Genomic DNA, 72,089 nt, shown 5'->3' with positions numbered 1-72,089 from the left:
GCCTCCACTACTTCATCTGGCAGCTCATTCCATACACACACCACACGCAGCTTGAAAACGTTGCCCTTAGATTCCTTTTAAATCATTGCCCTCTCAACCATGTGCTCTAGTTTTGGACCCACCTAACATCAGGAATAAGAACCCCGTCTGCTCACCTTATCCATGCTCCTCGTGATTTTATAAATCTCCATGAAGTCACCTCTCAGTCTTGGACTCTCCAGGGAAATTAACCCCAGCCTATTCAGCCTCTCGCTGTAGCCCAAATCCTCCAAACCTGGCAACGTTTTTGTAAATCTTGTCCGAACGTTTTCACGTTTCACAACATCCTTCCCAGAACAGGGAAATTAAAACTGAAAACAGAATTCGAGAAGTGGCTTAATCAATGTCTTTTAAATGTTGTAATTTTACTAGCCTCCACCCCTTCCCTTGGCAGCTCATTCCAAACATGCACTGCCCTCAAACTATCCAACTCTGGAAAAGTCCTTGCAAACATTTTCTGAAATGTTTCAAGTTTCACAACATCATTCCTGGAACAGGGAGATTGGAACTGAAAACAGAATTCCAGAAGAGCCTTAATCAATGTCCTTTACAGCCACAACATGACGGAGAGCATAACAAACGCTGCATTCATTCCCTTACCTACCTGTGACTCTACTTTCAAGGAACTATGAACCTGCACTCCAAGGTCTCTTTGCTCAGCAACACTCCCCAGGACATTACCAGTAAGTGTATAAGTCCTGCCCTGATTTGCCGTTACAAAGTCCAACAGCTAACATTTATCTAAATTGACCTCTGTCTGCCATTCCTTGCTCCACTGGCCCATCTGATCAAGATCCTGTTGTATTCTGAACTAACCTTCTTCGCTGTCCACTACACCTCCAATTTTTGGTGTCTTGTGTAAAGCTACTAATCATACCTCATATTCACATCCAAGTCATTTATTTAAGGACCCAATAATCGATCCTTGTAGCACTCTGCTGCTCACAGTCCTCCAGTCCACAAAGCAAACATCCATCATCACCCACTGTCTCCTACCATCAAGCCAGTTTTGTACCCAAATGGCTTGTTCTCCCTTCATTCCATGTTATGTAAACTTGCTAACTAGTCTGCTTTGTGGAACCTTGTTGAATGTCCATATAAAGAACGTTCACAGCCTGGTTTAATCAATTTTCTTTGTTACTTCAAGTTAGTGAGACACGTGTATGCACGTACAAAGCCACAATGACAACAGGAGAAAGTGAGGACTGCAGATGCTGGAGATCAGAGCTGAAAATGTGTTGCTGGAAAAGGGCAGCAGATCAGGCAGCATCCAAGGAACAGGAGAATCGACGTTTCGAGAAGGGCTGATGCCCGAAACGTCGATTCTCCTGTTCCTTGGATGCTGACTGACCTGCTGCGCTTTTCCAGCAACACATTTTTAGCTCCACATTGACAATAATCAATGATTATTCCTTACTTTTCCAAATAGATGGATATCCTGTCCCTCAGAATCCCTACCAACAACTTGACTGCCACTGACTTCAGGCTCACTAATCTCTTGTTCCATGGCCTCTCCTTACCAGCTTTTTAAAATAATGGCACCTCACCTGTCACTATCAATGATACAAATACCTCAGGAGAGGCCCAACAATCACTTCCCTAGATTTGCAGAAAGTTCCGGGAGACATCTGATCAGGTCACAGGGCTTTATTCACCTTGATGCGATTCAAGACATCCATTAACACCTCGACTGTAACATGGATACTTTTCAAGTTCTCTCTGTTTGTTTCTCCAAACTCTCGAGCTTCCATATCTTTCTCCAGGAAATAGGACGTGAAATATTTGCATGTCTTTCCCACCCCCGGTGGTTCCATAGACAGCCTCGTTAATCTTTAAGGGGTCCTATTCTCTGGTCCAGTTCATCTTTTGTCTGTTGTATAATTTTTTAATCTCTTTGGATTCTACTTAAACTATTTCCTGAAGCTATTTCATGTCATACAGCATCAGCAGCAAGCAACAGAGCTAAACGATCCCACAACCAATAGATCAGATCGGAGCTCTGCAGTTCTGCCACACCCAGTTGTGAACGGTGATGGACAATTAAACTCACTGGATATCCCCACCCTTACCGATGAAGGGGTCTCACACGCCCATGCACCAGATAAGACAACAGCATTTGCAGCAATCTGCAGCCAGAAGTGCAAAGTGGGATGATCCAGCTCAGCCTTCTCCAGTGGTTTCCAACATCACAGGTGCGAGTTTTAAGCCAGTTTGATTCAGTTTGAATAACATCAAGAAATGGTTAAATAGTGCAAAGTCTACGGGCCCTGCCAATATTCTAAAATAATACTGATGGTTTGTGCTCCAGAACTTGCCACCCACCAAGCGAAGTACCGCTCCAGCACTGGCATCTACCGACAATGTGAAACATTGCCCAGGAATGTTCAACACAAAAACACAGGGCAATCCAACCCAGCCAATTTCCCTCTATCAGTCCACACTCGATCAGCAGTAAAGTGATGGAAGATGTCATCAACAGGGCTATCAAGCAGCAGCTGCTCAGCAACAGCCAGCTGAGCGACACTCATTTTAGGCTCCACCAGGGCCACTCAGCTCCCGATTGTGTTACCGCCCTGATTCACAACCTGACAACCAGCTGAATCCTAGAGGTGAGGTGAGAGTGACAGGCCAGTCCCGCGCCAAGATCACTATTTCTAGCTGATTCTACCTTGTCTCAGCTCATATACTCTCATCCACCTTGTGTTATCTCCAGACTTCAGTATCGCAACACACTCCTGGCCAGCTTCCCGCATTCAATCTCCCTGTAATCTTAAGAAAAACTAAGTCTCTGCTGCCCAAGTACTCCCCCTACCAAAACATGTTGATCCATCAAAAGACTCCTATTCATAATCAACAACATAGAGCTACAGAGATGTACAGTATGGAAACAGACTCTTCAATCCAACCTGTCCATGCAGACCAGATATTCCAACCCAATCTAGTCTCACCCGCCAGCATCCGGCCCACATCCCTCAATTTAAAAATCTCATCCTTGATTTAATTCCTGGTTGCAATCATCCCTGGATCAACGCATCACACATCCTTGAAGGCCTCGACAACCCATTCTGTTCGAGACTCCCAATGATCTGTTAATTCATTACTTCACCTGTGTGGCTGCTTTTACAGATGTCAAAGCAACATTTTCTGAAATTTGCAGCCAAAACCTCACAGGTCTGCTTTCCCCCTTTAAGACATTCCTCAAGGCCTGCTTATTTGGCAATGCTTTTGGTCACCTGACCTAACATCATCAGTCTCTGACCGTATGTCTAAAGTTCCCAATAGTATTTTTGTGAAATTATAACTACAAACTATTCTTGATTTGGACATTACCTTCAGATCATCACTATTGCTGTAATGAATACTCTGTAATGTCTCTTTCCGAACCACATTGTGGGAGCACCTTCACCACTGCAGCTGTACAAGAAAGTCAAACATCACCCTCTCAACAAGCAACAGGGCTTTGGCATTAATCACTGGTTTCTGTGGAAGGAGAAACACAGTTGATGTTTCAGGGAATGCAAAACGGATTACAGGGAATGAAAATGGTGCAGAATGTGATCGTCAGAAATGGAAGGAAAATACACTTGCTTATTGGAAAAACGAATTCTTGACTGTCAAAGATTTTCCAGAAAAAAATTAATAAGCAGCACATGCTCAGGGGCTGGGCGGCAGAGAAAAATTAACTTACAAAAATGTCTGTAAAAGTAATCGTAAAATACTAAACAGACCAAAAATACACCCATTGTTCGGTACTGAGCAAGCTAGATATTGAGAAAGTGGTCATAAGGCAGCCCAGAAATGAAGCAGAGCTGTATAAGCTGTTATGATCCCACAGTCATAGAGATGTATAGCACCGACACAGACCCTTCGGTTTAACTCATCAATGCCAACCAGGTATCCGAACCTAATGTATTCCCATTTGCCAGTACTTGGCCCATATCCCTGAAAACGCTTCCTAATCATATCATGTTCGATGTCTATGCTTTCAACAAGTTTTAATTGTACGAGCCTCCACCACTTCCTCTGGCAGCTCATTCCACCCACTGCATGAAAGAGTTGCCCTTTAGATCCCTTTGAATTTTTGCCCCGTTCGCCTAAAGCAATGTCCTCTACTTTTGGTCACCACTACTCCAGGGAAAACACCTTGTTCATTTACCCTGTTCATGCTCCTCATGATTGTATAAACCTCCATAACATCACCACTCAGCTTATGGCACTCCATGGAAAACAGCCCCAGCCTTTTATGCCTCATCCTGTAGCTCAAATCCTCCAACCCTAACAACATCCTTGTAAGTCTTTTATGAAACCTTTCAAATTTCACAGCATCCTTCTGAAAGGAGGCAGGCCAGAATTGCACACAATATTCCAAAAGTGGCCTAACGAATGTCCTGTATAGAAACATGACCTCCCACATCCTAGACTCAATGCTGTAACCAATAAAGGAAAATATACTGAACACCTTCCTCATCATCCTATACACCTGCAACTTGACTTGCAAGGACTATGAACCTGCAGTCCAAGGTCTCTTTGTTCCGCAAGCAGCTCCAGGGCCTTGCCATTCAGTGTGTAAGTCCTGCCTGAAAAACGTGTTGCTGGAAAAGCACAGCAGGTTAGGCAGCATCCAAAAATCAGGAGAATCGACGTTTCGGGCATGAGCACTTCTTCAGGAATCCTGAAGAAGGGCTCATGCCCGAAATGTTGATTCTCCTGATCTTTTGATGCTGCTTGACGTACTGTGATTTTCCAGCAACACATTTTTCAGCTCTGATCTCCAGCATCCGCAGGCTTCACTTTCCCCTCGTGTATAAGTCCTGCCCTGACTTGCTTTTCCAAAATGCAGCACCTCACATTTATCTAAATTAATCTGTATCTGATCAATATCTCACTGTAACCGGAGGTAACCTTCTTCAGTATGCACAATACCTCCAATTTTGAATGATCTGCAAACTCAGTTACGATAGCAAGTCATTTAAATGAATGACGAAACAAATCCAGAAATAAACATCCATTTCTCCGAGTTTGAATGTACTCTGTGTAAATTCTGCCCAATGACTCTGTACGAGAGAAAGGCTGCACATGCGCCTGGCTGCACCTTGCCCCTTACAAATATGGCGGCCGCGCACTTGTCCAGTGAATCGTTGCCCCGAATAAAGATGGCGCCGCTCACTCAGGCCTGCAGCCGCGTTGAGGCAATTCCCCTTTACTCCAAACACGGGACTGGGACGTTCAAATTTGTGTTTTCCGATGTGCACTACATGTTTGTAAAACCTCTCCGCTCATAGCAACACAGTTTTTCTCCCGTTTTCCACTGTTTATTTATTTCTTTCCTTACCGTAACCTTTCGCTCCATAACTTCCTGAGCATCCATTACAGCGACTCTCCGCCATGCGCGAGTGTGATCACGTCGTTTAGTCTCGTTCTGCCCTTCGTTCACTTTGATTGATTGGAGGACCAACCTCCCGCCAGGTCCTCCAGTTCCGCTCGTCGTCCTTTCATTGGCCCGGTGCTGACATCAATCACCCGGGGTCCCTTTGTTGGTTAGAGCATGCGCAGTACGTCCTGCCTTTGCTGCTATGTTGGGTAATGTGATGGGAGAGTTTATTGTGGGGAACGATTCCCTTTGTGTGAGCTCTGCAGTAGATTTCCTTTATTCATGGAGGGAATTGACTTCCTGCTCATGACTGTATAGCTGTGATTGATGAACCAATGCCATCTGAACCAGTACATAAACACCCCATTTTCACAACATCTGTGATCTTTCGCACATTGTGTCACGCTCTACTTTGGAGATAAAAAAAAAAAGCATGAAATAGAGCCTCAAGGAATCGGAGCAGGAGTACGGCATTCATCCCTCCAGCTTGTTCCCCCCATTCTATCAGATCATGGCTGGGCCAACCCAGACCTCAACACCTCTTTTATGTTTGATCCGCATAGGCCTCAACTGCTCAATATTTCAAAAATCTGTCTGCCCTCTTTTAGAATAATTTGAGATAGAATCATAAATTCCCTACTGTGTGGAAACAGGCCCTTCGGCCCAACAAGCCACACTGACACTCTGAAGATTAACCCAACCAGATCCATTCCCCGCCCACATTTAACTTTCACAATTGTTTGGGCTAGAAAATTCTAGCCATTCACCGAGAGAATAAATTATTTACATTTTTTACAAAATGAATGTTCCCTTATGTAATGTCCCCTGCTTTCAGACTTCATTGGTGCTAGAAGATCTAGTCAACATCTACCTTGTCAAGCTCCTCAGAATCTTGTTTCCATAAGATCACCCCTTATATTATGTGGGTGGCACAGTGGTTAGCACTGATGTGTCACAGTGCCAGAGACCTGGGTTTAATTCCTACCTCACGTGACTCTCTGTGTGGAGTTTGCACGTTGTCTGCGTGGGTTTCATCCGGGTGCTCCGGTATCCTCCCACACTCAAAAACAAAGTGCAGGTTAGGTGAATTGGCAATGCTAAATTGCCCGTAGTGTTAGGTGAAGGGGTAAATGTAGGGGAATGGGTCTGGGTGGGTTGTGCTTCGGTGGATTGGTGTGGACTTGTTGGGCCATAGGGCCTGTTTCCACACTGTATGTAATCTTTTTGTCGAGATGCTATTGAATAATGACCTAACTTGTTTAGCTATTCTTGATAGGTCAACCTTTTCATCCTCGAAGCAGCTAGCTGAATCTTTTTTTTGAATGGTCTCCAATACTGGTTTATCCCTTATTAAATATGGGAGCTAACATTGTATACAGTACTCCAAGTGAGGTCTCAGCAACAGCCAGTCTGGTTAACCAATCCTCACTCCATGCAAATACGTTACCTCGACACAGTGAGCTCCTGTAATATGCAATTAAATTTTCTGTAGCACCTTATCATTTGCATTTTTTAAATCCAAATACAGAACATCATTGGATTGGCCTTTATCAGCCCTGCTTGTTATCTCCTCAATGAACTGTCACAAATTTGACATAGTGTCTCTTTCACAAAATCTAGTCTACCATGTTTAATGATAAGCTTTTCTAAATGTCCTGCTATTTATTCCTTTAATATTCGACTCTGCCGTATTACTAAAACAGATATTAAACTAACTAGTCTATAGTTTCCTGATTTCTGTCTCCCTTCCCTTCTTGAACAGGTGCACAATCCACTGGATGCTTCCTGTATTCCCTGAATATTCCAATCGATGCTTTGAATATCTCTGCAGTCAGTTGCCTTAAAAATGTTTGATCCAGGCCATTAGGTCCTGTCTGCCTTTAGTCCTATTAGTTGGTTAATACATTGCCCCTTGTGACAAAGACTATTATAACATTTTTCTCCCCATGATTAACTTGCTTATTTGCTACCTTTAGGATGATAACGGTATCCTCCTTCATGACTTCATGAAGACAAAGTAAAATATAGACTTAAATTATCTGCTGTTTCCTTGTACCCATTATCAATTCCACAGTCAGAACCTCCAAGGGTTCGATGCTGACTTTAGTTACTCATTTTTTATATACCTGTACAACTCTTGCCATTCATTTTTGTTTCTTGTCAATTTAATTACATGATCAGTTTTCTCCCTTTTTCGTCATCCGCGGCTATGTCATTCTTTTCCTTGTGGGTACTGCCCTTGACTGCCTCTGTTACTCACAGGTGGTTCACGTTTCTCTACAAGTTCTCCTTTTTGCTTCAAATTAACTTTTGCTAAGAATTATGTAAAAAAAATCATATCACAATGACTGAGCATGTGATTTTTTTAAACATTAGATGCCTTAATGTTGTCATTGGGTTTTGATGTTTCAAAGAAGAGCTGAGATCATCTGCAAAGGAGGTGGCAGCTGATTCATTGTTAATTTCCAAAATTAATTTGAATACTTGCAAAAAGAAATTATTTGCTTTACTGTGAGAGCAGGGATCTAGCCAAATAGCTATTTTAAAAAGGTGGCACAGTTGTGATGGGTTGAATAGGGGCATCTGATTTCAAAAGCACATTGTGATCCAAGTTGTCTTCTTATCTGTGCTGTACTAATAATTTCTGATCGAGATGACTTGGTTGGCATGTGCGCAGGTTGTAGCAGGATCTCTGACTGCCACAAACCGATTTGGGGGAAAAGCTCCTGTGTCAGTGACAGTGCTGTTGGACTAATAGAGGCAACAACATTCAGACTTTACGAAGCAACTGCGAACCAGGGCTGCAAACCCCCAATCCGAAGAACTGCAGGTTCGGTGAATTGGTCATGGTAAATTGTCATAGTGTCCAGGGATGCACAGTTTCGGTGCATTAATCAGGGGTAAACATTGAGGAATAGGTTTGGTTGGGATACTCTTTGGAGGGTTGGTGTGGATTTGTTGGGCTGAAGGGCCTGTTTCCACAATGTAGGGATTCCATGCGCTGAGTAATTTTGGGGATCTAACAGAATCCTGGTATTCAGAGGGTTCTCTGTTAGTTAAAATAGTATTGTGCACTCAGCTTATGTTACCTTCTGAAGCAATTTGAGGTAGACTGCTCTGTGCAATTTCACAGAACAGATGCTCTAGAACTAATCATTAAACAGCTATGTTTGACCTGATAATATGATTGATTAATGAGCTCAATGTAAAAGACCCTTTTGGTAAGATGCAATGCAGCATGATAGAATTTAGCTTTCGGGTGAGGAATTTGGTTCTTCAACTAATACCTAAACTTAAAGGCAGTCACAAAGGGATAAACTCGCTAAACTGGAATGGGACTATAGTTAGAATGTTAAAGCAGAAGAAAATATTCATTTATTTTATAATTCTCAACAATATATATTAACTTGTAAAAGAAATGCACGATGAACAGCGGTGCATAGCTGAGGGAATTATGAGTGACATCAAATTGAAAGAAAAGATATACAAAACTGCAAAGATGATGGTAGACTAGAAAGTTTAAAAATTTCAAACTATCGAAGGATGAACAAAACAACAGATGGAAGTTATTTTGTCCCTTGTCAGAGAGACTGTTGTAACATCTTTGCTCCCATTAATACCTTGCTTATTTTCCAGCATTAGGTTGGTAACAGTACCTTCCAGATTAGTAAAATAATTGGACAAATTAACCCACCAGTTACTCAGCCTAAAACACAGTGCTCTTGTGATGCTGTGGTAGTGTCTCCAACTTTGAGCCAGAAGGCCTGGAACTATCCAACCTGCTCCAGAGATGTCATAATGCATTGAAATAGGATGAATGGGAAAGCAATACTGAGACAAACTTCAGTAATTGAATGGACAATCTTGATAGTCTCTGGAAATTCCAAACTTGACTGTTTTGTATCCTCAACTGAGGCCCGATCTCAATTAATCTGCCTCATTTAAACTGAATTGCCTTTTCTTGTGTTGAATATAATTGAAGTTTGTCCTGTCTGCATGCCCCCTTGTGCAAAACATGTTGCAATCTGTCAAAGAACAAGATTGAAAACTCCGATCAGCTGATAGCCTGTTCAAGGGCTTAATGGCCTGTTCCACTGGGACAGTAGCCGCTACAGAATTGATCCTTTTTCCCATTAAAATGAGACAGGAGGTGGTGAGCTTGCTGAAATGTCTTTCACTGAAACAGTTTTGAATTAAAATAAATTATTTTGGTTGCGGTGCAATTGAATTTAGAGACTTAGTGGGGAGTATCGACTGTCATTTCTTTGTTTGATTCATCGCAGAAAGAATGAGAGCAACCCAACGCCAGGCGAAACTGCGGAGAAACTGCCAGATATTAACATGCGTAACTCCGCCTCATTAGCCAGTCTGACTGAGTCATTCAGACTCAAATATCATGACTGGAGGTGAGCTTTTTGTGTTCACTGTGGATGCTTTTACAGAGTTCAAAATTAATGCATAACATATTTCTTGAGAACTGAAAACAACAAATACTGAAGCTTACAAGAGGGAGCCGATGGCTGAGTGGTATTACTGCTAGACTGTTAATCCAAAGATCCAGGTTGCATTCTGGAGAACCAGGTTCGAATTGTACCACAGGAAATGGTGGAATTTGAATTCAGTGGATATCTGGAATTAAGAATCTCATGACCATGAATCCTTTGTAACTGTACTTGCATCTAATACTTCCTCTGGTTCACTAACGTGCTTGAAGTAAGAAGCTACCATCCTTCCCTAGTTTGTCCTACATGTTACTCCAGACACGCAGCAATGAGCTTTACTCTTAGCTGCCCATTGGGCAATTAGGGATGAGCAATGAATGCTGCTGAGCCAATGATACTCTCATCCCATGAACTTCTTTTTAAGAAAAAGTCGGCGGAGAGACTAAGCTGACATTTTGAGACCAGATGACTCTTCATCAGATCTCTGATCGAGTCATCGAGACACATCGTTTACTTGCTTGGTCTCCAGGGATGCTTTCTGACCTGCTGTCAGCTCCAGCATTTGCTGTTTTCAGTACAGATTCCACCATCTGCAGTAATTTCCTTCTATACTTCTTCATTATGTTGTTTATTAAATGTCCACTAAATTGCAGCTACGACTCAACACCTTACCTACAGAGTACTGTGGCCCTGGTGGCAAAAGCCTCCATTAACTTGTTCAATTACACCATAGTTTAGGACAATTGCAAAATGCCACTGTGGCTGAAAAGAATATAATCATAGTCATCAACATGGAAATGGACCCTTCGGTCCAACTCATCCATGTCAATCAAATTCCCCATAGACAGCTGCGCTGCGCAAACACAAAGCCTTGAGCAGCATGTGGTTACCCACAAGGAGGCCCAAGCTACATTCAAGCCGTGCTCAGACAGGGGTGGTCCTGAACGAACAATCATCCCCAGTGATTCACACACCGTAGTCAACAGTGAAACTATCAGTTGCCAACGTTTTCACAAAGAGATTGGTTGCTACATGAGATGAACGGCCAGAGGAAGTGGTAGATGCAAGTACAGTTCCAACATTTAAAAGACATTTGGAGACGTGCATGAATAGGAAAGGTTGAGCCAAATGCAGGCAAACCTGCACTGGTATAGTTTGGGGTGCGAGCCGGTTACCCCCAGAGTACAACCGATCCATGGCGCCAGGCATTTACAGATATTGAAGGGACACACTGGGGAAGGGACAGGCTGAATGGGCTAAATTAAGCGAGGTGACTCAGGGAACCAAGGGTAATATCGAGGATCATACAGAGCGGAAGACTGAGGTGTGTACGACCACAGAGGATTACCAAACCCCAACCTGTGATGATGAAATTGGTTTGATGTATTTAAAAATGACATGGGTCCCGATTTAACTGTAATTATAAACATGGGACTCTCAGTGGGAGATCATTCTAACCACATTCTGAATTGGGCCAAGAGAGCTGAGGCAAACACTGAAACACAGGGGAATAGTTGCCATACAGGGAGGGTAATCAGACCCACAATGTTACAAGGGAAGCAGGAAAGGGCACATTGACAAGGAATGTAGGCAGAGAGAGGGAGATAGGTGTTCATATTGTGAGTGGCCTGTGTTCATGTAGATGTATGCATAGCGCATGAATATTCATTGACGTGCTGTTAAGGAGCCAACACTTGCATGATTCTAACACCGGAGCATCTTTGTCAGTTACCGATAAGGATTTAGCCCTCACCCCCTCAATTACTGAAATGAGAGCAGTTGGAGAGGGAACCTAGGAAGGTGGATGAAGCAAACCTGCCCCGATGTAGACCGGGTGTGTGACAAAATGTATTCAGATATGGAGGTGTGACGCTTAAGAAGGGAACATTCTGGAAGTTGCTCCTATTTATTCTAAAATGGCAACTATTGACATCAACACCCGAATTTAATCATGGGGATGCTCCGGCCAGGACTGGGACAGAAAGAAAACGAGAAGCAACCGCTCCAGTGTAGCTACATTGCAGGGAGAATGGGACAGTCAGAGAATCTGGTGGGTTATAGCTCGGACCCTCTCAGCAGTGTGCGTAACTCAAAAAGGAAAGTGGGTTGTTATCTATCGACTCTGTAGAGATTGAGGGCCCTCTCACTCCCCACACAAATGGGATCTTATCAAAGCTAGGGCTAAGAAGGCAGTAATTGTGACAGTGATAGATTGACACAAGCTGGAAATAGACTGGGTACATACCTGTGGACATTGAATGGCAGAAGATTGGTGTTTACTGACCGAGGAGAACAGTCCACCAGGATACTATTACCTCAGGGATCCCGCAATATTCAAGTATATCCCAACGATGTGTGTTTGATGGATTTCGTCACACTGATCTTACCAACAAATCATCACCTCAAGCAGTGAGAAAGAATATATCCAGATATTATACAGAGTATTGGATCAGGTTAGCCAGGCCAGGCTTAAAATTAATACACAGAGAGTGCAACTGGGATGGTAGGGAGAGACGGAATTGGGGCATCATATTGGGGAGATCAAATCAGGAAGGGAGAGGGGACAGTCCCAACGGGAACAAAAACTATGATTATAAAATTATCTACCCACACACCGTAAAGGGGTCAGGAAAACTTTAGGATTGTTTAATTATTGTGGGAATTTTGTGAGGAATTATCCAGAAATAGAGAACCATCAAGAGCCCTGGCAGAAGCGCGGACATTAACCCGGGGTGAGGGAGGCAAAATGCACACAGTCAGCATGCCTTTGGTATAGTTCTTGACTGGGCTCGGTGAAGGTATATCACCCTGTCTGGGGACCGCATTGAGCATGAAGAACAGGTCAGAGAGTTAGTGGAAGCAGCTAACTTTCCCAGTGAAGCAGCAATAATGAAGATTAGAGCTCACAGGAAAGTAGAAACCCACACCAACGGGGTAGTTGGTGAGCATGGGTGAGCATACTTACTGAAACAGTGCAGACATTTCAGGAGGATGCAGTGGCAGTAGCTACTGAAGCGAGAAAGGAAAGTTTAAAGACTTTCCAGAAACAGTCCCATAGCAGGAGAAACAGGAATGGGAAAAGGGTGGGGCAGTAAGAGGACATAGGATGATCCAGCAGTGCCACTGTATAAGACAAACATTATTAAAAACATATCATGGGCTGGCACATATTGAGCAGGATAAATGGAATATCGGATGATCAACTGCAGGGGTGTTCTGGAACAAGAAGGTTTTGTTGAAGGGGTGTAGTCTGTACACAGTTTGAGCCGGGGAAAACAATCAGGATAAAATGGAGGCAGCAGCAGGGACCCTGGGGCCCACGGGAACAATTACAGATGGATTTTACATACACCCCACCCCAATCCCAGGGCAGGAAATCCTGCTGAGTCTTAATAAACCGGCTTACTCAGTGGGCGGAAGCATTCCCCTGCAGATTCTGACCAAGGGACACATGTTCCAGGAGACGAAGTTAAGCAGCTCTGTGGCCTATTTGGTACTGAGCAGAAATCCCATCTCACATACCACCCCCAGAGCTCAGGGACAGTAGAAGGAATGAAGCAGACACTGAAAGCTAGTCTGACTTAGGCCCTGACAGAGACAGGCAGGGATGGGTTAGTGTACTCCCCACAATCCTAATGAAACTGATGTCAACCCCAGCAAAGAAAACCGAGCAGTCACCCTGTGAATTAGTGACCGGATGGACTATGCAGCTGCCAGAAGGTATAGTAGTGGGAGGGCAGGAGATGTACAATGGCAAGGATAGGGTGAAACAATTTGTGAAAGAACTGTCAAAGCAACTGCATGAGCTGAGAGGGGAAGTTGCAGAGGGACAGAGAATCAGAGACTGGGAAAGGGAGCTCATAAACATCCGAGTTGACATCCCGAACCCAGGAGATCGGGTCGGGGGGGAAATATTAGTGGAATGTATGAAAAAAACGCATCAAAATGCTGGACTTGTCTGGGGGAGCCACAGAATTCCAGAGAGGGAACTCTTCCATCATGCATTAGTAAGGAGCTCAGAAGAAACGTTTGTCGTGCTGCTCAGCACAGAACTCAAGGCTTCTCTTTGATATTTCTCCCAGCAACAGTTGTGCAGGGGTATGTTGGTGGCTGGAGGTCTGTGACCAGTGCCTCTGTTCCAAATGGGTCAGAGCTGGGACATCTGTTGTTTGTCATACATATAAATGATTAGCCTGAAAATGTAAACGATTTAATTCGCAAGTTTGTAGATGGCACAAAGTGAAGAAGTTGTGAATAGTGAAGAATGTTCTCAAAGGAAACATGAAGGACGAGATCAGTTGGAAGGTTATGCGGAGAAATTGCAGATAGATTTTAATTCAGACAAGTGTGACGTGATGCGTTTTGGGCGGTTCATTGTAAGAGGAATGTATACACTAAAAGGAAGTGCCCTGAGCAGCATTGATATACAGAGGTAATAGTTCACAGCTCCCTGAATGTGGAGAAGGAGGTGGGTGGCAGGCTTGCCTTCTTCTGTCAGGGGACTGAATATAAAACTGTCATTAGGCCACCTTTGCAGTATTGTGTGCCGTTTTGAATACCGCATTATAAGGACGATGTGGAGGCTTTGGAGAGGGTGGAAATAGGTTAACCAGGATGTTTCCTGGATTAGGAGAGGTTGGAAAATCTTGGATTGTTATGTTTGGAAAGTCAGTGGCTGCGGAGTGATCCGAGAGGCACAGACAGAGTGAATAATCTGAATCCTTTTCCAAGTGGAAATTACCAATTCCACAGGCCATAGATTTAAGGGGAGAGGGGGCAAGTTTAAAGGAAATGAAAACCGAAAGAACAGCAGATGTTATAAACCAGAAAGAAAAACAGAAGTTTCTGAAAAAGCTCAGCAGTTCTAGCAGCATCTGTGAAGAGAAATTAGTTAACGTTTCTGAGGAAGGGGGACCGGACCCGAAACATTAACTGATTTTTCTTCACAGAGGCTGCATGCCCTGCTGAGCATTCCCAACAACATCTGTGCAAGTTAAAAGGGAGTTGTGTCAGACAAGTTTCTTATGCAGGAGGTGGTCAGTGACTAGAATGCACTTGCCTGAGAGATGGTAAAATCAGAAACAATCACAATATTTAAGAGGCATTTGGACAGACAGATTAGCAGGCAAGGGTTGGCAGGGATATGGATCATGTATAGGCAGATGGAATTAGTTTGGAATAGCATAATGATCCACACAGACATGGTGGGCCAGTTATTCTGGTGCTGTCCTGTTCTGTTTTCCAGGGCGTAGAATGTGTGGAGCGAGAGAATATTTTGAGTATAATATGTCTCTTCTTTAGAACACACAGTAAGTTGATGCATTTTGAGAGAAGCAATGTAGAAAGGGAATATATATTTGAATGGCACAGTCATAGAGAGCAACACAGCAGGAATGCGGGACAATGTGTACAAATCCTTAAAGGAGAGAGAACATAAAGTGTTTTGAGTAAAGGTATAGGATGCTGGGCTTCATTAAGAGAGGGAATTATAACATACTCATGGAAAAGATGCTGACCGTTGACAAAGTTCTAGTTCGGTCACAGTCAATCATTGCATTCAATTGTGGTCAACAGATTCCTGGTTCAGGATGAGGAAGTTAAAATACCACAGAGGGGCCTGTTCCATACTTTGCTTCTCTTTCAGGATGCATTGGCGACTCAAGGGTTAAACATTATCCTGCCAAAGGTCTTACTGCCGTATTGTAAGAATACAAGGCCTGTACTCTTCCAATACAGACTGAACACCTCAGTAGGGGTGAGGCAGACAGTGTCTTTGAAATAGAACATGTGGATTCAACCATAACCCGAGAGACAGCAATTTTCCCTTTCCAGACAAGACTGAGAGCCCTGGGCACAACCCTGTTAAACTGCCTCCTGCTCCCATTGTCTTACTTCCCCTCCATATTAGCATAGGTAAGTGAATCCCCCATTTACTGAAGGAAGAACCCTTCTGCCTTAATCTCTTCCCGTCAACACATAATCATGAACAATACGATAATCAGTTTCTGTAATCCATCACACATTATCACAGGACATTAGTATTCATCAAGCTTTGTAAATTCATAATTACCAGCTTTAAACTAGGTAATGGCAATCGCCCATGTGACTGATATGCATTTGTCTAATTCTTATTAAATATACTGTCTCTGTGGGTAAGGCAGAGATTCGTGAAGATGAGTCTGTACAAGTAGACACTCGCCTACTTTAGAGATGCTTTGAAACTCTTGCCAGCTGTCCGATAATAAAGCTACTGCTGTTGTACAGAAAACTTGTGTCGTCTGGATTTGTGGAACAAAACAGACATTAACAAGGAAGGATATGAGTGATCTTCAGGGTGTGGAGTACAGACTTACTGGAGTAGTTCACTGATGAAGAAAATGCAGTCACTGGATGAATTTGAAGATATTGCTATTTTCTTTGAAATAAACAAGTTAAATATATTTTTGATAAAGCTGTATAAGATTATAACACACCTAGATATAGCAGACAAAAATATCTGTATTTGATAGGTGATGACACAAGAATTAAGACCAGATGTAAGGTTTTGAGACAGCGGGAGATGAGTAAGTATCTCTGCTGACTGTATTGGCTGGAAATATGCAGAATATGCTGCCTATTATGGTGGTGGAAGCAGAGAAGATGAATGGTTTATAAAAAGCAATTATATCAGATCTGAGGGAAATAAAATCGCAGAGTTTAGGGGACGGATGGGGAATGAGAATATTGGGTTCTGCTACAGAGAGCCAGCTTGGATTTGCTGGCCTCTTTCTGTGCTATAATGCATTTTATTGGGACTTGCTTAACTTGCTCGGGACACCAATTAAATTGTCATTTCGGTAAATCTGCTCAGTGTTCCTACTCAGACCAATACAGGCTGTCCTTCGACAGCAGGAAATAATGTTTACTGCTTTAAACTGGGTTCTGAGGGTGGTGGGGGTGGGGAATGCTAACGGTGTGTGTAACAGTCTGTCAGCATTAATCAGAAATGGCAAAACACCAGTGTAGCCAGACTAGGGACAGACTCTGGAAATGTGAGGAATACCAGAAGGGAATTCTTTACCCATCCCACCTGGACACTGGCCAAACCAGTCAGACTGGGGAGAAGCTGTTCAGCTGCTGTGCGTGTGTGGGGGGGGGGGGGGGTGCGGGGGCGGGGGAGGGATTCACTCAGGCATCCATCCTGCTGAGACACCAGTAAATCTACTCATAACCACAATTTAAAGGATTTTTTTTTCTCTTGTTCACACCAAGTAATGAACAATGCTTTTGGCAGTTCTTAAATTTTTGCATATACTTAGCTTTGGAAATGTTCACAACATCGTTGAACGTGTACAGTTTCACACTGGGTCGAGACTTTTATTTTTCTTTATTCATTCACAGGATGAGGGTGTCGCTGGCCCGGCAGCATTTACTGCCTATCCCTAATTGCCCAGAGGGCAGGTAAGAGTCGACCACAATGTAGGCCAGACCAAGTAAGGATGACAGCTTAGTCCTGAAAGGGCATTAGTGAACCAGATGGGTTTTTCTGACAATCAGATTAATGGTCATCATTAGATTCTTAAATTCCAGAGCTTTTTTTTATTGAATTCAAATTCCCCCATCTGCTGCAGCAGGCTTTGAAGCCAGGTCTTCAGAACGTTATCTGGGGCTTTGGATTAACTGTCTCACGACAATACCACTCGACCAATACTTCCCCACATCACTGCCATCTGCACAGAGTGAACAGTGGTTTTCTGGTTCATCAGAACAGAGTAATCACACATACGTTTGCTGAATAATTGCAGGAGTTGGATGTTGATTGGCTATTGACATCCATCTCTGAACCATGTATTCTGGGGTTTGTATCTTTTATCTTGTTATCCTTTGGGGATAAAAACAGTTTCAATTAGCTTTCTATTAAATGCATGGCAATCAAGTCGATCCCATAACTCTCAGGCAGATTCGTTTCTGTAGAAGGACTCTCCATCTCCCCGACCTCCTCCATCCTCACCTCCAACAGTACAATAATCTCACAGAGTTTCTTTGTGACTATGAATGAGACAATATGATCAGCTGCTTCTTTCCCAACTCCTATGTCAAGTTGGATCTAAAACTCTCCTTGCTGCAGTTGTGATCCTGCATCATTGTACAGTGATGCTTGCATTTCATTTCTTGGCCTATCAGTGTTTATGATACTGCATGTAGCTTCTTGCATATACGGTTTATAGTGCAAGAGTTTCGCTCTTTCCTTCCACCAACAACAGTAGAATCATACTCCAACAAAACTTACAGAATCACAGCCCAGCATATTCCTAACTTGCCTCTTACCATCAAACCAGTGGATCAATCCTCATTCAACTGAGAGAATTCAGGAGGGCATGCCAGTAACAGCAGCATGAATATCTAAAAAATGAGGTGTTAACCTGATGAAGTTACCAAAGACGACTACTTGTGTTCCAAAAGGCATAAGCAGTAAGTGATAGACAGGCGAAGCAATCCGGGAAACAACAGAACAGATCTAAGATCTGCAGTCTAGCCACAGTCCAGTCCTGTGAATGAAGTCAGAGCACAGCTGGAGTTCTGAGGACAGTTCTCTACAAGATATTAACCAACAAGAATGTCAGACTGGATTAATTATCATAAAACTCAAGTCCGTTTGATATTCATATATTTACAATTAGTGTTTAATTCACCAAATGTAGCTGAATATAAAGATAATCTTCAAGTGATTGTAACAGTGGAGACATCTGAATACTTTTTCAGCAAATTGAAGCCTGTTGTGTTTAGACAGTAATAATTTTAAAGAGATTTTAAAAAGTAAGGTGATGTGTATAATGGAAGAAATTGATTGGAAGGGAGCTGAAAATCTTGTTTTAATCTGAAGTTAATTTAGGATTAGTTAACAAATTAACACATGGTAGGGAATCCCAGCCCCATGGAGTGCACATCCAGTTCCACGTGGGAAAACCAGGACACTTCTTGTCTGAGCGACAACCACAAGAATACGGAGGTGACACGGGAAAGGTCAGGAACACTCGTTTGACCACAGTTAAAATATCGCACAAACTTCTGATCCCCTTATTCCAGGGTTGATGTGATCACACCAGAGAGGGTACAGAGGAGATTGATCAGAATGTTTCTACATTTGGAAAATTTCTGCTCTGAGGAAAGGTTGGATAGATTGTGGATGATTTCCGAGGAGGATGAGCTGAGATTTACTAGAAGTGATAAAATGCTGAGGAAACCAGATCGAGTGGATAGGAAGGGGCTATTCAGTAACTGAGAGGTCAAAACCTGGAGGATTTAGATTGAAACTAATCCTCAGAAAGAAGGGGAAGGGAGAATTCATTTCACTCGGAGATGGTGGGGAAGGAACTCATTGATGGGGTGGCAGAGGTAGTAACCAGCATCACATTAGAATAAGAGGACATGGATGTAACTGAAATGTTGGAGCACACAGGGCTGCAGACTAAAGTCTGCAGAATGGGATCATTGTGATTTATTTGACATTTCTCCAGAATATAAAACTCCAGTCCAATTTGCGAATTTATGAAAATCATCCGACCTGACTTCCAAATGTCAGAATAACCCTATCAGAAAGTTACAGAACAGATTGAGGCCACGTGGCCCATCCTGCATGTGTGGGCTGTGATAGAACTATCCAGGCTTTACAGTGTTCTGTACTCACCAACTCTGCCCTCTATGTTGTTATAATCTGTTTTTATCATATATATCTTTCACAGCTGTAAACCTTGTTTCCTGGTTTCTTTCCCAGCCCTAACTCTATTGCCCGTGGCCTTGAAGGACTACCATTTCTGCTGTTTAATCTCTCCTGCCTTCCCCGATGTGCCAGACTGTCTTTTTGTCCTTGTCTCACCCCCACCTTGCTCACAACCTGTTACATTTCTGAGGGTTCCCAGACCTCTGTGACTTCACTGCGCCCCCTGGGTCAGTGGCACGAGTTTTCAATTCTCTTCCTCATGAGATAATCGGAAATCTTTCTTTCTGCAGTTTCCCCTCGATTTTATTTTGAAAAAAAAGAGGAATGCGTCAGAGTCAAGTATTTTGAGCCTTCCTCCACAATTCTGAGCACTTAGACATAATTTGAGACCCTCCCACGGATGTACAGGTTTGATGGATTGGCCGTGCTAACATGGTCTGTAGTGTGTAGGTTAGGTGGGTTGGGTTAACCATGGTAAATGTGGGGTTATGGGGGTAGGGTGGGGCAGCAGGTCATTGCAGACTCGTTCGACCGAATAGTCTGTTTGTGTGCCTAAGGGATTCTGTGATTCTAACTAGTTGTGATTGTCGTCACATTTTCCTAATGCCAGGTTCATTCAGCTCAGGTACACACGCTGTCTTGGTGTTTCTGTGGGTGCTCACTCAGTCCTTTCCTTCTGTTTTACAGCAATTTCACACTGTACGTGAGGGTGGGAATGAATTTGTAAATACAAATACTCCAACCAAAACCCCTCACCTGTTTCTGCTACTAGCATCACTCACAACAGGAAAATAAAGGTACAGTCACAAATCTGACAGAAACGCAGACGTTATAATCACCAGGAAAGGCTAAATAGCTCAAAACTCTTAAGAACAGAGGAGGCTGAAAGACAACCTGGTACAAGTAGGAAGCTTTGTGTCTGTATTTTCAGAGATTTGAGGTTGAACTCATTGAGTTGAAGCATGTTTCATTGCACCAGGTCATCAAAGGTGCTATCTAAATGTGTATCTTTCTTTCTGTCTATCTGTCTGAGTTAACAATTGTCTGAGTGTTTTCCCAAATTCCTGATTGAATCTGCCTCCCCCCACAAACTCAGGTGCCTCACCACTCACTGGGTCACGGATAAACTCTGCTGTTATCATGAGAGCTTTCTTTGCTGTCACCTCTCTTAGTTTTTCTGCCTAATCCCCACTTCTCTTCATTTAATCCCAGCTGCTGATAGTCCACCCACATGGGTATGTTGAAGCGCATGACAGGAGAATGTATTGAAACTGACAGTTCAATCGCCAGAATGAAAGAGGAAGGAGGAAATAGACGGGGTTAGTGGATCCCGGGGATACAGAGTCCAGGCTGAGTCATTGTAGGCATTCCCGCAGTAATACGAGACAGCATTCCATGATGAGAGTTAAACGCGGGTGGCCAGAGAGGGAGCCACTGAACATGAGCAGTTTTAGTTCAAACACAGGAGGTTTGTTCAGTCAGTAACATTGTGTTAGACATGGATGTGAAGTGGCCAAATGTTGCCACAAGCTGCAGATGGACAACGTACATTGGAACAGGGGGAGACCATTCAGCCCCTCAATTCTGCTCTGCCATTCAGGATGATTATGGCTGATTTGTGGACGAACTTGCAATTTTCAAAATCCTCCAAACTCATCAATAAACTCCTCTGCAACAGAGAAGATGAATATTGAAAAACTGACCATCTGAAAATGCTGGGAAATCAGGAACAAAAGCAGACATTGCTGGAAAAAATCAGCAGATCTGGCAGCATCTGTGGAGAGTGCACCTTTGGGACCAGTGACTGGTCAGGTGACCAGCTGCAGCTGACCATTCTGCCTTTTCTGTAACACTCTCTCGAACAGGTTCTAGTGCATGGGGAATGAGATTTTCAATAACAACTGAGAAAACAGGAGGACGTGCTTAATAAGAATAAAACACGTTTTGGTCTTCCACTTTTAATTCAACTGCAAACATTATTTATTAATATTTCTGAAATAGGATAATAGATCAGAAATCTTCATGTCACTGGGTCTGGGAAATTGTGCTAATTCTGACCTGGTCCAGCCTACATGTCAATCCAGACCCTGAATAATGTGGTTGATTCTGAACCATCTCCTGGCCAGTTAGAATGGATGACAAATGCTGCGCCAGCAAGTGATGCCATGATCCCAGGAACAAACAAAACAAATCCAATCACTGTGGTTACTTGTGAGCTCGCCGATGTTTCATCTAGCTGGATATCTGAGTGCGTGGCTTCCCACACTTAGGGCATGTGAATGGCCTGTGCCCAGTGAGAATTCGCTGGAGTACAGCGAGGCTGGATAGTGTACTGAACCCACTTTCACAGTGAGAGCACCTGAATGGTCTCGTACTGGTCTCCTGGGACCGGGAGAGATGACATTCACCATCCCAGGCGATACTGGTTAAAGATACCTCCAAGAGGGATCTAGTGAGAGTAGATCGGGAGAAACTGTTCACATGCATGGAAGAATCAATAATGAGGAGGCACCGATGAATAGGGATTGACAAAGGACGCACGTGACATGAGACAAAACGTTTTCATGCAGAGAAAGTTTATGGAATGCACTGCCAAAGAGCGAGGTGGAGCCAGGTATAATGAAGAGAATAGAATTGAACAGTTATTGGAAGGGGATTAATGGGAATGTTTATGGGGTAAAGGTAAAGAATGGCATTTAGTGAGGTGATCCTTTGGAGAGCTGATGAGTCAATCAGCCTCCTTTTGTCCTTCTGTGAACATTTCATTTTGAATGTTCTAAGGAATTATCAGAGCAGGGATTGTGAAGAGGTCAGACTGAATGAGAGTCTCGGTGAACAAAAGTGAGACACCTATACAGAGAGGTTTTGGGATGGAATAAATCAAACGTTATAAATTTGCACGGCCACCAACATTACAGCAGTTACAAGTGGGAGTGATCAAGAGAGTGGAATTAGAGCACCAATAAATCTTAAACATTTATGCAGCTAAAGGGGATGCTGGGTAAAGATACCACAGTTAGTGTTGATTTCATTCCAGACACACCAGCCAGGGCACACATCCGTGCTGTGTCTACCATATTGATCTCTTTAAGATTTTTGCTCATTTGATGTTTTTCATGTTTAGATAGTCCAGAGAAGACAGCTTCATTCTCCTCCATCTCTTCTGCCAGGGCAATGCTGCTGTTAGAATTCAATTCACTGGCATGTTACTGGCTGCTTCAAGGACTGGAACTGGCAATTGAGACTGAAAGGTTACTGTATAAAATATCTTCGATTGTATTGCCAGATTGCTAGACACATGAGGGGCTTTAAGAAAAATAACTTAAATGATGGGCATTGAGTGTCAGAGTGCCTACAGTTGTGGGGGCATCCCGTTCAGATACAATCTATTGGTAATTGTTAGAATTGACTTGCACTGGCTCCAGAGAAGTGGTCAGAGCATTATAACGGTCATTGGAGAAGGTAACAAATTTCCCATGGGTTACAAATCGGAAATGACACAGTAAGTACGAGTTCTGCTGGTAAAGTGTATAAAGTTATTCAAAATGGCCCCATCTTAATTTCAGATACAAGTGAGAGAAAGGCACATTAGGTAGGTCAATGCAGAAGTCCAAATTTAGAAATTCAGGGGAACTGAAGGGAGAGCTCGTGAGGGAGTTGTAGTAATGATAGGGGAAAACTTGTTTTACAGACAGAGAGAGTCCCCAGATGGGAATCTCAGCTTTAACATCACATCAACAGCAGAGTCGTCCAATTCCGCAGGTCCTGATCTTTATCGGTAATGTGGAAGTTGAAAGCAGCATTCCCAGCCCAGAAAAAAGTCATTCCTATGTTATGCATGTGGTCGAATATTTAACTGGTGATGTGATCTGGGAAGACACCAATGTGTTTGAACCAAGGTGAGGCTATGTACATGTAAGGACTGTGGGAAGGGATTCACTTACACCTCCCAGCGCGACACTGACTGACACAGTCACACTGTGGAGAGGCCGTTCACCTGCCCCATGTGTGGGAAGGGAACTACTCGATCTTACAACCTGCTGAGGCACCAGAGATGGCCCAGTGGATTTAGACCCTTCACCTGCTCCATGTGTGAGAAAGGATTCATCCAAATCTCTCACCTGCGGAGACATCAGTGCATTCCCATCGGGGAGAGGCCATTCACCTGCTCAGTGTGTGGGAAAGGATTCACTCGGTGACCTGCTGAAACACCAGCGAGCTCACTCTGGTGAAAGCCCATTCATTTGCTCCCAGTGTGGGGGGAGATTCACACAAATGCACCACCAGCGAAGTCCCAGTGAGCCCACACAGGGGGAGATGCCATTCAGATACTCAGTATAGGAGAAAGGATTCAGTGATTCATCCCACCCTCTGAGACCCCAGCGCGTTCACACTGGGTAGGAGCAGTTCACCCCTCTGTGTGACAAGTGATTTGCTGCGTATTCAACATGATTGAGAGACCAATGAGTGCTCACAGGGAAGTGGTCATTCCCCTGCTCCGTGTGGACTGCAGGACTCTGATTCTGATGTTACTGTCCATCAGAGTCAGGAGTGGACCTTGTACATGATGACACTGCTGGAGTATTGATGTCGTTGTTAATCACATTAACTGGGCTGGAGGTGACTGAACTTACATTGCCACTTTCTGAACCTCAGGATGTCTCCCTGGGCAGTAAGTCTCCACAAACAGCAATGTGACAATGAGCAGGTATCATCTGCTTTGATTTAAATTGTGACTGTAGCACGGCTGCTTCACAGCATCAGGCACAAAGTTGGAGTCCAGCCTTGGTCAACTGCCTGTGTGGAGTTCCCACATTCTCCCCATGATAGTGTGGGTCCCCTCCAGGTGCTCTGGTTTCCTCCCACAGCCCAAAGATGTGAAGGTTGGGTGGATCAGTCGTGCTAACTTGTCCACAGTGTCCAGGAATGCGCAAACGAGGTGGATCAGCCATGGGAAATCTAGTGTTACAGTGATGGAGTGCTCTGGGAGTGATGTGCTTCGGCTGGTCGGTGGGGTTTGATGGGCCAATGCTCTCCTCCCACACTGTAGGGATTCTATTTTATGATTGAGGATAAAGGCTACACAGCAGGGTGTCCTTGGAGAAGGAACATGAAGTGTGAATTACTGCTTTCTCTGCCTTCAGATAGAAGTGGGACCCGCAGGAGATATAGTGCTTTATCTCCACCGCTGCCGCCTCCTCCCACCAACTCTACTTTGATTTAGTCCCTTCTCACTCTGTCACTTGTAAGGGGTTTCTTGGCCCGTAATGGGCTTTGTTTATAAATATTTAATTGGTAACACAAATGGTTTACTGCTGGTGATGATATGTCTAGATTAGTGTGATGCTGGAAAAGCACACCTGTTCAGGCAGGATCTGAGGAGCCGGAAATTCAAAGTTTTGGCAAAAGCCCTTTTACAGCACCACGCTAATCTAGGCTCTGGTTTCCAGCATCTGCAGTCCTCACTTTTGCACTGCTGGTGATTATATGTTAACCAAAAGCAAAATGGCGTAATGATGATTTTGATGGTGGGAAGGTTGCTATGATAACATTTCTGCGTCCGAAAAATGGGGAAAAAGAACGCTTCACAGCTCACAGAACGAGAACTGAAAAGCTGTGAAATCAAACCAAAGGTTCAGACAGGGAGGGAATATTTCCCTGGAGTTTGAGTAGCTGGAAAGTGATGGTGTCTGGGAATAGACAGGATTTTGATTGACAGTAGGTTAAAAGCTTTAAAACTGTTACATTCAGACAGTTTAATTTATTTTCTTTAATTTTATTTGCGGTGCAAAAACTTTTACAACATTTTAAAACCAAAATTTACAAACCTTGTGTTAAAGATAAATGATAAATAAAATCCATCAACCCATCCCTCACTTAAAACTGTTGTCGAAGTGCAATCTCCTGGAGTATCCCTACCCCCTTCTTCCTATCCGGGCTCCATGACTATACACATACCTGGGAGATAGCAGCAGGAGACAATTGGTCCTTTCAATCCTGCTCCATCATTCAATGGGAATCAGTTGACCATCCAGCTCAGTCTCCTGTTCCTGCTGTGTTCCAATCCCCTTTCATGGCTTTACCTTGAAGAACTATATCTAAGTCCTCCTTTGGTTTCACTGCCTTTTGTTCCAGTGACGTTGTTCTGCTACTGTGTGGGTGTAGGCAGGGGTAATGTGATGGTGCTGCCTCCTGGAGGATATACTCAGCATCCCTCATCATCCTGCAGTAACATCGACCGGGTTTCAGCAACTGGAGATAGAAACCATTTCTAGGATATTGGCATCACTGGCTCATCCAGCATTTATTCTCCAGCTCTAGTTACCCTTGAGAAGATGGTAGTGACCTGATGTCTTGAACCATTCGCAGTCCATTTGGTGCAGATAGACCGACAACGCTGGGAGAGAGAGTGTTGCAGGATTTTGGCCAAGTGACTCTCCACCTTTGCTTCTTCAAATGCTGGTTAACTTAATCACGACCTGCACGTGATTTTGAGATTTCAGTCTGCAAATCTTCACCATCTAACACCCTGTATAAAGGAATATGTACAGGTTAGAAATTCAGAACAGACAATTCTAGTTTCTCTGGAATATCTTTTTCCCTTTCTTCCCTCAAAACTGTAATCCTCCAGTCCACTTACACTCTCCCACCATTCTGACTCTGCTACCCCCAAATGTACACCCTCTACATTCTCATAGAATTACTGATAAACAGATCCATGGAACCACTTCCCGTCCCTGGTTAGACTCTGCACTCTTTCTGGGTTCACTTCCTCTCCCTTCAGTTGCTGCAAGTCTGTGATGTAACAGCAGAATGAAACAAGAGGAAACAGAAAGGGAGGTGGCAGATCCTGGACAGAAGAGGAACCTTCAGTCTGGGAGAATGGGTCAGATTCTTCTTTGTTACCCAATAGGTGATTCCCAGCATAACAATGAATTTGGGATGGAGAGTGTGCCTACATGGGTGTAGTGACACTTAAACCCCCCAACAGATCAATACTATAAGCAGATACTTTCCTCCTCCAGCCAATCACAGTGTGAAATACTTTCCGCAAAGTACACTTACCCAAAGCACATCTCCAAAACCCGCTCACATTCTGTACATGTACAGTGTCAGGTTTCCCCGCACATGTGTGGTCCCTGTCTCAGGGATTGTGGGAGTTGTAGTCCCCATGAAGCCACTAGAGCTCTGTCTCAGGAAAGTGAAAGAAAAGTGTGGACTGGAGGGTGTTGTGTATAGTATCCCCATTCAGATACACAGAACATATGGACTGTCACTGGGTTTTACGGAGACATCTGCTTCCACAACTTGATTTTTTTGATGTAAGGAATATAGATTCAGCCAACTGTGGTGTGGCGAGGTTAATAGGAGGAGCAGAATTTAAGCAGAGGTGGCTCAATGGTGCGCATTGCTGACTCACAGCGTCAGGGACCTTGATTTGGTTCCAGCCTTAGGCGACTGTGCGGAGTTTACACGTTCTCCCCATATCTGTGCAGGTTTCCTCTGGGTGCTCCAGTTTAATCCCAGAGTCCAAAGATCTACGGTTAAATAGATTGGCGATGCTAAATTGCCCACAGTATCCATGCGTGTGCAGGTTAAGACATTAACCATGGGAAGTACAGGGAATGGGTGAGTCTGAATGGGGTGCTCATTATAGGATTGGTGTGGACTCCATGGATGATTACCTTTTTCTGCACGGTAGGGATTCTATTCTATACTCATGAAGAAGAATGTACCTGTCTCAATGTGCTGTGAATCTGTGGAACTCCCTATACAAAATGCAGTGGATGCCAGGACAATGAGCAAATTTACTGAAGAGATATAGATGTTGATTTTGCAATGAGTTGAAGGGTGAGAGAGAGCAGGCGGGAAAATCCAGCTGAGACCGAGGTGAGCTCAATTATCATGGTATTAAATGTTGGAGCTGCTTCGAAGGGCTGCATTGCCTCTCCTGTGCCCAGTGCTTATCTTCTTATGGTAATAACTGGAAAGCTGAATCCAAAACTCACCACCTTCACCAAAGGAGATTTTTGGAAAAAGCAGGATAGTCAGGTGGATTAGCATTCCAAACGTAGAGAGTGAGGACCCATGTGGGAGATCATGATTTTGCAATTTTAAACTGAGGTGAGTTAAAAATCACACAACAACAGGTTTAGTCCAACAGGTTTAATTGGATCATGATGAAGGAGCAACATTCCGAAATCTAGTGTGTTTCCAATTAAACCTGAAGGACTATAACCTGGTGTTGTGAGATTTTTAAATGTTTTCACCCCAGTCCAACACTGGCATCTCCAAATCATGTAAACTGAGGGGAGACAGTGATTTATCGTTTTAGACTGTGTAGTACATTCACACCGTCCGGAATACTTTGTTTTGAATATCTATCCTATACTTTATTACAAAGCCAAGGTCTCTGACGATGAAAACCAAAACACCCAGGTAACATCGTTTCACCTCGTAATCTGATAAAAGACTTGTGTTAAGTATGGTTAAACTTAGAACACAGTTGGAAAGCGGGAAGATTAAATCCAATGCCAAGATCCTGTGCTTAAACACACGAGACTACAATAGGATGAGGCAGAAGTTGTCTAATGTAGACTGGAAGCAAAGATTTTAGGGTGGGACAGTTGACAGACAGTGGAGGAATATCAAAGAATTTTTCAAACTGCCCAGCAAAAGTATATATCAGTGAAAAGGAAGGACTGTAGGAAAAGGAGTAATCTGCCGTGGGTGGCCAAAGAAATAAGGAAGTCTATCAAACTGAAATAGAAAGCATACAAATTGGCAAAGACCAAGGAGAAACTAGGAGATTAGAAAAACTTTAAAGATCAACAGAAACCTAGATGGGGTTGGGGGAGAAAAGCGATAAGTAGCTATCCCCAGGGCCAGAATAGCAGTTAACACTGTTAGAGGGGAACCTACTGTGTGGGGAACATATGGCCTCTGTAATTGTTGAAGCACTTAACTGTTACCACAGAGATAATCCTGATCAAGTTCAAAATCACAGCACACTCCAAAAGCTTGTCCTTCCAGATAAACCTGTTGGACTATAACTTGGTGATGTGTGGTTTTTAACTTTGCCCACCCTGCTCCAACACCTGCCCTTCCAAATCAGAATCCTGGCAGACAGCCCCACTGAAACTGAACCGCCTGTCAGATTCCTGACTGAGCCACAGTGGCGTGAGGGAAGGGTGTGTGGTTTAAACAGAAAGTGCTGAGCTGAACTCTACTTTTTAACTGCCAATGCCATGGACATAATACTGAGAGACAGCGTCCATTCAAAACCACAAACCACAAAGGTGTAAGAATGGGAGCCATACATCGGACAGGCGGGGAGTTACCGGATGCTGCCAGGAGGTGTTCTGCATGTACAGTATCCAGGCAACTGCCATGTCTCATCAATAAAGACTCAAAGACGACCTCTCAGAGTTTTGTGCCTAGTTATTCCTATCCTGCAGGGTTCAGGAATATGAGCACACAGCAGTCAGTCTTCACAGTGGAGGATACGAAGAACATATCAGTAATTGATAAGGAGACGGAGGAAGGCGAGGACCATGAAACAACCATTATCACGAAGTGTTAGAGTTGGGTAAGCTAATGGAGCTAAATGTAGACACGTCTCTTTGCCCTGATGGAATACATCCCAGGGTGCTACCAGAGATAGCGAGAGAAATAGTAAATATACTTGGAATCAGCGTCCTACAGCAGAGGCAGGCCCTTTGGACCAAACTGGCCCATGCCGGCCAATATGTCCATCCACGCGAACCCCATTTCCCTGCACACTTGGCCCATCTGCTTCTGACCCTTTGCTATTCATGTATTTGTCCAAATGTCTTTTACTTGTTGTTAATGTACCTACCTGAACCACTTCCACTGGCAGCTCAGTCCATATACATACCACCCTCTGTGTAAAACAGGTGCCACTCAGGTTCCCTTTCATAATTTCTCCTCTGACCTTAACCTGATGCCCTCCACTCCTTCATTCCCTGGGCAAAAGACTGGGTGCATTCACCTTACCGAAGCCTGTCATGATCTTATACACTTCCAGAAATAGATCACCCCTCTGTTTCCTCTGCTCTAAACAAAAAAAACCCTCGCTTGTCCAACCTCTCCCTCTAACTCAGACCCCTGAGCCCATTTCTTCTGCACCTTATCCAGTTGAATAACTGAAACCTACACTGCATTCATCACATTTCCAGTGTCTCCCCACGGCGTTGGAACCGACGTGACAACGCCAACGGATTACAAGCCATGATCGAGAATTAACGCCTTTACAACAATACCGTTTTCATATTATTTTCCATGGTGCAGCTATCCTTCTGTCTTTCTGGTTGCATGGTTAATTAAAGACTTGTCCTCATACAACGCAAATCTGTAACTTAATTATTCCTGAGAAATGTGACATGAATTTTCAGACTTTTAAAAACAAATGAACTCTCTCTCCACAGTCACCACGCTGACATGGACTTGGCTCTGTCTCAGTAATTTTTCCAGTCACATTGACACTTGAAATATTCGCCCACGGACAGAATACACATCTTTCCTTCCACATGAAAAGGCCAATGATATTCAGATCGGCACGGATCTAGTAACTATCAAAACTGAATATGAAGTTCAATTTGAATTTCTCATCCACAAATCCGCCCTTTCAGTACTCTACAACAGAGAAAACAAGTCACCACTGTTAACACAGGATGGAAATTCATAAGACAATTATAGGATTAAATTGTAGTTTCTTTGTTCCCCCAAAGCGTTAATTCTCAGTCTCACAATTTTTCTCTGCTGTGAACTGAAATCCAAACCAATCTCCCCACTCCTTTCCTCCACACCCGGTTCTAATGCTCTCTCCTCTCGTTGAATTCAGCTTCCTCGCTCCTGCCTGCAGACTAAGAACCAAAGCAAAGGTGTGGCACAACGGCACTGCTGCCCCACAGCACTAGGGTCACAGGTTCGATTCCAGCCTTGGCTGACTGTGTGTGGAATTTGCATGTTCTCTCTGTGTCTGCGTGGGTTTCCTCCGGGTGCTCTGGTTTCCTCGCACAATCCAAAGATGCATAGGTCTGGTGAATTGGCCATTCTAAATTGCCCATAGTGTTAGGTGCATTAGTGAGGGGGAATGGGTCTGGGTGGGCTACACTTCCGAGGGTCGATGTTGACTGGCTGGGCCACTGGGCCGAAGGGCCTGTTTCCACACTGCAGGAAATCTAATCTAATCAAGTCTACTACTCTGACTCAGAGCCACCTGGGTGTTGGTGAATCCTCCGCCCACCTCCCAGGGTTTCCTTCCTGGTTAGACCCAAACTGATTTTTTTCACCAATCTGGAACCTCTTATTTATTTCCCCCACACCGACCCTCTGATAAGAACCATCCTGCACACACTGGACAAATCATATCTGGTTGAACTAAAATGAACTAAATTAGAACTTTAATTGCAGGCCCACCTTTGTTCCGTTCGATAACATTCCTGAATCTTCACCCGAGTTCTGATAACTTTCTGCAAAATGCTGCCCCCAAAGATACGCCGACCACTTGTCACGATACCAGGGCAGGGACCATTCCCCTGGGTCCTGTTCTCAGAGGGAGGAAGGGAGGGAGCAGCAAATGACAGATTAATCCTACACACCAACAGCCTCCCTCCCTGGCACTGACCCATACTGCACATACGCCAACAATTGGACAGCACTGCGCCCGTGCACTGGTCTCCCCGCCGGCAGAGCATGCTCCAGATCACACAGGTGCCTGGGTGATTGACCGCAGCTGTTCCAATAGAGTGGAGGGGGCGGAGCTGGAGGACGGGGACAATGGGACAGGAAACAACGAATGAATGTGGAGGACACTGGGGGATGGACAGGTCGGTGAGGGACAGGAGCAGTGCAAATGCAGGAGGGGATCCTGGACGAACTGAGAAATGGGAGAATCTGACAGGAGAGATACTACAGGATTCTCTTGGTCCAGAGGTAAGGACACTACCACCATTTCTGGTGGGCTAGTGGAAAGAAGGGAAGATTCTCTCAATCTCACTCACATGCAAACTCCATGAATTCCTCCCACTTACTGTCTACGGTGGGCATGGAGCAGACAGAGCAGGTGGGAGGGGGTTAGGGATATAGGGACTGTCTTTCAAAAGGAACTCAACTGTGTTGGTGTTATTAACAAGACCCAGTACACAGTCACCAACACAAAGCTGATGTATGTGAAATTTATCCAGAATATTAACACCCATAACTGGACGATGCAGACCCCAATGTACAGAGTTAAGTCCGGGATATTAATAACGGCTTTGTGTGTGAGAAATCACGTCTCATGAACTTGAGTCAATTGTTCTGAAGTAACAACAAAGAGGATTGATGAGGGCAAAGCGGTGAAAATGATCTACATGGACTTCAGTAAAGCATTCGACAAAGTTCCCCATGGGAGATTGGTTAGCAAGGTTAGATCTCACGGAATACAGAGAGAACTAGCCATTTGGATACAAAACTTCATCAAAGGTAGAAGACAGAGGGTGGTGGTGGAAGTTTGCTTTTCAGGTTGGAGACCTGTGACCATTGGGGTGTCAGAAAGGATCGGTGCTGGATCCACTAATTTTCATAATTTATATAAATGATTTGGATGTGAATATAGGAAGTAATGTTAGTAAGATGACAGCAAAATTGCAGGTGTAGTGGACAGTGAAGAGGATTACCTCAGATTATAACGGGATCTTGATCAGATGGTTGAATGTGCTGAGGACTGGCAGATGGAGTTTAATTTAGATAAATGTGAGGTGCTGCATTTTGGGAAAGCAAATATTAGCAGGATGTATAAAATTAATTGTAAGGTCCTCGGGAGTGCTGCTGATCAAAGAGACCTTGGAGTGCAGGTTCATAGCTCCTTGAAAGTGGAGTCGCAGGTAGAGATAGGACAGCGAAGAAGTTGTTTAGTATGCTTTCCTTTATTGGTCAGAGCACTGAGTATAGGAGTTTGTAGGTCATTTTGCAGCTGTACAGGACATTGGTTAGGTCACGCTCGGAATATTGCTTGCAATTCTGGTCTCCTTCTTATCAAAACAATACTGTGAAACGTGAAAGGGTTCAAAAAAGTATTACAAGCATGTTGCCAGGGTTGGTGGATGTGAGCTGCAGGGAGAGGCTGAATACACTGTTTTCCCTGGAGCGTCAGATGCTGATGGGTGACCTTATAGAGGTTTATAAAATCAGTAGGGGCATGGATAGGGTAAATACACACGGTGTTTTCCCTGTAGTGGGGAGGAGGCACGATGGGGGACGGGAGACAGAGGGGAGAGACCGAGACGGGAGGGTGACCGTTATTTTGTAGATCTGCAAGACAAACCTGTTCCTGTTTTCTCCCTATCCCCTTCGATTCCTCTGAAGGGCTTAGAACAAGTGCACAGTCTCTGGAAAGTAAAGCTTCAGGGTGATCAAGTGCTAAAGGTTGCATTTGGGACACTGACCTTTATTGGTCTGTGCACTTATCAATAAATGGACCTGGGTTCAATTCCACTGTCCTGGATTCATGTCTGGGGGAAAAAAGACGCGCCTGTCTCTGATCCTGACTAGGTGATCCCCTGTCACTATAGTTCTGCCATTCTCCCTCCTCCCGTTCTGTGCAGCAGAGCTATCTGTGGTGTCATGAACTTGGCTGTTGCTGATTTCCACTGAGAGTCCACCCCACCTGTTCCCCACTTATAGAATCCCAAGCGGTGCACAATACTTGTTTGAAAAGGGGAACGATCAGTGGGGAGTTCTGCACTTTCTTCCTGACCATTTACTTGATCTGATGGTCATCCATTCCCTTTCTGCCTGTGTAACCCTCACCTGCAGGGTGACTAACTCACTAAACGTGCTGTCCATAACATTCTCAGTATTGCTCCAGTGTGACTTCACTCTCAGCTCCAGGTCTGAAAAACAGTTTCCCAGTAGCTGCAGATGTACCCACTTCCTGCACACATAGTCGTCACGGACACTGGAAGTGTCCCTTATTTCGCACATTGTGCAAGAGGAGCACACCACTGGTCTACGGTCTCCTGTCACAATGTCTCTCTAGTTTCAGTTAGTTACTCCCATTAGGAGAATCTAAATGAGCTAGCAACCTTCCTTCTCTTCAGACATTTCCATTATAATCGAAAGCCCCGATCTTTACTTAAGCTGACATTTTATACTTTAAAATCCGTTTTAAAAGAAAACTCAGCAGGTATTGCGAAAAACTTGCCTGTTCCCATTGAGATCATGTGAATTTCTGAATGACCTGCACTAAAACCGCCGAAACACAACCCGCCCATACGCCTTACCTAACACTATGGGCAGTTCAACGTGGCCAATTTACCTGAATTGCACATCTTGGGACGGTGGGAGGAAACCCACGCAGACACAGGGAGAATATGCCAACTCCACTCATTCAGTCGCTTGAGGCGGAGAATTGAACGCGGGTCTCTGGCACTGCGATGCAGCAGTGCTAACCACTGTACCACCATGCCACCCGTGCGGCAGTTTGCTTGAAAAAAATAGATACTTTTCCAAAGACAGAACAGGCACACCTGTCTCCTTCCACAGTTAAAAGTCAATGGTATTCAGATACTGATGACCCTGCTGACGATAGAAAATTGCTTTTGAGATCTCTGTCTCAATTATTCGCAATTAATATCCTATAAAATGAATTCACAAAACAAAACTCACAGTCAGTGCAGGCTGAACAGTAAAGGCAAAAGTTTCTCTTGGTATGTGTTTGATGTGTAAATGCTCCGCTTTCAACCACCCCGCCCCGACCCAGAAAGAGGACATGTCCATGTGCCTCGCTGTACCTTGCCACAAATAAAGATAGTGACCATATCCCAGGACCTGAGGGCCACAGCCATTTTCCCATTTGCTGTAAACGTGGGACCAAGAGTTTCTAATTCAGGCCTAACTACCTGTTCAGAGTGTAAATAAACCCTCCCACTCTAAACTGGATCCAACTCCCCTTTCCCATTTCCTCCTCCTGCATACACCAAGGGTCATTCTAGGTCCACTGACCCTTCCTCAGAACCGATGGCAGCTGGGAAAATTAGAATCTCTGCAGTGTGGTAACAAGCCATTCGGCCCAACCTGTCCACTCCCACCCTCTGAAGAGTTTCTCAACCAAACACATTGCCCGACCCTATCATTCTACATTTCTCCTGACTCATACAACTAACCGATACATCCCTGAACACTACGAGAAATTTCGCTGGGCCAATTCACCTAACCTGCATACCTTTGGACTGCAGGGAATAGAGGTTTAAAGATTAAATAATAGATGGAGTTAGAGCCCAAAGAGAGACAGGAACATTTGGAAAGACAAAGGAGTGGATAACAATCTGGCTGGGAGGTTGCATAGCTGTTAATGGAGGGGACAGGAACCTGTGTCTGGCAGCATCTCAGTGGAGGTACTGGGAATGGCAGCTGATGATCTACGTTCTGCTGCAAAACAGACCCCGAGCTTCCAGTTGCCTATCACTTTACCACACGAGTCTGTTCCCTGGCCAACATCTGTCTCAGGTTTACTGCAGTGTTCCAGTGAAGCTTGATGCAAGCTGGCAGAACACTCCAGAACATACCAAAACGCCCCCGTATTTCAAGGACTGCAATTTCTCCTCCCATGTGGTCAACAATACTCTCCAGTTTATCTCCACCACTTTCCACACATCTGCCATTGAACCACACCTCTCCAACTGCAACAAGTATAGAATCCCCCAGTCCTCACCTTCCACCCAGATACAACACATCAGCCTCCGCCATTTTCACCACCTACAATCAGATTCCACCAGAGATATTTCCCTCTCCATTCCTTTCAGCATTCCACAGAGATGATTCCCTGTGAATTCCTAGTCAGATCCATCCACCCTACACTCCCAGAACTTTCACTTGCCAATGCAAGAGGTGTAAAATCTGTGCCCACACCTCTCCCTCACCCATAATGGATTCTTCCACATCCAGCAGAGAATTTCCAGCACAACCAAACACCTCACCTATTATGGCCTTTGCTTTTGATGTGGTCTCCGTTCCACTGGGGAGTCAGGACACCAACTTGCGGAATGTTTCAGGGAACATTTCTGGGATACATGCACCAACCAAGCCCACCATCCTGTGGCCGACCACGTCAACTTCCCCACCCACTCCGCCAAGGACATGCAAGTCCTGGGCCTCCCCACCACCAAATCCAAGCCTCCTGACGCCTGGAGGAAGAAAACCACATCTTCCACATTGGGACCCTTTAAATCAAGGTTTCCCCATCTCCCCTCCCCTACCTTATCCCAGATCCAACCCTCCAATTCGACACCACCCTCTTGAGCTGTCGCACCTGTTCATCTTCCTTTCCAACTATCCACTCTCCCCTCTCTCCATTTCCCTCCACCTACATCGACCTATTGCCTTCCAAGCTCCCTTCCCACAAACCCCACACATCCCTCTTATTTATCTCTCAGCCGTCTTAGTAACCCCCCTCCCTCCAATCCCGGCATTCCTGATGAAAGGAATATGCCCAAAACGTTGATTCTCTTGCTCTTGAGATGTTGCCTGACCTGCTGTGCTTTTCCAGCGCCACACTTTAACGCAAGCTGGAAGAACAACACCTCATCTTCTACTTGGGGACCCTGGACACCTCTATCCCCAGTATCAAATTCAATTATTTTAGGTCCTGAACTCTCCAATGTCCTAGCGCCCTAGCCTCTTAACCCACATACAAGCCCTTGTTATCATATAGCCTGCCATTATATACTACCTATTGCGAGACAGTAACAGTGTCCAGAAACAGTTAATCACCCTCCCCCAGCCAGATCGTTATCCACTCCTTTGTCCAACTGCTCCCATCTTTCTTTGGACTCTATCACCACCTATCATTTACTCCTTAACCCTAACCTTCTGCATATAAACCGACATTTCTTTTCAGTCACATCAGTTCTGAGGAAAGGTCAGCAGATCCAAAATGTTAATTCTGATTTCTCTTCACAGATGCTGCCAGACCTGCAGAGCTTTACCAGTACCTTTTGGCTGTTGTGAGAGATTTACAGCATCCGCAGTTCTTTTGGTTCTAATTTACCAGGAATTTATAATTCAGGTCTAGCCGCCTAAAAGCGTGTGATAATAAACACTCCCAGTCCATACAAACTCAATTTCTCTCCCAGTCTCTGCTGTCTCTCTCACTCTCTTCACACTCACTGAGTACACCCGCACCACAGTGACACTGCACCTGGACAGTTCATGGTCACGTGTTGGTACACTGCAACCACCCCTCATTCGCTCCCATTGGCCGGAGGATCACACCAACTATCCTATTGGCCTGATCCTGCCATCACTCACACGGGCCCCATTGTGACACGAGTTGTGCACTCCTCCCAGGAGTATTGGAGGCTGAAGGGTGACCTTATCGAGGTTTATAAAATCATGAGGGGCATGGAGAGGATAAATAGACAAGGGCTTTTCCCTGGGGTGGAGGAGTCCAGAACTAGAGGCCGTAGGTTTAATGTGAGAGGGGAAAGATTTAAAAGGGATCAGAGGGTCAAGTTTTTTCACAGCAGGTATTTGTGTGTCTGGATTCTTCTGTCAGGGGAAGTGGTGGAGGTTGGTACAATTAGACCATTTGGCAGCTGGATGGGTATATGTATTGGAAGGGTGCACTGGGATGTGTGCCAAGTCTTGGCAAATGGGACAACGTTAGGTTAGGATATCTGGTCAGCATGGATTTGTTTGACTAAAGGGGTTGTTTTCATGCTGTACATCTCTATGGCTCTGTACTGCCATGACCTTCAACATTCAGTGAAAGGAGGCAGTATCACAGAGTAGAGGGACTGAGGGTTATTCAGCCCATTGGGGCTGTACTCTCTCCCTCTGGAGATGGTGCCTGTCTGTCCCAACTCACCTCCCATTCGCCTGTGCTCCTCCAAATCCTTCCTTAAAAGAAGCTAAATTGCAAATTTGTTTTGACAATAATTACTGAATCTGCACCCAGCTGTCGTTCAAACTGATCCAGATGCTTAGAAATTACGGAATTAAATAATGTTCACATTTTTAACCTGCATTATTGGCCAATTACTTGAAAGTGGTTACTAAAAATTGTGACGTTAATAATTTCTCCCTCTGTCTCTTTAAATTAAATATTCATGAAAGCAATCTGCTCCTGGTTGAAATCACTGCTTCACCTTTTGAGCTCCAAGGAGAATTATCTGACCTTCTGCTAACTCTCCACATAGAGAAACTCATCTTAATTTTAATGTTTCAGTGTTATCGAGATGTACGGCACAGAAACCAACCATTCGGTCCAACTTGTCCATGCCGACCAGATATTCTAAATTAATCTCGTCCCATTTGACAGCACTTGGCCCAGAACCTTCTAAACCTTTCCTAATCACTTAACCGAATCAGATGCCTTTTAAATGTTGCAATTGTACTAGCCACCACACTTTATCAGGCAGCTCATTCCAGACACATACCACGTTCAGCTTGAAAACAATGCCACTCAGATCCCTTATAAATTGTTTTCCTCACTCCTTAAGCCTGTGCCCCATAGCTTTGGACTGGGAATAAGACCCTGGTTGTTCACCCTATCCATGTCCCTCACAATTGTATCAACCACTGAGGTCACCTCTCAGCATCCGATGTTCCAGGGAAAACAGCCCCAGCCTATTCAACCTATCCCTATATTGCTGAAACCCTCAACCCTAGTAACATCTTTGCACATCTTTTCTGCACCCTTTCAAGTTTCACTATATCATTTCGATAGCGGGGAAACCAGGACTGAAAGCAGAATTCCAGAAGTGGCTGAATCAATGTGCTGAACAGCCACAAAATGCCGTAACAACTCCTGTACTCATTCCATTAACCAGTAAAGGCAAGGATACTAAACACCTTCTTCACTGCCCTGCCTATCTATGATTCCACTTTCAAGGAACTATGAACCTGCACTCCAAGATCTCTTTGTTCAGCAACGCTACCCAGGACCTTCCCATTCAGTGTATAAGTTCTGCACTGATTTGATTTTCCACAATGGAGCACCTCACATTTTTCTGAATTAAACTACACGAAATCCATGCAGAAAACCCCAATAAGGTGATCATGCCTTTCTTATTTCCCAGTTCCACCTAAATAACTTCACAGGGCATACTACCAGGAATATCTTCCCGAAGCGAAAACATAACGCTATCCCGAATCAAAAATGCCACTCCCCCTCCTCTCTTGTCCCCCTTTCTATTCTCCCTATAGCATCTATACCCTGGAACATTAAGCTTCCAGTCCTATCCATCCTTGAGTGATGCCTCTGTAATTGCTGTAATATCCCAGTGCCATGTTCAAAACCATATCCTGAGCTCATCTGCCTTCCCTGTCAGGCCTCTTCTATTGAAGTAAATGCAGTGCAACTGCTCTGTCCGACTTTATTCTGTGCCTTGCCCTTGCCTGCCTTGACTATTTGACTTCTGAACTGTACCAGCCTCAGACATACCTCTTTTCTCACTATCTTCTTGGGTTTACACCCACTCCCTCGCTGGCTTAATGCCTCCCGAGTATCACTAGCAAGTCCCCCTGCCTAGACATCAGACACCTTCCAATTCAGGTACAATCCATCCTTATTATGTAGGTCAACTCTACTCCAGAGGAGATCACAACGATCCAAAAAACGTGAATCCTTTTCCCCTGCACCAGGCTCTTAGCCACTCATTGAGCACCACCTCCTCCTCTGTAATATGGACATTTTTCAAGATGTCACCAGTTATATCCCCACATTCTATATCTCCCATGTACTTCTTCACAGTAAACATGAATGCAAAATGCTTGTTTCCTATCTCGCCCATCGCCTGCAGCTCCACACAATGGCTGCCATGCTGATCTTTGAGTGTCTCTACTTTTTCCCTATTTCGCCTTTTGTTCCTCATGTACTTGCAAAAACCCTTTCGATTATCCTTACCCTATTCGCAAAAGCTATCTCACGTCCATTTTTGGCGTCCTTATTTCCCTCTTAATTATACTCCTACTGCCTTTATACTCGAAAAGTTTTTGGATTGGGATAAAAGCAAAATATAACATTCTGACAATACAAACGAGGAAAGGAATACACTCAATAAAAGTAGGGCCTTGAGTAGTGATATGGGAACAAAGAGACCGAGGGCTTCACGTCTTTGAAGTGTGTGTTACATGTAGACAGGATGGTTAAGAAGGTGCTTAGCAAACTTACCATCATTGTTCAGAACTTTGAGTCCAGGAGTTGGGACATAATGTTGAGGATGTACAGGACGTTGGGGAGGCCTCTTCTGGAATATTCTGCGCAATGCTGGGGAACGGGACTTGTTTAATTTTGGCTAGGTTGTGAGCATGGACGAGATACACCGAAGTATCTGTTTTCACGCGGTGTACCCCAATAACGTTGTGTTGCTGACACCGGCTTTAAAGGATTACTTTTTAGCGGAGCTTGCCGTCGCTGTCTGTGGCACAATAATTTAGAATGTTCGACTGATCACGTAAAAGGTAGTATTGCAAAACACTGCAGAAATGAACGACTTTCTTAAATTTGCTCCGACTGCTCATACTCCGTGAAATTTTCCCAGATTCTCAGTTGAGGATTTATGCTGCTGCAAGTTACCTCAGAAACCCTGTTAACTCATAATGTTTGAAGCGAATCACAAACCAGAAAGCACTTAACACGGAACACAAACAAAACTGACAAACCTAATGCATTTTCAGACACAACGAAGCATGAATGCTAAATGTGAGCAAGTCGGAGGGCATGAGTTCAAAAGTAATCTCACAACTAACAACAGGGCAATTCCAAACTACTCTTTCAAACATACTGCAGCCTTAGTGCACCACCACTTCGAAGACATTGCTGAAAAGAGAGAAAGAACATAATAACAATGGGCCATAAAAAGTGAATTTCACCAATCACAGTCTCGATTAGATGACCTATCTCTTCCGATGTCTCCAGGACGGAAATGAAGGAAATTGGAGAATTTCAGTAACATATCACATCGAAATTGATTGGAACGACTTTCCCATTTGCCAGAAAACCAAATAACGACGAGTCGAGTCACCGCAGGACTTTGTTTCACAACAGCGATGAAATAACAGTCTCCATGCGGTTCCACTAAAAGCTCAACTTACCTGGAACGTGCGGGCAATTTTGCACACAGGAGGCGAACACGATCATGACAGCCACGACACTTGGAAATATTTTCTTTATCGCACACCGCAGTTAATTCCACGGGAAACAAACACATTTTTTTTTTGTTTTCCGCACAAACACAGTGGGGACGAAACAGCATTTTGACAAGCTGCAGCGTTGGAGTTGATCAGCAGAAATGGGAGTGAGATTCGAACCCACGCACCTTTCGAGGGTTGAACCTGGATCGAGCGCCTGAGACCGCTCATCCACACTAGCAACGCGCTAGGGGCACCATTTTCTTGAATTTCCAATTGTGCTCTCCTGCATAACAACAGCTGCAAAGTCACATGAAAGGGGCTCAATGATCCTTCTCTGACTCGCACAGCTGCTGGGATGTGCCCGTCTACAATATCTATTTCGCAGCAGAAAATGATAGCCCATCAATCCAGACAAAAATCAATGGTAATCTGAGTCTATCTTCTCAGACTCTTTTCAGCTACAAATGTATCTGTGAGAATATATGTTCGGTTATGATTTGGTCAAATAACCAGGAGCTGCTTGACATTACTGCAATTTCGATTCTTGCTTTGCTAAATGATTTCACCCATTGCTCGAAACAGGACGACTTTCACCTTTACACGGACCATGAAACACGCTGGTCTACAGGGAAAATGCACAAAGCTGAGCAGGCCGTGTTGCACATCATACCGTGCAGCATAGTTTCAGTCACTGTGTCTGTTTTGCAGAATAAGAGTCCCAAAGAATGTTCTCCACCCTAAAACCAGAGGTCGCATTAAGATCCAAGAATGACAGATCACATTGTGAGGATGCTCTGACCTCGGAGCCAGTTCGAGATGCCACTTTCCGTGCCTTTTACCTAAACCGTGCAATTTGATGCAGAGATGTTCACTCCTGGACATGAGCCACATGGATACCCATTGAGTTGGAAACCTGTGTGCGAATCGACGAGAAGCGACTCAATAAATTTTGCTCAATTCCATGGTGCTTATTAGAAATGCAGTTTCTGTTCACCTCAATGTAAAAGGCAGTTTCTGAACATAGTAACAGAAATCAAAAGGTAATTACCTCACCCCACACCCACTCCGGAAGAGGTGCTAACGACACTTGAGTGCTTTTTGTTCTCGATGTGAAGAGCTCTCACGCCTGAGTCACCTTCACGTCTCTGGTTGCTGAGTGAATCACAAAGAAGGAATTTCACCAGAGCTGCAACTGCCTCACTTCCCTACTCGCCCTCCCCGTTTGCATTTTCCTGCTCCTCAGTGATTTAAAGAAAACCAAATGGATGCGATGTCATTCTGTAGCCTCTCTGTCGATTCCTCCGTTTCAGTTCCAACATGGCTTAAATCTCGGGGCGCACCTTAGTACTAGTGATGCTATGAAAGCCCAGTTCAAAGGTTCCTCTGAGAGTGTAATTTCTTTCATTGCTGTTGCTGATTGAATGAGCCACGAACGTGCGAACTGCTCCAAAACATGATTCAGCACCTCTGGTACCAATTCTCGCACGTTGAATAACGACAGACAGCTTCCAAACAAGGCCTTTCAGAGACGACTTTGGGGTACATTTGACAGACAGACAAGTTCAGGAATTCGTGGTGCGCTGTGACACCAGCGCATCAGCTTCTTCCCTGTCTTTGAACCGAGCCGCCTGCGCAAGGAATGCAAATGCGGTACTGCTTTTCATGCAGGGATCAGAACGCGGTAACTACACTCTCAAACACTCTCAATGGCATATGATCAGAACCAGGTTGGAGAAAAACTTTACAATGCTTTGCACAGTCATTAAAAGGGATTGCATTACATTTCATTGCGAGAGCAGATTTGTTCCAGCAAATTCGAAGGCATGTTTGCAGATTGGAAAACAAGCAAGAAAGCTCCGTTCTTGTCCATGTAAAACGCTGCAGTTGAAGAGCAAAGCAGTTTCGGCCCAGTTTCGAACTGTGGACCTTTCGCGTGTGAGGCGAACGTGAGGACCACTACACTACAGAAACAAGCCGCTGCCGCGCGTGCTGCGGCTCAGTGGCATCCAGCAATGAAAGTTGAAGCCATTCTTCGTTTCACATTTCTGTTTCCAATAGCTCGTTGTTGTCCAGCGTAATTGACATCTTGAAAACGTAAAAAAAAAGACGTGAAATTGATGACAAAATATCGGCAAGGATGTCGTCAATGTTTGGACAGTAGGGCGAGGTGGAATAGGCTGGCACGACTTTCCCTGCAGCGTAACGGCTGCGACATGATCTTATGGAAGGGTTGCAAACTGAGTATTTACGTGTTTTACCCAAGTCGGGGTGAGTTGAAAACTCGAGAGCACAGGTTTAAGGTGAGTGGGCTGAAATTGACAAAGGACCTGAGGCACATTTCCCACACAGAAGGTTGTGCGTGTATGGAATGAGCTCCCAGAGGAAGTGGAGGAGGCTCATAAAATTTCGAAGGTAATCGGATGAGTTTCTGGATCGGATGGGTTTAGTGGGTTTTGGGCCAAATGCTGGGGAACGGGACTTGTTTAATTTTGGGTATGTGGTGAGAATGGACGAGATACACCGAAATATCTGTTTCCACGCGGTGTACCCTAATAACGTTGTGTTGCTTACACCGGCTTTAAAGGATTACTTTTTAGCGGAGTTTGACGTCGCATCCTGTGGCACAATCATTTAATCTGTTCACATGCTCACGGGAAAGGTAGTAATGTGAAACACTGCAGAAACGAACGACTTCCTCACATTGGCTCTGACTGACCACACTCCGTGAAACTTTCTCAGATCCTCAGTTGAGGATTTTTGCTGCTGGAAGTTACCTCAGAAACCCTGTTAACTTCTAACGTATTGAGCGAATCGCAAAACAGAAAGCATTTAACACGGAACACAAACAAAACTGGCATACCTTATGCATTTTCAGACGCATCGAAGCATGAATGCTAAATGTGAGACAGTCCGAGGGCATGAGTTATAAAGTAATCTCACAACTAACAACAGGGCAATTCCACATTACTCTTTCAAACATACTGCAGCCTTAGTGCACCACCACTTCACAGACAATGTTGAAAAGAGAGAAAGAAAGAACATAATAAGAATTGGCCATAAAAAGTGAACAGACGCAAAGTCACATGAAAAGGGTTCCATGATCCCTCTCCGACTGGCACAGCTGCTGGGATGTGCCCGACTACAGTGTCAATTTCGCAGCAGAAAATGATAGCCCATCAATCCAGACACTTTTCAGTTACAAATGTATCTGTGAATGCGTGAGAATATATGTTTGCTTATGATTTAGTCAAATAACCATGAACTGTTCGATATTACTGCAATTTCGATTCTTCCTTTGCTGAATGACTTCACCCATTGCTCGAAACAGGACGACTTTCACGTTTACACAGAACACGACACACACCGGACTACAGGGAAAATGCACAAAGATGAGCAGACCGTGTTCCACATCATGCCGTGCAGCATAATTTCCGTCACTGTGTCTGTTTTGCAGAATAAGAGTCCCAAAGAATGTCCCCCAGCCTAAAACCGGAGGTAGCATTACAATCCGAGAATGACAGATTACATTGTGAGGATGCTCTGACCTCGGGGCCGGTTCGAGATGGCACATTCCTTGCCTTTAACCTTAACCGTCCAGAAGTGGAGCTAACTGCCCTTGAGTGCATTTTGTTCTCGATGTGAGGAGCTCTCACGCCCAAGATTTCGGGGCGCAGCTTAATGCTAGCGACGCTATGAAAGCACAAGTCCAAAGGTTCCTCTGAAAGTGTAATTTCTTTCATTACTGTTTCTGATTGAATGAGCCACTAACGTGCAAACTGCTCCAAAACATGATTCAGGACCTCTGGTGCCAATTCTCGCACGTTGAATAACGACAGACAGCTTCCAACTGAGGCTTTTCAGAGACGACTTGGTGTACATTTGACAAACAGACAAGCTCAGGAATTCGTGACACCAGCGCATCAGCTTCTTCCCTGTCTTTGAACCGAGCCGCCTGTGCATGGAATGCAAATGTGGTACCGCTTTTCGTGGAAGGATCAGCACAGTAACTACACTCTCAAACAGAATGGCATATGATCAGAACCAGTTTGGAGAAAATCTTTACATTGCTTTGCACAGTCATTAAATGGAATTGCATTGCATTTCACGATGAGAGCAGATTTTTTCAAGCAAATTCGAAGGCAGGTTTGCAGATGGGAAAGCAAGCAAGAAAGCTCCGTTCTTGTCCATGTAAAAGGCTGCAGATGAAGAACGAAGCAGTTTTGAACGGGGAACTTTTCACACGCAAGGCGAACGCGATGACCACTACACTACAGAAACAAGCCTCAGTCACCCCAACTGCGGCACAGTGGCATACAGCACTAAAAGTTTAAGCCATTCTCCGTTTCACCTTTCTGTTTCCAATAGCTCGTTACTGTCCAGCGTAAATGACATCATGAAAACTTAAAAAAAGAAACACGTTAAATTGATGGCAAAATATACACAAAGATGTGGTCAATGTTTGGACCGTACGGCGAGGTGGAATAGGCTGGGACGACTTTCCCCGCAGCGTAACGGCTGCGACATGATCTAATGGAAGGGTTGGAAACTGAGTATTTACGTGTTTTCGCAAGTTGGGGTGAGTTGAAAACTCGAGAGCGTAGGTTTAAGGTGAGTGGGCTGAAATTGACAAAGGACCTGCGGCACATTTCCCACACAGAAGGTTGTGCGTGTATGGAATGAGCTACCAGAGGAAGTGGAGGAGGCTATTACACTCAGAAAATTGCAAAGGTAATCGGATGAGTTTCTGGATAGGATGGGTTTAGAGGGATTGGGGCCAAATGTTGGGAAACCGGACTTGTTTAATTTTGGCTATGTGGTGAGCATGGACGAGATACACCGAAGTATCTGTTTCCACGCGGTGTACCCAAATAACATTGTGTTGCTTACACTGGCTTTAAAGGATTACTTTTTAGCAGAGCTTGTCGTCGCAGTCTGTTTCACAATCATTTAATCTGTTCGACTGCTCACAGGAAAGGTAGTATTGTGAAACACTGCACAAACGAACGACTTCCTTACTTTTGCTCCGACTGACCATACTCCGTGAAATATTCCCAGATCCTCAGTTGAGGATTTTTGGTGCTGGACGTTACCTCAGAAACCCTGTTAACTCGTAATGTATTGAGCGAATCGCAAAACAGAAAGCATTTAACACGGAACACAATCAAAACTGGCATATCTAATGCATTTTCAGACACAGAGATGCATGAATGCTAAATGTGAAACAGTCCGAGGGCATGAGTTATAAAGTAATCTCACAACTAACAGCAGAGCAATCCCAAACTACTCTTTCAAACATACTACAGCCTTAGTGCACCACCACTTCCCAGATATAGCTGAAAAGAGAGACAGAAAGAACATAATAACAATGGGCCATAAAAAGTGAATTTAACCAATCACAGTCTCGATTAGATTACCTTTCCCTTCCGATGTCTCCAGGACGGAAATGAAGGAAATGGGAGAAATTTAAGTACAGATGACATCGAAATTCATTGGAATTATTTTTCCATTCACCAAAAAAACTAAATAACGACCAGTCGAGTCACCACAGGACTCTGTTTCACAACAGCGATGAAATAACAGTCTCCATTCAGTGCCAGCAAAAACTCAACTTGCCTGGAACATAAAGCACCAGTAGAGATGTTTGTGGTTTTCCGTGCGGGAGGCCAGCACTACCATGACAGCACAGACAATTTGAGAAATTCTGCACTCTCACACACCGCAGTTAACTCTCCAGGAAGCATACCCAATTTATTAAAAAGTCAACTTGCCTGGAACGTAAAGGAGCATGAGCCCATGATTTAATGTGTGGGAGGCAAACGTGATCATGATAAGATGGACACTGACCCCTATCTCCATGAAGCAAAGTCTCGTTTCTGCTTTTTATTTGAACACGCTGCAACCACAGAAATTGCAGCTGCGGGATTCGAACCTAAGCCTCCTGTGTAACTGAGGTCTGAATCAGGCGCCGCCGGCCCCTTGGGCACGCTTCAGAGCACTGATTCTTTTCAAATAGAGAAATGGGCTGTGTCTGATCCGCAGGACACCCTGCAGTACTTTCAGACAGCCCCATCCTCCCTGTGACATGTACGTACTGGATAACATTCTGTTGTGTCGATGTGTCCCGGCTGCCAATATCACCGTTGTTTAACTCCCTACATCCTGTTGGTCGAACTGTGATTCCAGTCAGAATCACAAATGTGTAACAAAACACCTTAGCTATGGTGGCCTTCCACAGAGATAAATGGGCTTCTCCTTTGGTATCATTCTCTTGCCTTCTCCCTGTAACTACACATTTTTACTTTCAACATGAACATTGAATTAGTTTTTCAACAACTCGATTGAAACTGCGTCTTTGTCAATGTCAGAACCTAACCATTACCTATTTGAAAACGTTTCTTCTCATGTACATTTTTCTTCTTTTACTGATGTCTTCAAAGCTCTGTCGAATCGTTCTCGATCCTTTCAGGCATAGGGAGCATTCCCTCTTCCTTAATCCCTCTGTCTAACCAACTTACGTCTTGGAAAGGTTTAACAAGGTCAGCTTTCGGCTTTCTGCTCTCCAAGGAGACCTGTCCCAACTTTCCCAATGACATTTACTGTTGACATTCCTCGTACACTACACCATTCCAATCAACCTGTTCAGCGCTGTTTCCAATCATTACACATGCCCACATCCTAAACTTTCACACCCAGAACTGTGCGAATATCCAGATGGTGGATTTACTCAGAGTGGGATTGTGTGGGTGAGCATCCTGAAACACTTGTTTGACTTTCACCACATGTGGTACTGTACCATGCCCACTACAATGACACGTCTGACCCCAAAACTCAAAGGTATTGCAAAGAGTGCAACTTAATGACTTAAATCTTTTTTATCAAACAGTGGATAGGGCGACCGAGCAACAGTGAAATCAAATAACCAAGGCTCGATGGCGATTTGAAGTCAGATATTCTCCCATGCCAGTATTAATACAAGCTACTAAGCGAAGATCATGCCCTAGACACTCTTACATTTCCAACACTAAACCAGCTGAGATTCGGTCAGGTCCAACTACATCCCAATTTGTTTTCGGATTTCTAAGCATCAAAATGCTTTAAGAATATCGCCTTCTCATTCCGTCTCCTTGTTCACGGGATAGTACTGTTTATCCCTTCTGCTTGGAGTAAGTTGTCTCCATCGACAGAGTATTCAGCCATTTCTCTCCACCTGCAAGCAGTATGAGGAGAGGCAAGCGCGGTTATACTCTAAAGCTCGCTCTCTTCGGCACAGCCAGTTCCATCAAGTGCTGGGAATCAGCATGTTTGATTGGGAACTTCCTCCAAATATCATTTATCTGAGAAGCGATAAAGATGTTGAGCTGGTGGGTAAGACACAAATGTACTCCGGACTCTCTACCCTCAGGTAAATTCATGTGAGGGCATTTTTGTGCAGCCTGTTTGCTGATCAATATCCATCTTCACACAACAATCCTGCAGAAAGGCTTTTGTAACAGTAACATCGTCTTATTTTCTGTAATCGGGCAGCAGTTAACATCTGAGCCCCAACTGTCCCAGATAAAGACAATCCGAGTTAAACTCTCACTCACTGAGAGCCATGCTCACGTCCCTAAGCTGCGGGGTTGCAGACAGTCTAACACAGAAGATAGGGTGAACAATGAGACTTTGTTTCACCATCAGTCACTCTGTCCCACAGACAGGAAGAGTGACAGCATCAAGGAGTGGCGTCACTCATGCGCCGACAGAAGCTGTTCAGCCCATCGAGTCCATGGTGACTCTCTGACGCTTGTGTATCTCTGTGGCTATTCATAGTTGGTGATGTATGTCCTAATAATGCGGAGCAGTGCCTGTATTGCAATGCTGTCTCCAACAACTTGATCCAATTGCAATTCACAGCTTTTTATTTCACAGGGAGAACACTGCTGTGTGAAACAGCGTGGGGAATAACTGCAGGGCGTCATGTGCATAGAGCACTCTCCAACTGATGTATCTCACCTTCACCAGTGTATTCCCAGCGCTGACAAGTGATTTTGCGAATCAGATCACAGCACACCGACAAAGAACAGGAAAAGAGCTTCCAGAACTTCACAAATGTGTTTCCTCACTTGTGTAAATTTCCCGGGTGTATCAGTATGAAATATTCATTTCATATACATTGAATGAACGGAAGATGAAGTGAAAAAACATGGAATGAGTAGAATGGAGATCTATTATGGAGAAACACTGGCGGGTGCAGTACACACACTGAAACATGGAATTGTCAACGAACAGAGGATGTTTTCATGGCTATGAGACCAACGCGCTCCTGCTGGGCCACTCTGTTACCGCTGACCATAGCAGTTTCACACAGTGTTCAGCTTTTCGTCTGGCGTGTGGCATTTGCCTAAGAGGATGATTTCAAAAGGTCTTCACTATTATTGTGTGACAGTCTGTGGCGAAGATGTGTCCCGGCTGTGTCAATATAACCTGTGAGTATCTTGCCACATTCTGTTGGTTTAACTGTGATCTCACTCAGAATAACAAAATATGTCACGGTGCAAAGTGAGGCTATGCAGCCCCCAGACTATAAGGAAATGTCTATGGCGGTCGATTGATTGACTTTATTTGATTGATTGATTGTCACATGAACCTCAGTACAGTGAAAACCTGTGTTTGCAATTGCTTAAGGCAGATCATATTAATCAAGGACATGCAGATCATAGCATGAGTAAAACAAAATTTTGGACAGATTAAGGCTTTCAGGTTACTCCGCACAGGACATGCACTCGGCAAAGTCCACATTAACAGGATCAGCATCATTTGAAGTTGGGGAATCAATTTCTCAGTCTAGTAACGACCTCCAAGAAGTTGCTGTTGTGTATCTTTAAGTTTTGGTACCTTGTTCTGAACTCGATCTCATCATAATTATACATTCTGAGTCAAATATCGAACCAAATGCAAAACTCCAGTGCTCCAGTGTGACTTCTCACACGTACATCACCCACCCGAGGCGATGTCACACCTAAGACCAACAAGTCAGAACCACAACAGAAGCATGATCCAGAAATCAGGTGAGTTTCCTTGTTTTTAAGAAAGGGTTTTTCTGTTGTTTCGGAGGGAAGGCCGCACTGAATTTTAAGAACAGCTCCTTGCCATTCTGACTTACGGTTCTATGGACGCTGTGCTAGCCACTTCTTTTGCGAGCGGGCTCCCATCATTGACAGCTGGAAAAACTCATCTTCAATTGGCAATTAGTGTTGTGGGAGAGAAACATGAACGCACTTTTCAGCCCACTATCAAACACGGGGTTGTGGAGCGCGGGAGGGGGATTGAAGGTAGTGGGAGTTATGGAAATTTTGGAAAGCATACAAAAGAGAGATCGCACATGCTCAGGACTTAATATTCTTTTCGGAACCCTGTGCAAATAATGCCATCTGAGACAGATAGAAATGTGCAGAACTGCAGGGAAAGAGAGAATCTCTGTGTCAGTGTCCTTCTCGAAGTCACAGCGAGTGGTCTGCTGTCTGAATCAGTATGGGATGTTACTGCAGCGAGTCCTGTCGCTCAGACCCATTGCACCTGATGTGTATAAGATTTATCACGTTACCCCCAGCTCAGAGAGTAGATTGAACAGCTCACATCATTCCAGAGTGATAGGGAACAGAAGAAAGCGATTCATACCATCATCTGAAGACCTGCTGGGGAGAAAACGGACGTGGGAGAGCAAACAGTCACGACCAGTGCAGGTTCCCAGCATTTACAATCTTGGTCTGTGTGACAACAAAAGTAGGAACCAGGAACTGTTTATCTTGCTTCTTAAAACAGGCTTGAAAATTTGCAGAGCATAGATACATCTACCTGCTGTTCATGGAATGATGAACAGCAGACTACAGTGCACAGAGTATGGTCTGACCTCTGCGTTACGGGCTCAGCACGCTCCAACTGTGACCCACTGCTCACAGGATTTGAACACAAGTAAATGACTCACTGACAAACTCTGTTGAAACGGAATCTGTGAGGAATTGAAACCGATGGAATGAAAAGCCCCTTGAGAGTGGGATGGAGCATTACCTGGATAGGGATTGTTTTCCAGACTGGAGAAGATGTGCGGTGCTGTTTCCATGGGTCGATATCAGGATAGATAGATAGAATCAGCGTCGACTGTTATTGTGGGGAGGCCTGTCGCTTAGACACACTGCACCTTTTGTACAATGGTGCAAAAGCATGGACCTTTTGTGTAGAGGGGACAACTTCAAAATCGTTAATGAGGCAAAATGCACAAATGAGTGAGACAAATAAGCAACAGCAGAAACTGGTGTTAGGTGACGGGGTACACCCCTCTGCTAATGTAAAACAGCAAAACAGCAAGGGTTTACCCGTGCTGTATCCTGTTAAAATTCAACATGGAAAGAACTATCGCAAACATCACTATTTAAAGTTAAAATTAACAATTTTATTCTTATTTTTAACATTTGACAGAGAATAATCAACTTACAGCTACTTACAACTCCTTTCTCTAAACTTTCTGCTCTACAATATCTTCCCTCACCACGACCCCATTAAAATTTGCAAAACAATTCAAATTTAAAAACCAGCCGGTTGTCGATTGTTCTCTTTGTATCTTCCTCTGTAGATATTTTTCTCCAGGTCGGTGTTGATGCTTTTTGTCTGTGCAATCTATTTCTCCAGATAGGCACCTTTTGGAGATTTTACGAACATTCTACATCTGTTGGTCTTTTAACTGCTCTCTTTGCTCTTCTTTGCCGCTCTGGGTAACTGTTCAAAATGTCCGATATTTGTCCGACAAAAAGTTTGACCGTTTCATTGGTTTTAACATTGTAAAAATGCCAAATTCAAACTTGAGTGGGGCATAATATAAACTGTTTGGCCGAATTCGCATTTGTTTTTGCATCCATGTAACACAGTTCTTAGTTGTTTCGACCAAATGTTATGTTGTTACCTTGTTCTGGACTCCTTGTGCTAGCCAGACATTTCAGCACCATTAAAAGTACATTACACCCAAAATCTCATAACACTGGCATTTGCAAAGACAGTCTATTTCCGCTCAACATCGGTCTCGGTCAATCTCGTGAGTCTGAGATTTTAACAATATCTGGTCTATGTTAATCAAATCTGCCCTATTCTCATAACCTCTAATTTAATACGCCACTTATGTATGTCTTACAATATTAATTGATTCCTCACTGTGTTACTTCAGCACACGTTCAGAAGAAATAAAAATGAGAACAGTCACCCATGTGACTGCGATTTGACCCAATGTTGCTGCAGCCAACTGATTCAGCTGTAAATGAAATAACCCGCATCTTTCCTGTACCGGTCACGAGATTGCATAGCATAGTGGTAAGTTTTCCTGAGTTGATATGGACCCAGCATCATTTCTGAGGACGAACTTTACTGGTATATAAAGACATGATGAAATACACGGGGGTTGGGGGTGGAATATGGTTAGGAAGGATATGTTCAGATTTCTCTTGATACAAAATCGGTAGAGATGACAGAAATGAGGTTTACTGGGAGATAAAGCCACGAGAAAAGAAAAGAAGGGATTTACTGAGATGGTGGAATAGATGAAGAATCACGCGACACGAATCAGGAATGACTGAGTTGTGTCCTAATGGAGGTTTTCCAGCTGATGTGAGGTTGGAAAGGATAAATAGGAGGGATATTCCCTCATTCAGGTGAGCGTATAAAAAATAGGTTAGATCTTTAAAACCAGCGAGTAACTACAAAGAAGTTGACAGAATTACTCTGAGAGTAATTGAAATCGGGGATGATTTTTCAGGAAAGAAAAAAAACATTTTATACGATGATTCCAGCATATTTGACAGGCCACGTGCAGATACAAAAGGAACGAATTTAAAATGGACAGGGATTCTGGGCTGCCTGGATGGAGAGGCAAAAGTGACACAGCCACGAATTGTTTAGCGTTCATCAGAAAAAAAAGCATAACACCAGCATAATGTGTTATGTGTAAGAAGATCTGGTGGTGTTGAAAGGTGCAGCAGCTGGTTCTGGGTGAACTACTGCAGATTGTTAATATGCTGAGCTGTTTGTTTTAGCTTTGCCTTAAATGGAAGCCGGTTAGCTCAGTCCGTTGGCTAACTGGTGTATGGTATAAACTGAGATTAACAACGTGGGATTAATTGTCACACTGTCTCAGGTTGCCATGAGGATCAGCATCTCTTCCACTCATGTAATCTGTAATACAATGTGACTCTAGTGAGTAGGAATGGACCTGTCGATGTCAAGCATCATTATCATTGCCATCTATTGCCTTCAACATTTGGTCACAATGACCAGGAACGGGAATGAGCCCTTTTAATACTCACTGATCTCCGTCCCGAAAATTCAGTGACAAGAATCATCCTTATTCTTGTTTGAACATTCTGTTCCGCACAACAGTAAACCGATTTGTCATGACTTTTACAGATTGACTGACAACATGCAATCTACCCAAAGAGATAAATCTAATTCCTTTAGAACGGTTTAATGAGCTGTGTGTGTTTGCAGCAAACAGGATTATATGAAACGATTTTAACAGCCTTTCCAATAATGTAATCCAGTGTAGTGTCAGAGATTTGAAAAAGGTCATTAGGCTAAAATATCACCTCTGTTTCTTTATCCAGAGATGGAAAATCACGCGGGGAATATGTGCAGTTTTGCGGTTAATAATTGACATCTTTCCCAAAGACAGAACAATCCCACAAATCAGAAACTGGATTTTTCGAATCGATGATGCTTTATTCGGCATTATTCTTCAACTACGCTTCAGTCTGATGCTCCAATAATTCCTGATCAACGTCAGTAAAGGTAGCTTTAGATAAGGATTGAAATTACAACTGCGGCATTTTTACACACTGTTAAGTACCAGCGCTGATCAGTTCCTCCACTGGAGTCTCCGGCAGAAAGCCTATAACGTGCCCTATTCCTATCTCTGGGACCTTCGACCCGCCTGCTCGACTTTTGCTGTGGTTGTGAAATTAAAGTTAAGGCAGGGAAGGAGGAACTGATATGGATATGTGACTATTCGAGCATCAGGTTCAGTAAATAGGACACAGAAAAATGTTGTGCAAAATAGACTTGATTGAAAACTGGGTTTCCGTGGGTCGCTGCGTTGTTTACAGAAAATATTATATTATCGCTGTCTCAGAGCTTCTCATTCGGTCTGCTTCAATTTGGCACAAAATTCGATTCAACGACACTTCACTAACTTCCTTCTGCAAGTTCCTACATACAACATGAAACACAGTGTACATCCAAGGCCATGTTGCACAGTTTTCATGAATATTGAAGATATAAGAATGTCATGCAAGAGTAAATTGAATATCAGTTTAAATTGTAAAGTGATAAGAATCCAGAAAAATATACAGAATGCCCAAAGTTCATGTTTATTACCGTGGTCAAAACTTTAGCCAGACAAAGGGGAAATCTGTCCCTGAATCCCCAATATCCACACGGTCGTTTGCTCCATGTGACGAGTTGGAAACCTCTGTGAAGATGCATGCAGTCTGATAGAGCGCCTGGGAGAATTCTCCATGGTCTGATCTAAAGCTGCAACAGGAGCTGTGTATTCCTGCTGTGAGAGCGATGGGATAAGGTGGAGGACCTTGGTATTCCATCGTGTGGATTCACATTGTACTCATCATGTTACTGCTTAAATAATATGGACTTCCAGAAATCTTTTGATAAAGTCCCACAGAGGAGGTTAGTGAGCAAAATTGGGGCGCTTGGTGTTGGGGGCAAAGTACTAACTTGGATTGAAAGTTGGTTGGCTGATAGGAAACAAAGAGTAGTGATAAACGGCTCCATTTCGGAATGGCAGGCAGTGACCAATGGGGTACCGCAGTGATCAGTACTGGGACCACAGCTTTTTACACTATATATTAATGATATAGAAGATGATATTAGTGATAACATTAGCAAATTTTCTGATGATACTAAGCTGGGTGGCAGGGTGAAATATGAGGAGGATGTTAGGAGATTACAGGGTGACCTTTACAAGTTAGGTGAGTGGTCAGATACATGGCAGATGCAGTTTCATGTGGATAAATGTATGGTTATCCACTTTGGTGGCAAGAACAGGAAGGCAGATTACTACCTAAATGGAATCAAGTAAGGTAAAGGGGCAGCACAGAGAGATCTGGGTGTTCTTGTACACCAGTCAATGAAGGTAAGCATGCGGGTACAGCAGGTAGTGAAGAAAGCTAATCGCATGCTGGCCTTCAGAACAAGACGGATTGAGTATAGAAGCAAAGAGGTTCTTCTGCAGCTGTACAGGGCCCTGGTGAGACCACACCTGGAGTGTGCAGTTCTTGTCTCCAAATTTGAGGAAAGACATTCTGGCTATTGAGGGAGTGCAGCGTGGTTTCAAGAGGTCAATTCCTGGAATGGCGGGATTACCTTACACCGAAAGACTGGAGCGACTGGGCTTGTATACCCTTGAGTTTAGAAGACTGAGAGGGGACCTGATTGAGACATATAAGATTATTAAAGGATTGGACACTCTGGAGGCAGCACACAGGTTTCCGCTGATGGGTGAGTGCTGAACCAGAGGACACAGCTTAAAGATACTGGGTAGACCATTTAAGACAGAGATGAGGAGAAACTTCTTCGCCCAGAGATTGGTAGCTGTGTGGAATACCCAGAGGGCAGTGGATGCCCAGTCTCTGGATTAATTGAAGAAAGAGTTGGATAGAGCTCACCAGGATTGTGGAATCAAGGGTTATGGAGGTAAGGCAGGAAAAGGATACTGAGTAAGGATGATCAACCATGATCATATTGAATGGCGGTGCAGGCTCGAAGGGCAGAATGGCCTACTCCTGCACCTACTGTCTATTGTCTATTGTCTAAAACCCTCTGTCAGAAACAGCACAGACAGAGAGGAATAGGAAGGGGCAATTTCACCCGCCAGAGGTGCCTCGCCATTTGACATCATTATGGCTGACAGAACATGTCAATGTATTTTCCCATCCCACCCACGTCAACCTGTCGTCTAAAGGGAAAAAGACACTGAATAAATCGAAACACTCTGTGCAACTGTAGGAGATAAATGTGTTTAGATAAATGTGGGCATCTGCTGTGGGTTTTGAGAATGAGCAGCCGATTCCTGGCAGATCATTTTTAAAATGACATGATTTTCTCAAAACTCACCACCAAAAAAAGTGAGGAAACGTCTCTGGTCAGTAGCAAGAACGAGAACTCCAGACGATGGGAACAGATGATGAATCAACAGGACAATCATTGATTCAGCCGAGGTCTGAACTAAACTCCGATTCTCGTGGGACTCACCCCACAAACTTTGAATCGCAATCTTAACAATGCAGTAGAGGTCCAACGCGTCTTTCATTGCGCCATAGTGATGCGCTAGCCTCCATTTTACTGCATTCAAAGTTACGGTTTTCAAGTATTTCAATAAATATCTGTTTATCCTCGCCCCACCTTCCAGTACCTGGTCCTTATCCGTGCATGCTCTAGCTCCTCAAGTGTTCGGCTCAATACTCCTGAAGTGTTTGTATGACTACTAGCTTTACCACACGTTGAAACAGTGAGTTCAAGACAAACGACACTCTCAGGATGCTATTATCCTTTCTAAATCTCCCCTGAACATCCTCTCTCTAGCGTTTCATCTATATCCCTGGTTATTGACCCTTCCCATAAGAAGTTTATTCCTGTCACACGTATATATCCCCTTCCTGTGCACGTTACTCAATTCCTTTCTCAGCTTTCTCCACGATCAGATAAAGAGCTCCTGTCGAGCTCATCTATCTTTGCAGTGGCGAGAGTGTAGTGCTTTAAAAGCACAGAGGTCAGGCAGCATCCGACGAGCAGGAGAACCGATGTGTAGGTCATAATCCCTTAATCAGGAATGAGACTTTTGAGTCGGGGTTGAGGGAGGGGCAAAGAGTGGGTGGTCCGGTAGCTGGGAAAGTGATAGGTGGATGAAGGTGAGGGAGAATGTGATTGTTCAGAGGGGTCATTAATGGACGGGTCCAAAGAGCAGTGCCTAGTTGGAGGCTTGGGACTGGGATAATGTAGCGGGGGGGGGGGGGGGGGGGTGAAACGAGGAAACTTTTGAAATACACATTTATCCCGTGTAGTTGCAGGATCCTAAGGTGGAATATGAGACGTTCTTCCTCCAGGCATCGGCTGGTAATGCAATGGCGGTAGCTTGTGCCTGAAACATCGATTCTCCTGCTCCTCAGATGCTGTCTGACGCGCTGTGCTTTTCCAGCACTATTCTCTTGACTCTGAGCCCAGCACCTGCAGCCGTCACTTTCGCTTATCTTCGCAGGGGGAATGGTCGAGCTCAGGTACCACCTTGGTAAATCTCCTCTGACCACGCTCCCGTGCAAACACACGTTTCCTGAAGGCTGGCCATCAGAACAGAACAAAATTATCCAAAGAAAATCATACTTGCCTGAACCAAACCAGCAGGTCTAGTGCATCTGGGGAGAGATTTCCGAGCCAAATGATCCACCTTTGGAACGAATGGTATGTGTCGGTGGGGCAGGAGCGTGTCAGAAGCTGCACAGGGTCTAAAATGATTAACTCGATGTTGGGTACTGAAGATTGCATGGCCTCTCAGGAGGAAATGACGTGCCACTCTTCCAACTCGCGCTGTGTTATGGGGAAGCGCTGCATCAGACCAAACCGAAGTGGAGGCATGGGAACACAGTGGGATGTTGCAGTGACAGAAACCTGAAAGCTCAGGGTCTTTTCTTGCTTGCAGACAGAACGTAGGTGCATTCATGTTTGACACTCACTCTGTTTTGCTGTACCCAGTCTCGACGAGATCACATTGTGAGCAGGAAATGAGGTTTGCTAAATTGAGTGATGGGCAGATAAATCACTGGAACTGTACACAGTGAGGAGAGACATCATAAACAAGCAGCATTACACCTTCTGGGATTTCGTGGAATTGTACCATATCGGGAAGTGCTGGAGGTCAAGGAGGATTGAATGATGGTATTCAGAGAGAAATTGTCCTGCATAGTGCCGGTATTCAGCGGTATGGGCAAGTGGGGAAAGGCAGTAGAATGTATATCTTCCTGAGATACCTGCTATAAGTAAACACCTCACTACGGAGAAAATGTATCTAATGATTTTCATTCCAACACCGACACTCGGTCCAGCTTGTAGAAGTCACGTGTTTGCACTGTCAAAGTCACTCTGTCTCCCCGGGAGCAGCAGTACTCCCCCACGCTGATTTTGAAATCACAGTTCTTCCTGTGACAAGTCCCTTCGAGAATAGAAGTACAGGTATTAATAACCCATACTTGGAACGGAGTATCTGTATTGCTCAATAACAATCGCTTAACTACCCTAATTCCTTTTTAAATCACTTGACCCATAGCCTTGTATGTCTTGGCATCACAAATTCTCATCTGGATACTTCAGAAAGTTATGTGGATTTCTGCCTCTCCGAGTCTTGCATACACTGTGTTCCAGATTTCAACCACCCACTGGTTGAAAACGTTTATCCACGCATTTACTCTAACCTTTCCGCCTCTGACCTTAAATCCATGTCCTCCCGTGATCGACATCTCCATCATAGTGAAACATGTATTTCAGTCTATGCTATCCATATCCATCAGTACTTTTTACATCTTAATCATGACTCTCAATCTCCTCTGCGCTAAGAAAAACAACTCCAGTTTGTCACTCTCTCTTCTTCAGCCCAGACAATATCCTGGCAAATCTCCCCTGCATCGTTTCCAGTTCTGTCACTTCCCTGCTTTAATGTGAACTGCATAACTACACACAATTGTCTCGCTAGAGCCGAATGAACAAGTGAAATCAATGACGCAGAAGTCCACAGAAACTGACATTTTTTGAATAAAGTTTCTTTTCTTCAATGCTGCCCTGTGACGTTTTCCTGAGCCTGATGTTTCAATAATTATTGGACTATGTCAGTAAAAGCTGCGACATGGGGATTGATCACACAACCCGCGGTATCGAAATGGATCAAATGGTTTGAAGGTCCCGATGGTGAGACTTGGACATGGTAACCCAGCAACAGTGAGCGCAGCAGCACAGGCTGAAGGAGGTCAATATGAAAGTGGTTGTAAGGGAAATAGCAGGGGGAACTTAAAGGAGGTAATTGATTGCGGGAGGGAGGGAATTCTCCGAGAATGGGTGAGTCTGAATACTGATATTTGACTCGCAGAGATGTGAGAGAGAGAGGGGTTTGATGGGAGTAAAATCATAATCTCTGAGAATGCTTTCATGTAAAATCAACTAATGCCTTTCTGTGTTTCTTCAGCATGACTCACAAGGAGTAAAATGCAGTGACACGGACTCAAATGAACTGACTGTGGCCACAATGCAGAATATTTTCACATTCAAACCATCACTGAGTCATGCAGAGACACGCGTTTAAAAACAGCAATAATTACAGTAACAGAGGAGATGTTAGGAAGATTAGCAGATGCACAAAAGGAATATTAGGCGAGATATACCAGACATGTGGGAATTCAGAATTAGCTGAATCTTTAAATTCGATATCCCCAGACGGTGTGGTGGTTCCATCGTGGATTGCATTTTGAAGACTGAGTTTGGTATATTTCTCGAAACAAAAAGGTTCAGGGGGTAGTGCGGGATATTGGTGTAATGTATGTTTCAATTACAATGTGTTATTAACAATGTGTTAATAACAGTTTCTTCACCAACTTCCCCACACAAGGAAGTACCCATTGCTGCAGTCAGTCACATAACCCTAGTTCTGAGAACCGGAATAAGACAAAATTCGTGGCGCAGCCTCGAATATCAAGGCGGAAGTGGAGTCGAAGTGAGCACGTGAAACTATTCTGTGGCACCAGTGACATGATTGGAAAAGGGGCGGTCATAGATTCATAGAGGTATACCGCATGGAAGCAGTCTATTTGGTCCATGCAAACCAGATATCCCAACCCAATCTCGTCCCACCTGCCAGCACCAGGCCCACATCCCTCCAAATCCTTCCAGTTCATATACCTATCCAAATGCCTTTGAATTGTTGCAATTGTACCAGCCTCCACCACTTCCTCTGGCAGCTTATTCCATACACGCACCACCCACTGGATGAAAAAGTTAGCCCCTTCGGTCTCTTTTATATCTTTCCCTTCTCAATCTAAATCTATACACTCCAGTTCTGGACTCCCCGACCCCAGGAAAAGACTTTGTCTGTATATCCAAGCGCATGAAATGCTGCGGCTGGGATTTCTTCTGATCAAAAGGCGAGGTGGAAGTGCATACTGGTCTGAATTTATTATATTATTAAGATTCAGCAGCAGCATTATCCCGCACTGAGGATTGGCTCAGAGGTAGCCTGCTGGAACTTTAAGTGAAAGGTCGATGTGTTAAAAGCATTCTAAGAGATTTCCTGAACAAAGTGGTATTTTCTTACTTTGACAGTAAGAACTGTTTTTGCTCACATCGTCTCTACATCAGTTTCTTGCTCCAGTAAACACTCCAATCCAGCGTACATTGCTTCCATTCCAACACAGGAACGCGTCATATTCTCTCTTCATCTGCGATAACCTGATTTGACAATGTAATTCTTTGAATGGAGAAAGGAGTTGTTAGTGCTGTGGCGATCTATTGGGCTAGTAAACTTTGGAGACTGGAATGCGGCAGCTGCTGTTCGTTAAAATCGAAGAATAAAATCTGGATAATAAACCCAATCTCGGGAACAGAGACAATAAATTTATATTGCTGAAAACTCATTCATTCATGTCCCTTCGAAAGGGAAATCTGCCGAATGTAATGAGTCCGGTTAACATGTGACTCCATACCCACAACAATGTGGTTCACCCATGAATGCCCCATGATTCAGTTCAAGGTGAATTAGAATGAACAACAAATGCTCTTCAGACCAATGATAATCACATTCCGTGGGAGAATAAGGAAGAATAGAAATACATGAACAACAGGCGAAATGGGAATCGTGTCTACGTGGACTCGAATTCAAATGATTATCCAAACTAAATAGACACAACGATACCCGCAGGGCCAAGACGTTTGGTCCATGGGATGACTGCAGAAAGGGATTCAATTATCCGTTGAAGCGTAAACTCACTTACTCAGTCACAGTGCGCATAGGTCATTCACCACTCCCATATGTGAGAAGTTTTCGCTCAGGAGACCAACTGGCAGAGTCAGCAGCGAGTTTACAAATGTCAGCAGGAATTCGATTCTGCTGTTATTGCAGCTGTTAATCCCAACTAGCAATGAACCCTGTTTGCGTGCGTATTTCCAGTGGAGTTCCACTGTTTTCTGATGTAATTCAATGATTTATACTCAGTTTAAGGAGCAATAATTTAGAACTTTGCTGATGATGCAACAATTGGTCGTGTAGTTGACTATGGTGAAGAATTCCAGGGACTGCAGGGATGCATCAATCAGGTGGAAGGTAAAATGCTGAATGGAATTGAACCCAGACCAATGAGTGCTAATGAATTTATGGAGAAGGAACAATAACAGTGAGTATTCTGCATGGCGTAGACAGACAAAGAGATCATGGAGTGGACATTCACGATCGCTGATTATCAATGGACAGGGAATCAGTTGGACGGAAGTACGTACTGCAGAAGTTGGAAATCAGAATTAATATTAGAGTGGTGCTGAAGAAGCACAGCAGGTAAGGCAGCATCTGAGTTGCAGAAAAAAATGGCGTTTCGGGCAAAAGCCCTTCAACTGGAATAAAGCTGCAAGCCTCGAGGGTGGACAGATAAACGGGAGGACTGGGTCTGGGAAGAATTTAGCTGAGAGTGAAATAGGTGGATGGAGATGGGGTTAAAGGTAATAGGTCGGATAAGAGGGTAGAACGGATAGTTGGGAAGGAAAATAGACAGGTGGGACAGGTCAGTAGGTTGGTGCCATGCTAGAACGTTGGAACTAGGGTTAGGTGGGCTTGGAGAGATGAGAAAACCGGTGAACACCACATTGATGCCCTGGGGTTGTAGGGTCCCGAGGTGGAAGATGAGGCGTCGGGTGGTGAGGGAATGGCGGTGGAGGAGGCCCAGGAACTGCATGTCCTCGGGAGAGTGGGGGGTGGGGGTTGATGTGTTTGGTCATGGGACGTTGGGGTTGAATGTTGCGGGTGTACTGGAAATGATCGCTGAAGTGCTCTGCGAGAAGGTGTCTGTTGGCCCCACTTTAGAGGACACCGCATCGGGAGGAACAGATGGAATAAATGACATGTGTGGAAGTGCAGATGCACATTTGATGGATGTGGAAGGATCCATTCGGGCCTTGGAAGGATGTGAGGGGAAGATGTCGGTGCAGGTTTTGCAATTCCTGTGGTAGCAGGGGACGGTGCCGGGAGGGAAGGGTGGATCATTGGAGGGCGTGGACTTGACTAGGTATTCGTGCAAGAAACAGTCTTTGTGAAAACTGGATAGGGTTGGGGAGGGAAATATACCCCTCGAGTTCAGAGTTGCTGACACCTTTTACAAACCCACTGATTCCCACAGCTATCTGGATTATACCTTCTCCCAACCCAACTCTTGCGCAAATGTTGTCCTGTATTCCCAATGCCTTCACCTCCAACGCATCTGCTGTCAGAGGAGAAGCATGGCAGTTCAGGCAGCATCCAAGGAGCTGTAAAATCGACGTTTCGGGCAAAAGCCCTTAATCAGGAATACAGTCAGAGTGCCTGAAAGGTGAAGCAATAAATTACAGGAGGGTAGAAGTGGGGAGAAAATAGCATAGAGTACATTGAGTGGGGGAGGGGATGAAGGTGATAAGTCAGGGAGGAGGGTGGAGTGGATCAGTGGAAATGAAAATCGGCAGGTCAGACAAGTCATGTGCTCAGTGCTGAGCTGGAAGTTTGCAGCTGGGGTGAGGTGGTGGAACAATAAAGGAGGAAACTGGTGAATTCCATATTGATGCCCTGTGGTTGCAGTGTTCCGAGGCGGATGATGAGGCGTTCTTCCTCCAGGCGTCGGATGGTGAGTGAGAGGCGGTGAAGGAGGCCAAAATCCTCCATGTCCTCGGTTGAGTGGGAGGGGGAGTTGAAATGTTGGGCCACAAGGCAGTGTGGTTGATTCGTACGGGTGTCCCAGAGATGTTCCCTAAAGCGCTCTGCTAGGAGGTGTCCTCTCTCCACAATAAAGAGGAGACCACATCGGGAGCAACGGATACAATAAATGATATTGGAGAATGTGCAGGTAAAACGTTGATGGATGTGGAAGGCTCCTTTGTGGCCTTGGATGGAGGTGAAGGAGGAGGTGTGGGCGCAGGTTTTGCAATTCCTGCGGTGGCAGAGGGGGGTGCCAGGACGGGAGGGTGGGATATTGGGGGACGTGGACCTGACCATGTAGTCACGGCGGGAACGGTCTTTGTGGAAGGTGGAAAGGGGTGGGGAGAGAAATATGTTCCTAGTGGTGGGGACCGTTTGGAGGTGGTGGAAATGTTGGCGGATGATTTCCTTTATGCTAAGGTTGGTAGGGTGGAAGGTGAGCACCAGGGGGATTCAGTCCTTGTTACGTTTGCAGGGGTGGGGTCTGAAGTCGGAGGGGTGGGATGTGGACGAGATGCTTTGGAGGGCATCTTTAACCACGTGGGAAGGGAAATTGCGTTCTCTAAAGAAGGAGGCTATCTGTTGTGTTCTGAACTCTATACTACATTCTCTCCACCCCCACCCACATTTCATTTATCTCTCCACTCTTCAGACACTCTGCCTGTATTTCTGATGAAGGCTTTTTTGCCCGAAACGTCGATTTTGTCTGCTCCTCTGATGATTCCTGAACTGCTGTGCTTTTCCAGCACCACTCTAATCCAAACTCTGCTTTGCAGCATCTGCAGTCATTGTTTTTACCCTCTGCTCCCAAAGGACCAGTTCCACCACAGAACACACCAGATGGTCTCCTTCATTAAAGACCGGAACTTCCCCTCCTATGTGGTTGAAGATGCGCTCCAACGCATCTCATCCATGTTCCATACCTCCACCACAAACCCCACACCTCCAACTACAACAAGGACAGAACTCCCCGGTCCTCATCTTCTATCCCACCAACCTCTGCATAATTAACTTCATCCGCTCACAGTTTCACCACCTCTTAACGGGTCCCACTATCAGGGATATGTTCTCCTCCCCACCCCTATCCACTTTCCGCCAAGACCATTCGTTCTGTGACTATCTAGACAGGTCCACGCCTCCCAATGTCCCACCCTTGCCTCGCGGTACCTTCCTCTGTCACTGCTGAATTGCAAAATATGCGCCCACATCTACCCTCCCACCTCTATCCAAGGCTCCAATGGAGGCTTCCACCTCCATCAAATTTTCACCTGCACTTCCACACATGTCAATTCTTGTATTCGTTGCTCCCGATGCGGCCTACTCTAAATTGGGGAGACCGGATGTCTTGTCACAGAGCACTTCAGAGAATATCTCCAGGACACCCGCAAGAATCAACGCCAGTATCCCCATGACCAAACATTTCAACTCCCCGTCCCACTCTCCTTGGGCCTCCTCCATCATCATTGCCTCACCACCCGCTGCCTGAGGGAAGAAAGCCTCAACTTCCGCCTCGGGACCTTTCAACCCCATGGCATTAATTTGGACCTCGCCAGTTTCCTCATTTCCCCGCCCCTACTTAACCCCACTTCCCAACTTCCAGCTAAACACTGACCTCCTGATCTGTCACACCGATGCATCTTCATTCCCATCTATCCACTACACCTTCTTCTCTGACATATCATATTCACGCCCACCTCCATCCACCTTCTGCACTCTCAGCTACCTTCTCCCCTGCCTCGCCCCCTTCAATTTATCTCTCCATCCCATATGCGCCCAATCTCATTCCTGAGGAAGCGCTTTTGACTGAAACGTTCATTTTTCCGGCTACTGAGATGCTGTGCTTCTCCAACACCACTGTGATCTTGTGAGGAATCAGTTGATTGAGAGCGTTTTCCGATATTTTCTATTGTTGACCACAGGCTGTGTATGATAGTAGAACTTTAGCATCCACCAGTTTAGGGAACAGCTAAAGGAATGAGCACAAGTCTGATTACTGCATAAATCAACATTTTTAAAAACTTGCAAGATAAAAGATGGAAGGCTGAAATATGCACCCTGGCCCATCAAGACCGTTTCACCAATGAGTTTATCGCTGATTTCCTTTCCAAGTCAGAGTGCTATGGGCCTTGGAGGGAACTTGCAAATGGTGGCGTTTCGTTGCATCATCCAAACCTGTCCTTGTCGTCAGTGCAGCTGTTGAGCTTTGAAGGTTCTGTCAAAAATGCGCAGATGACTTACTCGAATGCATCTTTTTATTGGTGAACTCTGCTGCAATTGTGCCTTCGCAGTGATGGGAATGAATATTGCAGGTATTGAGGAGGGTACAATCAAGTAACTGCATTGTCCTGGACGGTGTCCAGTTCCTTAAGTGTTATTGAAGTTTCACCCATCTCAGCAAATGGAGAGAGTTCCTTTCCACGTCCCATTTGTGCCTTTTAAACGATGTAGGATTCACGGAGAAACGAGTTGAGTTTATAATCAAAACATGTCTACCAAAAGATATGTTTTTGTTGTCAAATTGGTTATGTAGCCAGTTTCTATCAGTTTATTTTCCTAAATACACGGGGTAATTTAGTTACAGTAATTTCATTTAATGTCAGTGGGATATGATTATATTCTCAATTGTCAGAGTTATCATTACTGTATTTTGTCCTTGTGTGGACCAATTCACTATCTGATTTCAAGTTACAATTCCCATCTGTGCTTGAAATTTCTTCACATAAATTTCTCTACCTGCCTTAATAATATGTAAGGACGCTGCAGGGGACAGCAGAGATTTACGAAGATGTTGTTAACACTGGAGAATATGGAGCTTCGTGGAATGATTGGTTATGCTGGGATTATTCTCCTTGAAACAAAGGAGGCGGAGGGGTGCTTTATAATCTCATAATAAAATTTATAAACGTTCAATATGCATGGGATCTTGACAGGCTAGTTACTGGCAGGTGGTTTACCCTCTGGTATGAGGAGAGAACCAGAGGACATGAACTCAGGATTTGATATTACCGATTTAATTCAGAAATGAGGAGTAATTTCTTTGCTCAAGAGCCAGTGAATCAGTGGAACTCCTTACCGAAACTGTTGTTGAGGCTGAGTTGTGTATTTTCAAACTGTTCCAGACAGATATTTAATCAGAAAGACGATGAAGTTTTGTCGAGGCAAGGCAGAAGAATGGAGTTGAGGATTGTCAGATCAGCCATCAGTTATTGAATGGTGGAGCAGACTTGATGGGCTGATTGGCCGACTTCCAATCCTACATCATCTTGTCTAACGCCTTATTTTATTGATAAATTTGGAGTTCTGAGGGGATGGGATGAAGGGATAGAAAAGGTTTCTAAAACTGATCAGACAGATCAGGAACTAGGCTCATAAGCTCATGAACAAGAAATGTGCTGTGGCCCAGAGACAATAAATAGCACTGGGCACACCGCAGATGGGTATGTGCAGAAGTTGTGATTGCTAAAGAAAATTGGTGAATCTTATTTTGTTGCCAACTTGGTGATCACGCCGGATGATGGATCGCTGTATGATTCACTCAGCAAGAGTTTGTGAAAGAATGAAAGGTTCTTTTCATTGGAAACGTTTTCTGAGGTTCCAATTCAATTGACTGTTTAAAATACTGATCAGAACTTTGTGTGGATAAACTATTGCACCCGATCTCTCCTTATTTCTTTCACTTTCATTCGGTGTAAATTCATATAATGTCAAGATGGAATGAAAGGAGGAAAGAAACGTTTGCACTCCTTTTTCATTATCCCAATTTAACTTACGACAGAAACAAATTGCTTTATTTCGAATTTGATGAGGTATTGATTTATCACAAATCTCCGGTGCAATGATGGGCAAGAGCAAGATTCTCCATCCAGTATATACTGAAGATGCGAGGCATAAAGGGAAACTTCAGCTGCGTTTGATGGAAGTAACAGCCTGAGTAGGATTCAAATCCACACATACGCAATGGAAGAGTATCCCGTCACCTTAACCTCTGGGCCACTTCAACCCATTGCAAAGGGGCTCGCAGCACCTAGGGGATAAGAAATTCCCAGAGCGGAATCAAATCCACACCATATGTTTCTGCTTTCAGCGGAATAATAATGCCAGCAAAATCCAAGGAATTGACCTCGTCCTTGGAAGGAATATATTGTCCTTGATTCATTCCGAGTCAGAACTGTTTCAGAATGAACCAGCAAACATGAAGTTCCCGTCACATTCACACGCACATTTAGACTTGACGCATAATTTCTTCAGACAGTTTCTCTCTCACGTGAAGAAGTGTATATGGAGATACAAGCGAAGGTAATTTTTTTGCTCGATGGTCTTTCTCATATGATTGAACCTGAACTGGGTAATATTCCCGGAAATGCAGTTTTGTTCGTTTCTTTTTATTAATTTTGTTGCAAAGTCACTCTGCTCATTGCAATGATCGGAAGTGAATTGGATGTATATGATTGGAACGCTTAATGCTGTATTCAGTTTTGCTCCGAATTCATTTCAGATTAAAGAAAACACTGATGAGAAAAACAGAAGGCTAAACTACAAAACAAGATGCTAGTTTTGATGCTAGGTTACGTTGGCCGATTTCGGTGGGTATCAAATAAAGCCAACATCATGGCGATTGTCCTCCCATCTTTAAGGCATGGGATTAAAGCAGGTTAACGAACTCCGAGAGACGGGTCACTTCCTATTCATTATGGAATAGCTTTCCTTGACAATATACAAAATCTGCTTAGTTCAATTTATAATGCTTCATGTGGGATATTAATATACATCTCTCAAAACTCTGAGTATTTATTATGCTAAATCTTACTCAGCTGCATGCGTATCCGATATTTATTGGCATCTAAAGTTAGACATTGTTTCCTCGCACCTTCCAACCCCCACATCCCACGTCTACACTTTTACCTGGCCACAGGCTGTCTCTCTCCTGGTGAAACTCACTGCTTGTGTGTCTCTAAATGTGCCTTTCCTTATATTTTGGAAACGGATTCTCTGAGTGGCAGAAATTCTGCTCCCATTATTCCTTTGTGCTACATCGATGGTTTTGAAATCTTGACGTTCAGCAATTTACGAAATTGAAAGAGTGAATTTACCACCTATTCACTCTCTCAAAACCTCTATTACTCTGGAAAGTTTCCATTTAGTTTTCCTTGGCTTAGTTTCAAGTTTTCCAAAACACAAATAAATAAAATTCCATCCCCACTAAACGCCGTCAGCATCGTCTCTAATGTCTTAGCAGCCCAGTAAAAGCTGGCAGTGTCCTGTCTGAAAGAATCACAGATTCCGTACAATGCAGAAAGTACAATTCAGCCAATCGAGTTTGCAGGGACACTCTGAACAGCATATCAACCAGACCTAGCTCCCGTCTCTATCCCCGCAGGCCTCTGGCTTGTGACTTCAAATAAGCCTGCTGGAATAAAACCTGGCATCGTGTGACTGCTGACCTTATCACTGCGTTACCCATGGATAATTCACTTAACTTACTGAAGTCACTCCCTGGACACATCAGCGCAATTTAACATGGTAAATCCACCTAACCTACAGACTTAGGAGCAGAGCGAACCACTGAGCAATCGTACCATCACATTGAACACTATCTGTATCATGTTTAATGGCTTTACTCACTGGTGACTCATCCTAGTGAAAGCATGCTGCGCACATCAATCCGAATTCAATGCATCCAAACGCGATTCTACACTGTACAACCTCATTACTGCTGCTGGAAATGTTTCTGCATCTCAGGTCTGAATGGGTTTACTCTGTTTTCTTCCTCAGATTCCTGTTTTAAATAAACACATCATTCAGGAACAATTCTATAAAATGGTTTTCATTCGAACACAAACACAATGTGCAGTTTGCAGAAGTTACGTGTTTGCACTTTCACTGACATTCTCTCTCCCCAGGAGCTGCAGTCCTTCCCCAGCTGATTCTGACAGCAAAGTCCTTCCTGTGACATGTCCCATCGAGAATGGAAGGCCAGGCATTAATAACCTTCACTGGGTAACAGAGTGACAGGTTTAAAACCTTTACGATGCCCCCAGCGGAGAATTGATCCCTGTGACAGGCGGGGACACTAACCACGATACTGTGGAGGACAACAACATCGAAGGAGGCCCTTCAGCCTGTTGTGGCCGCACTTTTCCAACACAACTGCTTAACGACCTGAATCAAGTTTTCCATTGTTTAGCCCATAGTCTTATATGTTTTGGCATCACAAATTCGCATCTGAGTTTATTCAGGTTCAAAGGGTTTCCGCGTCTCTGACCCTTTCCGCAAATCTACTCAATACTTTCTGCCTTTTCCTGAAATCTCTTGGCTCCAGTGTTCGATCCCTCCATCAATAAGAAACGCTTCTTTCAGTCTATTCCTTATTATTTTGCACATCTCAGTCATGTCTTCTCCAATTCCTCTGCTCGGCGACAAACAACCCCAGTCTATCCAATCTATCCTCATAACTGAAACTCTTCAGCCCAAACAATATCCCAGTGAATCTCTCCTGCAATATTCCCAGTGTGATCACATCCATACTCTTCTGTGAATTGCAGAACTGCACACAGTAATCTAGCTAGAGCCGAATGAACTTTTTTTTTTCGATTCTGTTACAGTATGAGCGCGTCGCTGGCTCAGCATATTGATTGTGATCCCTCATTGCACAGCGGGTATTTGAGACTCAACCATATTGCAATGAGTCTGGAGTCACATGGAGGCCCGAACATGTAAGAATGGCAGTTTCATTCCTAAAAGGACGCCAGATGGTTATGTTATTTTTCAACAATTGGCCATGGATTTATAGGAGTTATTTGATTCGTAATTCCAGATATTTATTGAATCCCAACTCTACCACCAAGCATGGTCGGAGTTAAACCCGGGTCTCTGGTATCTGAATAAACAGTCCAATATTCAGTGGTAATAGCGCTTGGCCATTGCAGAATGGCAGTGAAACTGATCTTATCCAATGAAGACGCTTTTCCCCGATACTGTCCTGTGCCATTTTCCTGATCTTGATTCCACACACGCACCCCACCCAGTAATCTATGGTCAACGTCGGTAAAAGCTGCTACATGAGTATTGATCTCACAACAGTGGTAACCAAATGGATCAAATGGTCTGCAGGTCCCGATGGTGGGGTTGGGGCACGTTCACCCAGTAACAGTGACCGCAGCCACACAGACTGATCGGTATCAATGTGAGAGTCAGTGTTAGATTCTGAAGTGCCTTAATGAAATAGGAAATGACTCCACAAACACATGATGAAAGAGCAGCGCTCGGAAAGCTAGTGCTTCAATTAAACCTGTAGGATCATAACCTGGTGTTGTGTGATTTTTAACTTTGTACTCCATAATACATCACCGGCATCTCCAAATAAATGAAATGGGTGTATGGGATGGAAAGTTCAGTTAGTGATCGTAGGAGGGAAGAAATCTCTGAAAACGGGTGGATTTGAATTCTGAAACACAGAGATGTGAGCGAGCAGAACTTGAAGGAAAAAAGTCATCACTTTGGAGAAAATTACCATGTTAAAACAACTGATTCCTTTGTGTTTCACAAAAGACTGGGATAAACAGAGCGATTACTGCTGCGACTCGGATTTGAGCCGAGGTTGCTGCGGCCATAACGCAGAGTACTAACAACTATACGGTCACGGGATCACACGGATGAGGACACAAACTCGAAGCAATAAGTACAGTATCATAAGAAATGTTAGGCAGAGCACCGAATGCACAATATTAGTGCTTCGCGAACAGTGGCAGATATGTGGGAACTCAGAATGGGCTGAACGTTTAACATCGGTGCCCCCAGTGGCTGTGGTGATTCCATCATTGATGTGTTGAAGGCTGAGATAAATCGATTTCTCCAAAACATCAAAAACTCCGGGGACAGTGCAGGTGTTGTTGAAATATATACTTTAATAGCAATGCAGTTTAACATTGGCTCCTTCACCAGCTCCCCACAGAAGGCAGTAACCACTGCTGCCACAGAGTCCCAATTCCCAGCCCCAGAATCAGAGGAACTGAGTAGCGTAGTCGCGAAGATCCAACTTGAAATCGGGATGGGAATGAGGTCGCACAGATACTCAATGGCTCCAGTGACACAACCGGAGAATGCACGGTATTTCTATGACGGTTGAGAGGCACAAGCAATTCCGAGGTTGGGAGTGCTCCTGGTCAAAGGCGGGGCAGAAGGGAAAATTTGTTCCCGTTTATAATGACATAGCAATCTACAGGGCATCTTGCTGAGACAGCTGAGTGCCACAACTGGAGCGTGGGCGGCTGGTTTGAAGTTTGATTTTACTTCACTATCACCCACTTCCCTGGAATGAATTGCTTTCACCATTTTTATTTCCAATTGTTTGATAACTCCCTGTAGTCTGCGGCTTTTTTCCCATGGCTAATTGCATGACTAACTGTTGTATGATCTGCACACTGCTAAATCACGGCCACTACAAGTAAATAGGAATCATTGATCTACATGAGAAAACAGTGGAACTCAGAGCAGGCATGATTCGTCGGTTTGCAGACGACACCAGAATTGTAGACAATGAGGAAGATTATCTAAGATTCGAAAGGATCTTAATCCAATGAGTCGTTGGACTGAAAAATGCAACATGGAGTTCCATCTCGATAAACGGAAGGTATCCCATTTTGGTACAGCAAAAAGAGTAGGGCTTTGCCTCGTGTTGGAGAACACGGAAGCTAGGGTTACAAGTATATAATTCCTTGTAGTTTGCATCACATCCAGACAGGATGGTTCAAAGGCATTAGACTTACTTCCCTTTATTGCTTAGTCCTTTGTGTATACTACTTGGGACGTTAAGTTTAAGTTTTTCAGGACATTGATGAGGTCTCTTCTTGAATATTATGTCCAGTTATGGTCGCCCTGTTGTAGGAATGATATTATTCAGCTGGAGCATGTTCAGGAAAGGTATACACGCATGATGCAGTGCGTGGAATTTTTGAGTTATAATTAAAGGCTGAATAGGCTGAAAATATTTTCAGATTCGCGATTGGGATGCTGGAAAACCACAACAGGTCAGGCAGCATGCGAGGAGCAGGATAATCAGCTTTTCACACAAGTGTCATTCATCAGGCTCTTGCCTGAAACGTCAATTCTCCAGCTCCTCAAATGCTGCCTGACCTGCTGTGCTTTCCCAGCACAACACTCTCGACTCTGATCTCTCATCCAGAGTTCTCATTTTCTCCTAGTTGAGACTGTTTTCACTCTAGGTTAGGGGTTTGAGTGGTGACCTGACAGAGGTTTATGAGAGGGAAGTTAGAGTTCACGATAGCTGCATTTTCCCAGAAGGGTAATTTCAGACGAGAGCGCATATGTTTAAGATGAAAGAGAGACAGTGTTTTTAAAAAAAGACATGAGGCATTTTTCTAGGGAAGGTGTTTTACGTGT

This window comes from Chiloscyllium punctatum, chromosome 33 (assembly GCF_047496795.1).
Source record: "Chiloscyllium punctatum isolate Juve2018m chromosome 33, sChiPun1.3, whole genome shotgun sequence".
Classification (NCBI taxonomy): Eukaryota; Metazoa; Chordata; class Chondrichthyes; order Orectolobiformes; family Hemiscylliidae; genus Chiloscyllium; species Chiloscyllium punctatum.
This window is presented reverse-complemented; position numbering follows the sequence as displayed.